Genomic DNA, 60,948 nt, shown 5'->3' on the forward strand with positions numbered 1-60,948 from the left:
CTGTGGATGTGATGAGGACACTGGGTGCGATGAGGACACTGGGTGTGATGGGGGCACTGTGGATGTGATGGGGCACTGTGGAAGTGATGGGGACACTGTGGAAGTGATGGGGACGCTGTGGAAGTGATGGGGACGCTGTGGATGTGATGGGGACACTGTGGATGTGATGGGGACACTGTGGATTTGATGGGGACACTGTGGATTTGATGGGGGCACTGTGGATGTGATGAGGACACTGGGTGTGATGAGGACACTGCGGATGTGATGGGGGTACTGTGGATGTGATGGGTGTACTGTGGATGTGATGGGAGTACTGTGGGTGTGATGGGGCACTGTGAGTGTGGTGAGGACAGTGTGGGTGTGATGGGGTCACAGTGGATGTGATGAGGCACTGGGTGTGATGTTAGTACTGTGAATGTGATGAGGTCAATGGATGTAACATTGGCACCATGGATGTGATGGGGCATTGTAGATGGGATGAGGGTACTGTGGATCTGATGAGAGCACTATGGGCATAAAGGGGGAAATGTGGATGTGAGGAGGGCACTGCGGATGTGAAGGGGGTACTTTGGATGTGAGGACGGCACTGTGGATGTTGGTAGGGCATTGCGGATGTGATGGGTGTACTGTGGATGTGATAAGGGCACTGTCGGTGTGAGGGGAGCACACTTCCCATCCTCCTCTTCCCCGGCAGGGACGCCAAGTCACTTGCCGCATACATCCTATTCCTGCTGCTGCTTCTCGGGGTCTGCATATGCCTGGCAGAGTCGCAGGCACTGTCCTTAGGGTGCGCGCTCGCTCCCGTCTCTTAAAGAGCCCCAGGCCAATGGCTGGGAGACACTTATTATCTAAGGCACCTACACCTGTTGGAGGTGCCTGTGCAAAATATTCACTCTGTTTTCATGCTTACTAGTTCTCAGGTCCCCTATCCTAGTTTACCTTCCAGTACCTGCCTATGCCTGCCTGTATACCAGCCGTGGCGGCATGTATACCAACCGCACCTGCCTTGCCCGCCTGTATACCAGTTGTACCTACCTGCACCTGCTGTAAACGCCTGTATATCAGCCATACCTGCCTGCACCTGCCTTGCCTGTACCTGCTGAGCTTTCCCTTTCTAGTCCATTCCAGCTCCCTGCCCTTGTGTGTCAGAGGTCTGTCCTGAAGTAGCACCTGGGGTTCATCTGGAGCCAAGTTTAACCCCACCATCAGGGGCTTTAGAGAAGAATGAGGTGTCTAGTCACGCCCCTCCAGGCTCTCCTTGGTCCACGACACAGTGGTTCCACCACCATTCCTGTTACAGCTTACCTGTGTCACATTATAAACCCTATCAGCTCTGCTCCTCTCCTAGCTCTGCTGTACTGCATCTCACCCCACTCTGCCTGTCTAGAGTTATGTCAGTAATCACACTATGTCTGCTGTGCTTACAGTAACTTGTGCTCACTCTGCCTGCCTGTTCTGGGCTCATCCTGTCTAAGATGTAATAACAGCCTGCTCTGATCTCACTGCAGAGCACAGCAGACATAAGTGTGATTACTGACACATCTCTGGTGAGGGAGTGGTGGGGAGGTGCAGTACAGCAGAGCTGACTAGGCTATAAGAGGAAGAGCGCTGATAAAAGGGTTTGTAATGTGACACAGCTAAACTCAGCGACACTGTCCCCTCTCCCCACAGGGACCTTATCTGAAAGGTACGTGTCATCTGTGCTTTAATCTCCCAATACTTTCTAATCATACAAGAGGTTAGACCAGATCAGAACTGTATCTTTACATCTCAAACACTGAGAATCCTAAACTATGATGGAGGCATGTTCTTCTTGCTCCAGTGAGTTGCTGTTTGCTTATGATTGGTCAGCATCATACAGGTAGAAGTACCTGCCCCCAGTGCAAACTATCTGATCACACGCACTTGGACTTAACTAACTTAAAGGGAACCTGTCACCATAAAAAATGCTATTAACCTGCAACTATGGGGTTAATTTACAGGTAAAGTATTACTAACCTAGGCGCACCTGCACTTAGCTGAATGCTGTAGGGAGAAAATAAACTTTATTCCCCCGGAAGCGTTCGAGTTTCAGTCATGGGGGCTGCACCGGTTCACTCACCGCTCTAAGTATACAGAGCGGTGGCTGTAACCTGCCCGGGGGCACGGTTACCGCCGCCACGCTCTATACTCAAGAGTGGTGACTGAACCGGTGCCGACCCCATGACTGAAACTGAATGCTGCTGGAGGGTATGAAGTTCATTTTCTCTCCGCAGCGTTCGGCTAATTGTAGGCACCTGGCAAGTTAGTAACGCTATTAACCTGCAGATTAACCCCATATCTGCATGTTAATAGCGTTTTTCTGGTGACAGGTTCCCTTCAAATACACCTTCCCACCTACTAGTTTTCCCTCTACTTCCACCACCTCTTCTTTAATTGGCAGCTTTGGCTTCATAGGGCCAGAGAATGGCGGAGATAGATTGAAAACAAGCAGGTGAGAAGGTGTAGTTAAATGATTGGCCCCGCCGTGAAGCACCAAGGGCCTGTACTTGGTTTGAACAGTCATTGTGCTCACAGAGTACCTTTAATTCACTGCTACAGGTAAAAATACAGTTGGTGCAGAGAGGACGTCCCCTGAGAATACAGGCATTGTACCTTGATAAACAGCTCCTCCTCCCACACACAGTATGATGTCCCCCCCAATTGGCAACACAGTATGATGGCCCCACACATGGTTTGATGATCATCACAGCCCCCACCCCACATGGAATGATGGCCTCCCCATATCTATTCACAGATAGTATGATTGCCCCCACAGACAGTAATGATGGTCATCAAAGGCCTCCACACGGTATGGTGGTCCTTAGCCAGCCACAAATGGTGTGACTGTCCTCACAGCACCCCACACATAGTATAATGGTTCTCAATGGCCCCCTATACACAGTATGAACCCCCCTCCATACACATATTGAAAAAAAATACTCACCTTGCTCCTGCTCCCCTGGCACTCCGCTCTTTGCCGTGTGCTCTGAGGCTCTGCACAGCAGATGTGAGGTAGTGATGTCATTGCGTCTGCTGTCACAGCTGCACACGCTGAACGGTGGAAGAAGGAGCCGGTGGATCTATCCTCCATCATTATATTCACCGCTACCTGCATCTTGAGGATGCAGATAGTGGTTAAGTTATGACGCAAGGCATGGGGGGGGTCCACATGATGCAGCATCTGGGCCACTGTTTTCAACCCTATGGCTGCCACGATCCACAAGCCGGACAGATACAGCCTGAGGGCTGGATGTGGCCCACGTGCCTCACTTTACACAAATCTGATGTAGACCCATCTACAGTTGTGCTCAAAAGTTTACATACCCCCCCATGGTTCTTGGTTGAGTGAAGCCATTTATTGTCAAACTACTGTTTTCTCTTTTTAAATCTTAATGACAACCAAAAACATCCAAATGACCCTGAGCAAAAGTTCACATACCCCGGTTCTTAATACCATGTCTTGCCCCCTCTAACACCAATGACAGCTTGAAGTCTTTTGTGGTAGTTGTGGATGAGGTTCTTTATTTTCTCAGATGGTAAAGCTGCCCATTCTTCTTGGCGAAAAAGCCTCCAGTTCCTGTAAATTCCTGGGCTGTCTAGCATGAACTGTGTGCTTGAGATCTCCCCAGAGTGGCTCAATGATATTGAGGTCAGGAGACTGAGATGTCCACTCCAGAACCTTCACTTTGCTCTGCTGTAGCCAATGACAGGTCAACTTGGCTTTGTGTTTTGGATCGTTGTCATGTTGGAACGTCCAAGTACGTCCCATGTGCAGCTTTTGAGACAAGTTTGACAATAAATGACTTCACCTAACCAATAACCATGAGTGGAGAAAAAGTTTTTTGGTTATCATTCATATTCTCTGAAATAAGGCCAAGAAAGGAAAAATTCTGTTAGGGTATGTAAACTTTTGAGCACAACTGTATGTACTACAGATTTGCTGCAAATAATGTCCTCCTCCTAGGCTAGCAAAGCTCTTCAAAATTGCATTTTTACCCCGTATAGAACAAAATAATTATACTCACCAGGGGCATACATAGTCATGGGGCTCCATAGAAGAAGTATAATGCACCCCCCATAGTCCTCCATATAATATACTGCACAGATCATAGTCATCCATAGTAGTAAAATGCACCCCCATAGTCATCCATAGTAGTAAAATGCACCCCCATAGACATCCATAGTAGTAAAATGCACCCCCATAGACATCCATAGTAGTAAAATGCACCCCCATAGCCATCCATAGTAGTAAAATGCACCCCCATAGTTTTATGGCTACTGATTTTTTTTAAATAAATACTCACCGTTCCTTCGCTCTCCCACCGTGCTGCGTCCTCTTGTGAAGAAGCCAGCAGCTGATTTTGGCACGCGATGGGAGCGTGACGTCACTACCATGTGCACTCCGACGTCAGCTGTTGGCCTCTGATTGGTCGGCAGCGTGTATTGTGGCGTGCAGAATCGGTCGCCGTGGTGACCGCTGAGTGCACGGTCGTTACGCTAATGCTGATCCGGACCCAACAGCAGTTACTCTTCACTAATATCACACCAAACTTTATAGTTATAGAAATGAAAACTCAACTCACAGCTCTCAAATAGTTGTATTAAAAAACATTTATAAATAACAAAAAGGCTAAAGATATAAATATCTGTATACATACAAGTCTAGAACAAGGGACTTTACAGATCAATACGTGGTATTAGGCTAAGAGATGATGAAAGCAAAAAGCACCCTCGTCCCTGTACAGTCCTCTCCGTGTAGTCCCATGCAAGTGACATCAACCCCTTTCACGTGCAGCCCCCCCAAACCCCGCTGCGCAGCCCCCAGCATACAGCCTCAGGAAAGTAACATCACCAACTTGTCTGCACAAATCAGCAGCACAGCAGCCTCGTCGTCTCCAGCGCTCAGCGCTGCACTGAATGGAGGCCCCGCCCCTCCGGTGACATCACCCCGCGCAGGCGCAGCTCCACTATAGTCGCGTCCCCTGATGTTATCTGTTATCGGCTCTGGCTGGAGGCGGCTCCTGCCCTCTGGGCGGCAGTGATAAGGCCGGGCTGTGCGCGGCGCTGTGTATGGAGAGCTGCTGCCGCTGCCGGTGATGCTGTTGCTCCCGGGACTTCTCCTCCGCCGGGGCCCGGTGCTGCGGCCTTCACTCCGCGGCCTGTGTGTGGGGGCTGCCCGGCTGCGGTGTGTACGGGAAGTCGGAGCTCTGCGGCCTCCTGCTCTCTGCCACCTGCCGGAGCTCACAGCCATGTGTGTCAGGACGTACACGGCTCAGGTGGGTCGGGGACAGAGAGAGAGAGGGCCCCAACAGGAGGAGACGGGGAGGGTTGTGCGAGGGAGGTGGGGGACCCCCGACAGGAGGAGACGGGGAGGGTTGTGCGAGGGAGGTGGGGGACCCCCGACAGGAGGAGACGGGGAGGGTTGTGCGAGGGAGGTGGGGGACCCCCGACAGGAGGAGACGGGGAGGGTTGTGCGAGGGAGGTGGGGGACCCCCGACAGGAGGAGACGGGGAGGGTTGTGCGAGGGAGGTGGGGGACCCCCGACAGGAGGAGACGGGGAGGGAGGTGGGGGACCCCCGACAGGAGGAGACGGGGAGGGTTGTGCGAGGGAGGTGGGGGACCCCCGACAGGAGGAGACGGGGAGGGTTGTGCGAGGGAGGTGGGGGACCCCCGACAGGAGGAGACGGGGAGGGTTGTGCGAGGGAGGTGGGGGACCCCCGACAGGAGGAGACGGGGAGGATTGTGCGACGGAGGTGGGGGGCCCCCGACAGGAGGAGACGGGGAGGGTTGTGTGAGGGAGGGTTGTGCGAGGGAGGTGGGGGACCCCCGACAGGAGGAGACGGGGAGGGTTGTGCGAGGGAGGTGGGGGACCCCCGACAGGAGGAGACGGGGAGGGTTGTGCGAGGGAGGTGGGGGACCCCCGACAGGAGGAGACGGGGAGGGTCGTGCGAGGGAGGTGGGGGACCCCCGACAGGAGGAGACGGGGAGGGTCGTGCGAGGGAGGTGGGGGACCCCCGACAGGAGGAGACGGGGAGGGTCGTGCGAGGGAGGTGGGGGACCCCCGACAGGAGACGGGGAGGGTCGTGTGAGGGAGGTGGGGAGGGTTGTGTGGGGGACCCCCGACAGGAGGCGACGGGGAGGGTCGTGTGGGGGACCCCCGACAGGAGGCGACGGGGAGGGTCGTGTGGGGGACCCCCGACAGGAGGAGACGGGGAGGGTCGTGTGAGGGAGGTGGGGGACCCCCGACAGGAGGAGACGGGGAGGGTCGTGTGAGGGAGGTGGGGGACCCCCGACAGGAGGAGACGGGGAGGGTCGTGTGAGGGAGGTGGGGGACCCCCGACAGCAGGAGACGGGGAGGGTCGTGTGAGGGAGGTGGGGGACCCCCGACAGGAGGAGACGGGGAGGGTCGTGCGAGGGAGGTGGGGGACCCCCGACAGGAGGAGACGGGGAGGGTCGTGCGAGGGAGGTGGGGGACCCCCGACAGGAGGAGACGGGGAGGGTTGTGTGAGGGAGGGTTGTGCGAGGGAGGTGGGGGACCCCCGACAGGAGGAGACGGGGAGGGTTGTGTGAGGGAGGGTTGTGCGAGGGAGGTGGGGGACCCCCGACAGGAGGAGACGGGGAGGGTTGTGCGAGGGAGGTGGGGGACCCCCGACAGGAGGAGACGGGGAGGGTTGTGCGAGGGAGGTGGGGGACCCCCGACAGGAGGAGACGGGGAGGGTTGTGCGAGGGAGGTGGGGGACCCCCGACAGGAGGAGACGGGGAGGGTTGTGCGAGGGAGGTGGGGGACCCCCGACAGGAGGAGACGGGGAGGGTTGTGCGAGGGAGGTGGGGGACCCCCGACAGGAGGAGACGGGGAGGGTTGTGCGAGGGAGGTGGGGGACCCCCGACAGGAGGAGACGGGGAGGGTTGTGCGAGGGAGGTGGGGGACCCCCGACAGGAGGAGACGGGGAGGGTTGTGCGAGGGAGGTGGGGGACCCCCGACAGGAGGAGACGGGGAGGGTTGTGCGAGGGAGGTGGGGGACCCCCGACAGGAGGAGACGGGGAGGGTTGTGCGAGGGAGGTGGGGGGCCCCCGACAGGAGGAGACGGGGAGGGTTGTGTGAGGGAGGGTTGTGCGAGGGAGGTGGGGGACCCCCGACAGGAGGAGACGGGGAGGGTTGTGCGAGGGAGGTGGGGGGCCCCTGACAGGAGGAGACGGGGAGGGTTGTGTGAGGGAGGGTTGTGCGAGGGAGGTGGGGGACCCCCGACAGGAGGAGACGGGGAGGGTTGTGCGAGGGAGGTGGGGGACCCCCGACAGGAGGAGACGGGGAGGGTTGTGCGAGGGAGGTGGGGGACCCCCGACAGGAGGAGACGGGGAGGGTTGTGCGAGGGAGGTGGGGGACCCCCGACAGGAGGAGACGGGGAGGGTTGTGCGAGGGAGGTGGGGGACCCCCGACAGGAGGAGACGGGGAGGGTTGTGCGAGGGAGGTGGGGGACCCCCGACAGGAGGAGACGGGGAGGGTTGTGCGAGGGAGGTGGGGGACCCCCGACAGGAGGAGACGGGGAGGGTTGTGCGAGGGAGGTGGGGGACCCCCGACAGGAGGAGACGGGGAGGGTTGTGCGAGGGAGGTGGGGGACCCCCGACAGGAGGAGACGGGGAGGGTTGTGCGAGGGAGGTGGGGGACCCCCGACAGGAGGAGACGGGGAGGGTCGTGCGAGGGAGGTGGGGGACCCCCGACAGGAGGAGACGGGGAGGGTCGTGCGAGGGAGGTGGGGGACCCCCGACAGGAGGAGACGGGGAGGGTCGTGCGAGGGAGGTGGGGGACCCCCGACAGGAGGAGACGGGGAGGGAGGTGGGGGACCCCCGACAGGAGGAGACGGGGAGGGTTGTGCGAGGGAGGTGGGGGACCCCCGACAGGAGGAGACGGGGAGGGTTGTGCGAGGGAGGTGGGGGACCCCCGACAGGAGGAGACGGGGAGGGTTGTGCGAGGGAGGTGGGGGACCCCCGACAGGAGGAGACGGGGAGGGTTGTGCGAGGGAGGTGGGGGGCCCCCGACAGGAGGAGACGGGGAGGGTTGTGTGAGGGAGGGTTGTGCGAGGGAGGTGGGGGACCCCCGACAGGAGGAGACGGGGAGGGTTGTGCGAGGGAGGTGGGGGGCCCCTGACAGGAGGAGACGGGGAGGGTTGTGTGAGGGAGGGTTGTGCGAGGGAGGTGGGGGACCCCCGACAGGAGGAGACGGGGAGGGTTGTGCGAGGGAGGTGGGGGACCCCCGACAGGAGGAGACGGGGAGGGTTGTGCGAGGGAGGTGGGGGACCCCCGACAGGAGGAGACGGGGAGGGTTGTGCGAGGGAGGTGGGGGACCCCCGACAGGAGGAGACGGGGAGGGTCGTGCGAGGGAGGTGGGGGACCCCCGACAGGAGGAGACGGGGAGGGTCGTGCGAGGGAGGTGGGGGACCCCCGACAGGAGGAGACGGGGAGGGTCGTGCGAGGGAGGTGGGGGACCCCCGACAGGAGGAGACGGGGAGGGTCGTGTGAGGGAGGTGGGGAGGGTTGTGTGGGGGACCCCCGACAGGAGGCGACGGGGAGGGTCGTGTGGGGGACCCCCGACAGGAGGAGACGGGGAGGGTCGTGTGAGGGAGGTGGGGGACCCCCGACAGGAGGAGACGGGGAGGGTCGTGTGAGGGAGGTGGGGGACCCCCGACAGGAGGAGACGGGGAGGGTCGTGTGAGGGAGGTGGGGGACCCCCGACAGGAGGAGACGGGGAGGGTTGTGTGAGGGAGGTGGGGGACCCCCGACAGGAGGAGACGGGGAGGGTTGTGCGAGGGACCCCCGACAGGAGGAGACGGGGAGGGTTGTGCGGGGGTCCCCCGACAGGAGGAGACGGGGAGGGTTGTGTGAGGGAGGGGGGGACCCCCGACAGGAGGAGACTGGGAGGGTTGTGCGACGGACCCCCGACAGGAGGAGACGGGGAGGGTTGTGCGGGGGACCCCCGACAGGAGGAGACGGGGAGGGTTGTGTGAGGGAGGGGGGGACCCCCGACAGGAGGAGACGGGTAGGGTTGTGTGAGGGACCCCCGACAGGAGGAGACGGGGAGGGTTGTGCGGGGGACCCCCGACAGGAGGAGACGGGGAGGGTTGTGTGAGGGAGGGGGGGAGCCCCGACAGGAGGAGATGGGGAGGGTTGTGTGAGGGAGGGGGGGAGCCCCGACAGGAGGAGATGGGGAGGGTTGTGTGACGGAGGTGGGGGACCCCCGACAGGAGGAGACGGGGAGGGTTGTGCGAGGGAGGTGGGGGACCCCCGACAGGAGGAGACGGGGAGGGTTGTGCGAGGGAGGTGGGGGACCCCCGACAGGAGGAGACGGGGAGGGTTGTGCGAGGGAGGTGGGGGACCCCCGACAGGAGGAGACGGGGAGGGTTGTGCGAGGGAGGTGGGGGACCCCCGACAGGAGGAGACGGGGAGGGTTGTGCGAGGGAGGTGGGGGACCCCCGACAGGAGGAGACGGGGAGGGTTGTGCGAGGGAGGTGGGGGACCCCCGACAGGAGGAGACGGGGAGGGTCGTGCGAGGGAGGTGGGGGACCCCCGACAGGAGGAGACGGGGAGGGTCGTGCGAGGGAGGTGGGGGACCCCCGACAGGAGGAGGTGGGGAGGGTTGTGTGGGGGACCCCCGACAGGAGGCGACGGGGAGGGTCGTGTGGGGGACCCCCGACAGGAGGCGACGGGGAGGGTCGTGTGGGGGACCCCCGACAGGAGGCGACGGGGAGGGTTGTGTGAGGGAGGTGGGGGACCCCCGACAGGAGGAGACGGGGAGGGTCGTGTGAGGGAGGTGGGGGACCCCCGACAGGAGGAGACGGGGAGGGTCGTGTGAGGGAGGTGGGGGACCCCCGACAGGAGGAGACGGGGAGGGTTGTGCGAGGGACCCCCGACAGGAGGAGACGGGGAGGGTTGTGCGGGGGACCCCCAACAGGAGGAGACGGGGAGGGTTGTGTGAGGGAGGGGGGGACCCCCGACAGGAGGAGACGGGGAGGGTTGTGCGAGGGACCCCTGACAGGAGGAGACGGGGAGGGTTGTGCGGGGGACCCCCGACAGGAGGAGACCGGGAGGGTTGTGTGAGGGAGGGGGGGACCCCCGACAGGAGGAGACGGGTAGGGTTGTGTGAGGGACCCCCGACAGGAGGAGACGGGGAGGGTTGTGCGGGGGACCCCCGACAGGAGGAGACGGGGAGGGTTGTGTGAGGGAGGGGGGGAGCCCCGACAGGAGGAGATGGGGAGGGTTGTGTGAGGGAGGGGGGGACCCCCGACAGGAGGAGACGGGGAGGGTTGTGCGAGGGAGGTGGGGGACCCCCGACAGGAGGAGACGGGGAGGGTTGTGCGAGGGAGGTGGGGGACCCCCGACAGGAGGAGACGGGGAGGGTCGTGCGAGGGAGGTGGGGGACCCCCGACAGGAGGAGACGGGGAGGGTCGTGCGAGGGAGGTGGGGGACCCCCGACAGGAGGAGACGGGGAGGGTCGTGTGAGGGAGGTGGGGAGGGTTGTGTGGGGGACCCCCGACAGGAGGCGACGGGGAGGGTCGTGTGGGGGACCCCCGACAGGAGGCGACGGGGAGGGTCGTGTGGGGGACCCCCGACAGGAGGAGACGGGGAGGGTCGTGTGAGGGAGGTGGGGGACCCCCGACAGGAGGAGACGGGGAGGGTCGTGTGAGGGAGGTGGGGGACCCCCGACAGGAGGAGACGGGGAGGGTCGTGTGAGGGAGGTGGGGGACCCCCGACAGGAGGAGACGGGGAGGGTTGTGCGAGGGACCCCCGACAGGAGGAGACGGGGAGGGTTGTGCGGGGGACCCCCAACAGGAGGAGACGGGGAGGGTTGTGTGAGGGAGGGGGGGACCCCCGACAGGAGGAGACGGGGAGGGTTGTGCGAGGGACCCCTGACAGGAGGAGACGGGGAGGGTTGTGCGGGGGACCCCCGACAGGAGGAGACCGGGAGGGTTGTGTGAGGGAGGGGGGGACCCCCGACAGGAGGAGACGGGTAGGGTTGTGTGAGGGACCCCCGACAGGAGGAGACGGGGAGGGTTGTGCGGGGGACCCCCGACAGGAGGAGACGGGGAGGGTTGTGTGAGGGAGGGGGGGAGCCCCGACAGGAGGAGATGGGGAGGGTTGTGTGAGGGAGGGGGGGAGCCCCGACAGGAGGAGATGGGGAGGGTTGTGTGAGGGAGGGGGGGTACCCCCGACAGGAGGAGACGGGGGGGGGGGGGGGGTGTGAGAGGCACGGACAGGAGGCTCCAGGGCTGTGTGGGCTTTTGAATGGTAGTCCCAGCGGCCCCCACTTTTTTGGGAGGCGAAGTGAACTAAAAACAGCAATTCTGCCATTTAGAATGTTTTTCACTTCGGCATTTACCTTAAGGGTTAAATATTCTGATATTTTATTAGTTGCTCCGTAGGCCCTGGCTGGCATCACCGTGGCACAGTCATGTTGCAGAAGGGTGGATGGGTCACCTTCCCCCATTTGCACATCTTAAATCCTGCTGTCCTGTTTGTCCGCAGCATCTTAGAGGGTAAACTGCTGCTCTCCGAGCTGCCATTATTCACAGCAGTTAGATTCCGGTGACAACTGTATAACACAGCTGGCAGCTGCTCTTTATAATGTGTACATGTATGCAGAGGTCACTGGTTGGACCCTGGCACTTTTCCAGGTTTGCCATGCACTAGCCCTTGTGCCATATCGCCTCCTCATAGATGTTCTCTGTTCACATGTAATGTCAGAAGCAGGATGTGGCTCTGATCAATTATTTTGTGCACAGGGCACCAGTGAACCGACTAGCACGTCTGAGGATAACGATGGGCAGAAGCTAAGCAAGACGCAGCAGCTGAAGCGAGTCTTCAAGGAGTACGGAGGGGTCGCGGTAGCGTTCCATGTTGGGATTTCACTGGTGTCACTGGGAATCTTCTATGCACTGGTCTCCAGGTGAGGAGAACAATCTGCCATGCTTGTATGGACACGCCGGGCGTCTACGAGGTGCCAATGTGTAAAAATGAAAATGAGTTCCTTAAAATGATAGCTTTCTGGGTGACAACTAATATGGCCACTATTATAGCTCCTTGGTTGTCACCCAGCTTTCCAAGACTACTGAAGGGCAAGTTTGAGGTTCTAGGATAACTGGATAAGTCCTCTGGGAAGATCTGCACACTGTGTCTGTCCATATCTAGTCAGAAAATCTGGATGACTGACTCCTGTGTGAGCTGTAACAGCTGCCATGTTGGGCATCACCCAGCTTTTCCGAGCGAGAACGCTAGTAAGATGATTGGAGATTTGTTTCTATTCTTCAGACGGACACAGATTGAAGTTATGCTCCATTGGCTGGTAGTGTGTATAAAAAAATCAACAACTTGGTATTTGGGAAAGCTGGATAACAGCATCTTAATTACAATAGCAGACATATCGTAACCCAGCTTTCCTAGCGCTGAATTATATAAAACATCATTATGCATTCCCCTTTCCTATGTCACTCCCTGATGTAGCGCTCCCATTCAGGACTTTGGAAACGTGGGATGACCCTTAATGATTGTCACCCAGCTTTACCAGAGTCCTGAAAAACCTGTCTGTCTATGCAATGATATTACAGCGTGCCATAACTAGAGTGGACGATTTCCTGTTCAGGAATTTAGGAAAGCTGAGTAACAGCCCTTCGTATAGAAAGAGAACTAGTCATCACCCAACTTTCCTAGAGATGAAAATGGCAAATGCCCAGTTATGAAGTGCTTTATCGCCTGTTCAGGAGTCTAGTAAAGTTGTGTGACCTCCCATGCGGGGGTTATGTCCATATCTCCCAGCTTTCCAATGTATAACCAGGTGACGCGCCTGCTATTCGGAAAGCTGGGTAATACATCTGTGTGGAATAGCCGGCCACATTTGTTGCTTTCCTAGAGTCTGGAATTGTGCAATGAGAAATCTCACTCTGTATGACTGGGCTACTAAGGGCTTGATGAGAAATAGTGTCATCCAACTTTCCCAGAGTCCAGAATGACTTACTTGTAACTTCAGAAAAGCTGGCTGACAGCGGTATCTTCATACTAGTTGTCACCCATCTTTCCTTGTGCATTTACTGTGTGTTTCTTCCTCCTCAGCGGTCTGGATGTCCCGTCGCTGCTTCTTAAAGTGGGCTTCAGTGAAGCTGTGGTCCAGTCCAAGCTGGCGTCCGGCACCAGTACCTTCGTGCTGGCGTACGCCGTTCATAAACTGTTTGCCCCAGTTCGGATCAGCATCACCGTCGTGTCCGTTCCCTTCCTCGTCAGGTACTTCAGAAGGACCGGCGTCTTCAAGCCTCCCTCATAAAATGCAGAGGGTCTACATCCTACCAGGTGACATGGTGGACCCCCTCCTTTGCGCCATCTCCAGGAGTCTGCACCCTTGTAAAATAATGTGCTTTATAATGTACCAGAGATTTATAATATATTAATTTTAATCAATTATTCTATGAGATAAACACTGGAACAACACTCTAGTCATTAACAGGTTTGAATATAAATTACTGATTGGAGACTTCATCCTGTACTACTCCAGTCACATCCAAATCTGCCCAAAAAATCCTCGGGAAGTGAGCTGGCAGTGATTTCCACAATGCAGCACAGAAGGTGTGTGCTATGCAGGCACTGATCCAGCAGGGAGTGGTAGAGTGGTAAAGTCCTGCAGTCCTCTGCTGTGAGGGTGGTGCGCCTCCTGCTTGTTCAGTGTCTGCTCTGCTGCGTTATGATGTGAGATACGTGCTTCAGCAGCCTTGTGAATACAGCTCTGTGAGCGGCTGGAGTAAAAGATTAGTAAAGCACTTACAATATCCCCAATGGGGACCCTCCCACCCCAGCACTGGTGGTACTTAGCAGGAATGGGGACCCTCCCACCCCAGCACTGGTGGTACTTAGCAGGAATGGGGACCCTCCCACCCCAGCACTGGTGGTACTTAGCAGGAATGGGGACCCTCCCACCCCAGCACTGGTGGTACTTAGCAGGATCGTCTGTTTCTACTGCAGTGATGCCTGGGTTTTCTCAGTGCCTTGTCTCAGAATTCGCTTCAAATATAAAAAAACAAATTTCCTTTATAAAATAAATTGTAAAATTATCAATTGTCTCCTGTTTTATGTTAAAACTTATTTTTATCTAGTTCATATCAAATACACCAGTCACATCCCAAGCTGCACTTACACTTCTGTATGCTGCCAGTGCATGTATACTGTACATGTAGGGCTGGAGTCTATGTGGGTGCATACCCTGCTCTGTGGATTTAGGGAAGATTGCTATGCAGCCCACAACGAGCACAGGGAAGCATATCAATGTATAGGCATAGCCCTAACAGCAAATGTGTTGCTGCAGCTCTGGATGTGACTGTAGGGTTTCATGTGATCCTGGATGGGGCACTGTCAGGGATAACACTGGAGCGGTCACGCAGATCCCACCACTGCCACCAGTTTGTCTGGGGATGCAATTCTTTCTCAATTCGTCATGACAATTATGCAATTGACTGAAAAGTAAACTACTAGGTTGGTTATTGGGGAACTCAGTGAGGTACTCCAGTCTCTTTGGGGGCGTGGGCTTGAATCCCATTGCTGCCACCATTTTTTCAAGGATAACAGTCATGGAAATTGTGCAGTTCTGCCACCAATATGTCAGAGAACACAACTCCGCTGCCTCCAATCAGGACAATTACACAGTTGAGTGACGAACGCAGTCGCGGCCAGTTATTGAGGAACTCAGTAAGTGTATGGTATATACTCCTTTGATTACAGCTCATAGAATATACATATGTACCCCCGTACGGTCACTGCCAGCTCCACAATAACAAAAGTACCTAATAGCTGCCACCACGAATAATTTATACAGGCCGATTGGATACCCGTTACAGGAAACGAATGGCTTCAGGGGTGCAGTTTACAGAACGAGAGTAACAGAGCGATTCAATTTTATATTTAATTTGGAAAGGTAGGCAGTGTTTAAAAAAAATATACAATATGGAAACAAAATAATATGGTATATACAACTATATAAAGTAAAAAGGAATAAGAGCAGTACTAAACTGATGTTGCAGGAATGGCTCTTATCTTTATGGAGGGAAGTTCTCTGATTAGGAAAATAAATCTCTCACAGTGAACTCAGTCTTCCAGAATGAACAATGAGAGACACCCAAACTCTGTTTTATTAGATCATATTTACACCCACATACCTCCCCTTGGTGATCTCATATAGGGGCTGGTTGTGGGATATTCTAGCTCTGTTAGCAGATTGAGATCTCCAATTTTCAGGATAGCTTCACCCCCTCGAGAGGTCTCAGGCGGTAGATACTGTAGTCACGTTTATCACAATTTGACTTTAGAGATGAGACATGGCATTGATATCATCCATCGAACCAACATTAAGTTGGAGATATTCTGCCAGGCTTACGGTGATGTCAGTGAATGCGTTATATTTTCAGCTTCATAGTGAAGGGACAAACATATCTCCCATAAATATCGGATCAATGCAAACCCCAATATTAGGCCAAAGGCACCAGAAAGTCTGCGAACAGTGCTTTGAACAGCGGAAGCTCTTGCTTCAGAAGTATACTTCTCCACCTCTGAATATACAAATCCTAGCCTTGGTGTCTGGGTCTCCTGTTGTAATTATTTGGTCACTGCAGGAGGTCCCTACTTCAAGGGTGAATCATCAGCTCTCACTTCCCCCGTTATAATTAATCCCATATGTTCAATGTGAGGGTGATGGGCCCCCACCCCCCACCCCATCAGTAGTTTACGGATTTTCATTTTATTGGTTGACCATGACGGCACCATGAGCGTGGATCCTCCCAAGGATCCTGCCTCAGTTTGGTTTCCTGTCCTTGATGGGGGTACATTTGACTGGCTTACCTGCTGAAAATGGAACCTGGGCAGGCCAGATTGTGCAGGGATACTCTCTGTCTGGCTGGCGCAGGACTCTGCCTCTTCACCGTGCGCCCAAAGGGGCTGGCACCGTAGATGGAATGCGAGCTGTCGAGCGGTGCCACTGCCTGGGGTTGGCAGCTCGAGTATTGCACGGGACAGCTGCATCCTGAGGAGAAGTGAGCTATTGAGCGGTGCCCCTGTCTGGGGGTTTGCAGCTCTAGCATCGCATAGTACAGCTTCTGGGTCTTCCTCCTGTAGCATGACTGCGCACCTCCATGCTCTGTAAGAAGCCGGCATGATGACGTGGGTGCGCGCCTGCGGCAGTCACGTGCCCGGATCGGGAAGTATCGGTCACATGTGGTCAGGATGACGGGGGAACGCTAATTCGACTTATATCGCTAACAGGGGGCAGTCGCACCTGGTATCGAGGGTGGAGGGGGTAAGGATGAACAGGAAAAAAAAAAATCTTGCTGACCCGGAAGTGTGTTTTAATTAAAAGAAAAAAAAAAAAAAAGAGCAGCTGCAGCTATAAAAATTATCACGCACCATGACTCAGCTTCCCAGCAACTTCTGCCCCTATCGTAAAATGCAGACAGAAAGTGAGCAGCCACCATCACCATCTCAGCAGTGGCATGGGAAGTCCCAGGAGGAACAACGCCTTCGGGTTAGCGGAGACAACTGGACCTCAGGAAGGCGAAGATCTGCGAGCGAGTCCAGTCATCGTAGTGCCAGCAGGATGGACGAATCTCCAGGCTCCAGGGACGATCTCCCAGCTGAGAAAGGTCCTTCCTCCAAACCAGTACCAGTCCTTTGAGTCATATGGGGGGGGTGTAAGTGATCTTCGTGAAAGTTCATTTGGTAATACGGTGGCCCTTCTTCTTGTTTTTTACTAGGGGAAGAAGTGCATTACCAAATTTAAGCACAAGAAATGTGCGTTGTTTGGGTAAGGCCCTATTAGCGGACTCATACCCAAAAAGGCTGTGTCAGTCCTGTATCAGACCTTGGCAGATGAGACCCCCTAGTTTCGCATCAGGGTTAAAAACCTTGGTCAAGACAGATCAGCAAGGCCCTCTCTAATTATAAAAAAAAAAAAGTAAAGAGAAAGGAGGATACTGATTGTGAGGTCTCTGTCTCCCTCCCATCGGACTATGAGGAGAACTCTGACGACTCCTCTTCATCATCCTCGTCCTCACTGATGCAGAGCGACATTGTTTTCCACTAAATGAATGATGGACTGGTTAAAGCAGTCCGCTCAAGTATGGGTATTATGGACACCACCAGAGCAATCAGTCCAAGATCTCATGTACATACCCCCACAGAAATCTAAAACACCTTGACCTACACTCACTCTCTGAATCCCTCCTCCCTCTTACAGACAACACTTCCTTACATGATGCAGATGTTGCTGCCGCTTTATATAACACCACAACAGCTGCAGCTCTCAATTCGGTCGCTGCCCCCCCCCCCCCCCCCCTTACACATACCAAAGCTCTCACAATCAACAGACAACCCTGGCACACCAGCCTAACCAAAGAACTGCAACAGGCCTCCAGGGTTGCTGAGCGTAGATGGAAAAGGTCCCACTCCAATGAGCACTTCCTCTCATTCAAACAGTCCCTCACTACCTTTAAATTCACACTCACTGCAGCAAAACAAACATCCTTTTCATATCCTCCCTGTCTCACAGCCCTAAACAACTACTCAACATCTTCAATTCTCTCCTCCACCCCCCCAGCGCCTCCTCCCTCTCCTCTCAGCTGAAGACTGACACCATCATACAAAGCTTTTACCTAAAGTCCCCCCAGGCCCTCCTCACACCTATTCAATCCTCCTCCACCATTATGGAAGATCAACTTGCCTCTCCAAATCACATCTCAGCACCTGTGAACTTGACCTAATCCCATCCCACCTCATCCCCAACCTTACTGCTATCTCCCCCCCCCAACCTTAACCCACCTTTTCAACCTGTCACTAACAACTGATGTCTTCCCCTCATGCCTCAATCACACCCATCCTCAAACAGCGCCCTCCCTTGACCCATCCTCTGACTAGCTATCGCCCCATATCACTTCTCCCTTATGCCTCAAAACCACTCGAACAACACATCCACCTTGAACTGTCCTTTCACCTCTCCTGCTCTCTTTTTGACCGCCTCCAATCTGACTTCCGATCGCACCATTTTACTGAAACTGCCCAGACTAAAGTCATCAACGACCTACTAACCGCCAAATCCAAGCGACACTACTCTGTCCTCCTACTCCTAGACCTGTCATCTGCCTTCGACACAGTGGACCATTCCCTCTTACTACAGACGCTCTCATCTCTTTGCATCACAGACTTGGCCCTATCCTGGATCTCCTCATGCCCAACAGACCAGACATTGTATCTTCCACTAACACACTACCTCCTCATCTCGCCCCCTACCTGTCGGTGTCCCCCAAGGTTCAGTTCTAGGACCCCTGCTCTTCTCCATCTACACCTTAGGCCTGGGACAGCTCATAGAGTCTCATGGCTTTCAGTATCACCTCTATGCTGATGACACACAGATCTACCTCTCTGGACCCGATATCTCCTCCCTGCTAACCAAAATCCCACAATGTCTGTCCGCTATTTCATCCTTCTTCTCTGCTAGATTTCTAAAACTTAACATGCATAAAACTGAATTAATCATCTTTCCCCCAACCGACCTATCAACATCAATGGCTGTCCACTCTCCCCATTCCCGCAAGCATGCTGCCGTGGGGTAACCCTGGACTCTGATCTCTCCTTCCAACCACATATCCAAGCCGACTCAAAAATATCTCACGGATTCGCACATTCCTCAACCATGAATCTGCAAAACCACTAGCACATGCCCTCATCTCCTGCCTCGACTACTGCAACCTCCTGCTCTGTGGCCTCCCCTACAACACTCTTGCACCCCTCCAATCTATCCTAAAGTCTGAAGCCTGACTAATCCACCTGTCCTCCCGCTATTCCCCAGCCTCTCCTCTCTGTCAATCCCTTCACTGGCTCCACATTGCCCAGAGACTCCAGTTCAAAACCCTAACCACAGCATACAAAGCCATCTACAACGTGTCTCCTCCATATATCTGTGACCTAGTCTCCAATCCCCACAAGATCTCCTTCTCTACTCCCCTCTTCCTACAATCGCATACAAGATTTCTCCTGTGCATCCCCCTACTCTGGAACTCTCTACCCCAACACATCAGACTCTTGCCTACCATGGAAACCTTCAAAAGGAACCTGAAGACTCTCGCCTCTTCTGACAAGCCTACAACCAGCGGTAACCTTCGCTCCACCATACCACTATGTGACCAGCTCTACCCTCACCTACTGTATCCGTCACCCATCCCATGTAGATTTTGAGCCCTCACGGGCAGGGTCCCGCTCCTCCTGTTCCAGTTACAAACTTGAACAAAATGTGACTGTTTTTGTATGTATACCCCTTTTTAAACATGTAAAGCGCCATGGAATAAATGGCACTATAACCGTAAATAATAATGATGATGGTGTTCAGGGGCCTGGGACAATGGAAGAGACAATGTTCTCCGGTTAGTGATAAGGTTCAGGGACTGATACGTAAGGTGTGTGAAAGACCGGAGGAGAAAGGGCCCTCTTTCCCCTTCCTTTAAAAGTAAATACCCTTTGGAGGATTCAGCTTCATCCTTTTGGGAGAAAGCCCCAAGACTCAATGTTGCAATAATGAAGGCATCTAGAAAAAGCATCTCTTCCCTTTGATATGGGAGCCGTTAAGGACCCTTTGGACAGAAAAGCTGATACCTTTCTTAAAGGGACCTGGGAAACAGCTGGAGCCTTAAAGCCAGCAGTCGCTGCAACTTGCACAGCCAGGTCTTTGATAATATGGCTGGAACAGCTTGAGTCCCATCTAAAAGATAAAACCTCAAGAAAGGAGATATTATCCAGCATTCCACTCAAGCAGTGAGCTGCCGCTTTCCGTGGATTCGGTTAGGTTTTCGGCAAGGTCCGTCACCATGTACAACGCGGCCCTTAGAGCCTTATGGCTTAAGTGTTGGCCAGGAGATATCCAAGCCAGAACGAGAATGTGCTCTCTTACCTGAGGGAGAGCACCTCTTTGGACCGGCTCTGGATGAGATTTTGGACAATGCGAGTGATGTGAAAAAAGGATTCCCTAACTTTTCTGATTTGGCAGTGTCCTGTCCACTATAGCTAGATGGATTAGGAAGGCCATTTCTCTAGCATATATATCTAGCAGCAAGGAAGTGCCAGAAGGCTCACTCCACCCAGGCTGTGGCGACCTCCTGGGCTGAGAAGACAGGGGTCTTGGTAGAGGACATATATAAGGTTGCTACCTGGTCCTCTCCCTCTACTTTCTATAGACACTGTTTGATATGGGATGCATCGGCTGACCCGGAGAAGGGTGCTCCAGGCTGTAGTCCCTCCCTAGATTACTTCATCTCTGTAATTCTCTTGTGGTGCTGTCATGGTTGATCGATAGTCTTATGTTACTTACCGGTAACAGGATTTCTGAGAGACCATGACAACACCCTGATATTCCATCCCTTCACATTTGTGGGGGCACTTTTTTTTTTTTTTTTTTTTTTTAACTCACACTTAATAGGGTAATTTTGTGGTTGTTGTGTTTATTAACCTGGCGGTCCTCCCATGCTCTGTAATCCAAACTAAGGTGGGAGAAAGGTGCTGCCCTTTTAAGTATGTAGGTTTCCAGTTCTTGGTGGGCAGATCCCCTCTCGTGGTGCTGTCCTGTCTCAAAAAAATCCCGTTACCAGTAAGTAACTTAAGACTTTTCTCTACGACAGACACATTACAAGAATATTCATTTTCCTCATATCTCAGGCAAATCACAAATTACATACATCCCCTGTTTATTCTCATTGAAGAATGAAGCCAAATAGCTGATGTGTTTCACCACACAATGCTTTAGTCTAAAGCTAGACTATATAACTTTGACACTTCTATTTTAATGCATCCCCTGGCTTTATAAGCCATCAGGTCTAAGATCCATTTTTCATCAAGATTTCCCCAGAACCAAACATTTCACTGCCATCTGCTGGCCACACTCTGAACTACATCAGAAACCTGGTATTGAACCATTCTGCAAGTTAGAGCAGCATTTCCATTTATACTATATTCATACATAAGTATGTAGTGTAAGGGTACATACACCAAGTATTTGCTGCCAACATTTCTGCACCAAAACAAGAGGCACAGACCAGGGTTGGATGCCAATGAAGGCAGTAGTGAGTATTTTAACCCCATTCTGGCTTGGGGCGTATTAGTACACCCCAGGCCATCACCCCCGGTTCAGTGAGGGCTCCGGCGCTGAGCCTGCACTGAACTGGACACGTCAGCTGATTCTTACAGCTGACACATGCCCGCAGCTGTTAACCAGTTAAATGCCGCTGTATCTCTGACAGTGGCATTTAACAGCGCCGCAAGCGTGTCGGTGACCCAGTCATGTAATCACAGGTCACTGATGCGTTGGCATGACAACCCTGGGTCAGGGCAGACCCCAGTGGTTGTCATGTAAAGATCGCTATGAGCGCCACCTAGTGGTCGGTGCTCATAGCACAGGAGCATTTCTGCTACATAGGTGATCTGCTCATCACCTCTATTGGACAGTTGCTACTTCTAGTCTATGGAGACTATTGAAGCATGAAAAAAAAAAAAAAAAAAAAAAAAGTTGCCGCATTCAAAATAAACACACACACACACACACACACACACACACACACACACACACACACAAATTGCCTGATCAATATTACAAAAAAAAAAAATTCCAAACGCCAGAATTACATTTTTGGTCAATGCAACATTGCAATAATGGGCAATCAAAACACTGCATCTACCCCAAAATAGTATAAATAAAAAACGTCAGCCTGACGTGCAAAGAATAAGCCCTCGCCCAGCCCCTGAAAAATGGAGAAGCTACGGGGTCTTGGAAAGTTGTTTTTTTTTTTTTTTTTTTTTTTTAGCAAAACTTTGGATTTTTTCTCACCACTTAAATAAAACAGAACCTAGACATGTTTGGTGTCTACAAACTCAGTGACCTGGAGAATAATAATGGCAGGTCAGTTTTAGCATCCAGTGAACGTGGAAAAGAAAAAAAAAAAAAACACTGGAATTGCATATTTTTGGCAATTTCACCGCACTTGGATTTTTTCCCCTGTTTTCCAGTACACGATATGGTAAAACTAGTAATAGCATTTAAAAGTCCAACTCGTCCCGCAAAAAAAAAAAGTCCCCAGATGGCCATATTGACCAAAAAATAACAACGCTATGGCTCTGGGAACCAAAAAAAAACAAAACGAAAAATCAGTAAAGGGGGGTTAAACATGGTTTACACGATTTAGTTTAGGCAGGAAGAGAAATTCATGGGAGGGCTTCAATAGATTTTAGTTTTATTACCATTATATCAGCCTGTAGGGGACTTCTGCCAGCATAAGGACCCCAGCTGAATTCAGTCTTTTTTTTAAGCCTACAGACACTTTACTATTGAGGGGGATTTTACCACTTAATCTGACCGTAACCTGATAGTGACACATCACAGGAATCAGTCTGACTGGGCTGCTTGCTGTAGTTTTGATAAAACTGTTTCATCAGCAGATATTGGAGTACTAGTAAACCTCCTGTAATGTAGCCCTCCATATTCATAAGCCATATATAATCCTGACCCCACCACTGATTAGTAGCTTACGGTGTATGCTGTGTATGGACAGAAAAACTGAGTGTCTCTCCTTGTAATATAGGCTGGATGTGAGCTTTGCATGTATCCAGAGAGCTGCTCTCTTCATTAGCATATATATCAGCACATCTTCTATCCTACACTTGATCTTCAGGTACTTTCCTTGTACATACCCATTTTCTGTGCTCTCCATAAGCACAGTGCCCCTTTCACACAGGCACATCCAGGCTGCTTAATGCATGCAGATGGTTTGTTTACAGTCCTGCAAACATTCTCTGCCCAGAATTGTTAAGGCTGTGTGCCCATGATGCGTTTAAGAGTTTACGCAGCAGCAATTCCGATGCAGAAACACTTAAAAAACGCTTGGTAGAAGGCCTGCCATGTTCCCAAATGATGATCCGCATGCGCTATGCACATGCTGCGGAAAAATCCGCAGCACTACCAATTATTTTGTGGAGTTTTCTCCGCCATTGACTTGCATTGGAACACATGGAATCCGCATCACTGCAGATGCAGATTCCATGCGTTTCAATGTGCGGATGGTACCCGGGTTTGGACAAGAGTATAATAATATACTTACCTTCTGATGGCTCCCAGGGTCATTGTCTCAGCTTGCGGTAGACTAAAAGGACCTGCGGTGATGTCATTTAGTCATGTGAAGGGTCACGCGACCGCTGACGTCAGCAGGTCCTTTAATCTACTGAGAGCTGCCAGCAAGAAGAGACAAGCAGAAGGGGGGGGGCCCCCCCATCAGAAGGAAAGTATATATTTATTTTTTACTATTCTTTTACGGTCACACTATATAAATCCATGCCGTTTGCATGGATTTATATAGTGTGACCAAGTTGACAAGCACTTTCCAAGTGATGCTAAAAATCGCTTGGAAAGCGCTTGTCCTCCGCATGTACAATCCGGATGTGTTTTTTTCTGCCAGGGAGATGCAGAAACGCTCAGGAAAAATCTGGAGAATTTCTGCATTTTGGTCACACAGCCTAATATTTTAGCTGCACAGAACAAATGTATCACATAAGCAGCACATCATGTTCACACCAGGCAATGTGCTGCATGGCTTAAAAACCCTTGCATTTGACAAATCAGCGCTCTGCTCATTCGTTGGGTGCCTGGTTAATCAGATAGATGGAACAAGCTCATCTAGATGGGTCATCAGATAACCTTCTCCCATTCAGATCTGTGTACAGACCATTTTACACAGAAGGGAAAGGCCAGCAGAGTCAGAGCCTGTGATGGATTTATAAAATTTTGCACACATTTTAGATAAATAGCAACTTTCTAATTAGTCATTAAAAATTTAAACCTAAGACTTGTGAAAACACGCACCTTCTGCCCTGCACAATGGCCAGATTGATGACAACTGAGCCAGAAGAAAGTATACACCTTACCAAAAACTGATAGTCAGCTTCCTAAAAACTAAGATTGCAACAGATTAACCACTTAAATGCCACTCAAGCAAGTGATTTTACATGGCTTCATCATGGTCATTGGTATATATATATATATATATATATATATATATATATATATATATATATATATATATATATATATATATATATATATATATATATATATATATATATATATATATATATATATATATATATATATATATATAAAAAATCCTACTCAAGGGGCTAATGCTTAGACTTCAGTCTCTGCACGTCTCTTAATAAGTCACACCCAAAAAAAGTTAAACATTTTTTTTATTATTGAAATGTGTAAAATTTACCTTAGAAACATAGAAAGAGACAAGACACGTAGAGAAATGAAACCCAGTAGGTATTTACATGTAGTAGATCCGGACGACCCATTCACATATTCAAGCAGCTGGTGAAGACTGCGCCCGCAGCCTCAATAAATACATCATGGCATTCGTAGATCAATATTGCACTGGTCATCCTCCCCGAAAGCAAGTAGATCTCATCCACAGGGTCCTCAAAACATTCAGTGTATTCACAGCAGGGGCACTTATTGCTCTGACACCCCCTGCAGGCCACACAGGGGGCAGCAATAGAAATCACAAGACAGATTACTGGAATACGAGCTGTAAAATTGTAGCCTGGTCTCACTGCGTCAGGCCTGGGCTACCTTCTGTCATCTGGGGGTGCTTACTGGAGTTCTGTACAATCCAGGGGTGTTTAAGTACATCCCTCAGAGGCAGCCTGTGATTGGGGTTGTGCTTCAACAGTTTAGAGATGAGGTCTCTGGCGCCCTCTAACACATAAGGAGGGTACTGGTATTCCACCTGCAGAGAAGAGTGAGGAGCCACTAAATATATATACACAATACATGATCTGGTTTTACAGGACAACATGCAGCAGCTTGCCCCCTGCAGCTGATAGGACCAAGCTACATGAATAAACCACCATGTACAGTACCAGTGTACATGGACCCATCCGTTCTGCACTTACAGGTAGCAGTGGGTCACACAGGAACGATGGACTTTACCTTTGAAATTCTGCGGTAAGTTTCCTGGTGAGTCTCCGTTTCAAAGGGGGGCTTCCCAACTAGGAACTCGTAGCAGAGGACACCGAGACTCCACAGGTCAACCTTCTCATCGTGCATCCGACCTTCAATCATCTCTGGGGGCAGGTAGTCCAATGTCCCACACAATGTGGTCCTCCTGATAGAGAAATATAGGGTGTCTAGGTAGAATACCTAATCCTGCATGTGATTCAGAAAGTAAGAAAACAAGGTACAACGCAGACAAACCAAGCCTGGGGTGAAGGCCACAGTGATGGCATCATTCACATGCCGCAGGTCAGCATTGTTGCCATGGTTTAAGTGCGGAAATATTTGTAGTCTGAACACCCCAGGGGAGTGGGGGGGGGGGGGGGGGGGGGGGGGGGAGTGGCATAAACCAGTTATGTTCTAAGATTTACAGCTTAAGCCATATGAGAGCTGCACTCACTGTTCTGCTGCCAAATCACAGGCCCATACTGTGCTGCACACTTCAAACTTGAGTATAATCTAGGATGAAATGTGAAAATTAATGTGCACAGTGACTGCACAAGCAGAACAGTGAGTGCAGCTCTGGATTTTATCAAGCTTTCTTCTGAGTGTTTCACAATAATCTGAACAGGCTGCCAATCACTCGAACGAACCCAATGCTTGTTAATTGGGTGAAATGATCTTTTGTGCAGAAAAAGGGTCAGTTCTTGGCAGTGCATAGTCATATAACCAGGACTTGCTCTGCCTAGAACCATAGGAGCCAATGTGCACTGAGTGATCTAGCATAGATCTATTACGTAACGCTCAGTGCACATCATTCATTAGTGGTAGTTTAATAGCCTTTATAAACAGGAGTGGAAGTTAAAAGAAACTAGAATTAAAAAAAAATATTTAGGGTATGTGCACACGATGCAGAAAATTTCTGCACCTCCCTGGCAGAAAAAACGCATGCAGATTATGCATGCGTTTTTCCTGCAGAATACATGCGGATCCACAAGCGCTTTCCAGGCGATTTTAGCATCACCTGGAAAGTGCTTGACAACTAGGTCACACTATATAAATCCATGCAACCAGCATGGATTTATATAGTGTGACCAGAGAGAGTGTATATACTTACCTCCGATGGCCCGCGCTGTCCTGCTCAATCCGTTCTCCCTCGCCGGCAACTTTGAATTGAAAGACCTGTCGACGTCAGCATCATGTGACCCGTCACATGACTGACGTCAGCGCAGGTCCTTCAACTCACTGCAAGTGCCGGGAACCAAACAGGAGCGCTGCGCGGGCCGACAGATGGTAAGTATATATACAGTGCCTACAAGTAGTATTCAACCCCCTGCAGATTTAGCTGGTTGACACATGCGGAATTAACTTGGCATTGTGACATTTGTACTGTAGATCAGCCTGGAAGTGGGAAATGCACTGCAGCAAATTTTGTTTTTGTTTTAAAAACGTTAAAAGTTAATTCAGAGTGTCATTTATTATTCAACCCCTCAAACCACAAGAATTCTGTTTGGTCCCCCTAAAGTATTAAGAAGTAGTTCAGGCACCAAGAATAATGAGCTTCACATGTGTGGATTAAAGATCTTTTGCCAGCCTTTTCTATTTAAGACCCTCCCCAAACTTGTGAACAGCACTCAGACATGGTCAACATGGGAAAGACAAAGGAGCATTCCAAGGCCATCAGAGACAAGATCGTGGAGGGTCACAAGGCTGGCAAGGGGTACAAAACCCTTTCCAAGGAGTTGGGCCTACCTGTCTCCACTGTTGGGAGCATCATCCGTAAGTGGAAGGCTTATGGAACTACTGTTAGCCTTCCACGGCCTGGACAGCCTTTGAAAGTGTCCTCCTGTGCCGAGGCCAGGCTTGTCCGAAGAGTCAAGACTAACCCAAGGACAACAAGGAAGGAGCTCCGGGAAGATCTCATGGCAGTGGGGACATTGGTTTCAGTCAATACCATAAGTAACGTACTCCACCGCAATTGTCTCCGTTCCAGACGAGCCTGTATGGTACCTTTACTTTCAAAGAGTCATGTCAAGGCTCGTCTACAGTTTGCTCATGATCACTTGGAGGACTCTGAGACAGACTGGTTCAAGGTTCTATGGTCTGATGAGACCAAGATCGAGATCTTTGGTGCCAACCACACACGTGACGTTTGGAGACTGGATGGCACTGCATATGACCCCAAGAATACCATCCCTACAGTCAAGCATGGTGGTGGCAGCATCATGCTGTGGGGCTGTTTCTCAGCCAAGGGGCCTGGCCATCTGGTCCGCATCCATGGGAAGATGGATAGCACGGCCTACCTGGAGATTTTGGCCAAGAACCTCCGCTCCTCCATCAAGGATCTTAAGATGGGTCGTAATTTCATCTTCCAACAAGACAACGACCCAAAGCACACAGCCAAGAAAACCAAGACCCGGTTCAAGAGGGAAAAAGTCAAGGTGTTGGAGTGGCCTAGTCAGTCTCCTGACCTTAACCCAATTGAAAACTTGTGGAAGGAGCTCAAGAATAAAGTCCACATAAGACACCCAAAGAACCTAGATAACTTGGAGAAGATCTGCATGGAGGAGTGGGCCAAGATAACTCCACAGACCTGTGCCGGCCTGATCAGGTCTTATAAAAGACGATTATTAGCTGTAATTGCAAACAAGGGTTATTCCACAAAATATTAAACATAGGGGTTGTATAATAATTGACCAACACTTTTATGTTTAAAATTTAATAAAATTCAACTGAGCAACATAACTTTTTGGTTTGTAAGATTTATGCTTCTGTTCATAAAACCTACTCTCGTTTGCAGTTTGAAGGCTCTAACTTATTTGCATCTTATCAAACCAGCTAAATCTGCAGGGGGTTGAATACTACTTGTAGGCACTGTATATATTTTTTTTTATTTTATTCTTGTTTTACTGCTTTTTTAATGGTACCTGGGTGTGGATGAGACTCTCCTCTCCTCCACACCCGGGTACCATCCGCACATTAGAACGCACCAATAACGCAAGTACAGATGCAGTCTTGCGGAATTGGCGCGTTCTAATGCAAGTCAATGGTGGCGAAAACGCCGCGTTTACGCAAAATTAAATGACATGCTGCTGATTTTTGAGCGCAGCGTTTACACTGCGGAAAAATCCGCATCATGGGCACAGCACATGCGGATTTCAATTGGGGAACATTGCTGCCCTTCTACCATGCGTTTTTAATGCGTTTCCGCAACTGCAAAAAAGCCGCGGAAACGCATTAAATACGCATAGTGTGAACTCAGCCTTACACTTGTCCAGTGTTTGGAGACACTCCTAGTTTTTGCATACAAATACTGATCAAAGATATGGATGTGTGAATGAGGCCTTACACAGGCAGACTACAACTGACTAAGGCAACGGCCCCACTTTCAGTATTCGGTCAGTATTTTTTCTCAGGAGTGGGAGACAAAACCAGGTGAGGAACAATCAGAAAATGTATAATAGAAACAAGTCACCAATTCTGCATTTATCACCCACTCCTGGTTTTGGCTCCCACTCCTGAGAAAAAATAATGACCAAATATTGATAGTGGGGCCGTGGCCTTAGGCAACACAAACATAAGACAAGTGCCCTTGGGGAGTTAAAAAATAGACAGAACAAGTACAATACATATGCTGGAGTCACAATACCTTTTATGCATTCTTCTTTGTATAACTGGGTCTTTAATAAGTCTCAGGTGCTGGATGTTACATTAAAGGACTTATCTCTTCTGCTGATAAATACCACCCTCACTCCTTCATTACTATAGGCAAAGGAATCTGTCAGGCATTGGGCAGCAATTACTGGTTCTCGAGTATTTACTGAGTCAGACTGACGCCACTTCGACCCATTGGATTGGTCATGGTGACCCAGTGAAGAAATTCACATCCCACTGAACTCAAGGCCTTTTTATGTAAAGCCCGCATCCATCAGACTCGCATTAATTTCCTTTCCTGACATGAAGTCATCAAGCGCTCGCTGAACATTTCATATTGGCAAGAGCAGCATGACCCCTGTATGCAGAGAACTGTTGCTCCATTATAGCGGGCACAACAAGTACTGCCTCGGCACAGGGAATGTAAGGGATTTGGGAGGAGGGGGGGGGGGGCAGACAAACTTTTTTTTTTTTATAAGTTACATCTCTTGTAATAGACAAGAGCTTGGAATGATGGGTACCAATTGGCAGCCCCCCAGTTCCCTTTCCTCCCCCAATTATGTAGTATATAGTGCCTACTCTCACATCACTGTATGACAAAGCAGATTTGAAGTTAAGGTGCCTGAAAACGCTGGGACAACCTGTAATAGCAACTGTTTTGGATCTAAGGTATAAAGGACCATTATAAACTAAAATACATAAGGGTAATAACAGATCTGAATGCTCAGCCCCAATTCCTGACATGTGCGATGCTACAAGGACTGATGTATGTTGTACAGACAGCAATCTACACAGGCTGTCAAGCCATGAAACAGAAGAGTGATTTAACATTAGGCCATTGGATCCATCACCTTCAGGATCTCAGGTTTACAATGGTGCAACCATACTCCGATATAGGGGCACATACTATTCCCTGGCACTGTAGGGATTTCACTTTCCTGCCAGGCAGAGGGCTGCACTTGAGCGTGGCACTCACCTTGAAGATGGGGCATGCACTGACCAGCCAAAGTCCGCAATCTTCAGCTCCCCATTGGACCCCAGGAGGAGATTCTCAGGCTTGATGTCCCGGTGGATGACTTTCTTCGAGTGACAATACAGGAGGGCATCTGCGAGCTCAGTGATGTACTGCAAAGAGAATACACTTCGGTGATGGGAGTGTTCCCTGCAATCAATTAACATCTGTTTGGGGGTTTAACTGCAAGCAGTATCAGCTTGTTAGGTGCAACCTCAGCCCAAACCTGAGATGGGAAAAGTGAATATATTTTGGAAGTATGGAAGGAGCAGACTAACCAGACGAGCATGCTCAATAAGAACCAGACTGGCATAAAGCCAGCAACTCCAGCTTCTGATGCCAACACATTGTATCCTCACTCAGGAGACTGGAAGGGGGCTCTGCTTTGGCCGTCACATTCACTTACTAAGATTTAGGATAAACACTGCAATTGTATAGGTTATTGAGATAGAGAGAAAGACCAGAATATAAAGAGGCTTTAGAGACCACTGTAGAAGTGAGAAAGCTGAAATTAGATTACAAATAGTGTTTACTACAACTACATAGCAAGTGTCACTGGGGTGGGTGGAAGAATGTGAGAGCTCTACACTCATGTCATCTTTCCAAAAAGTGGTAAACATGTCAGGAAATGAGTAAAAACATTTTTTTTAAGCAAGGTTTGCAATGTTATCAATTTTGTAATATACTCCTGTACCTTATCTGGCTTCTCTCTAAAACATGTTGAAAGTTGTGTCACTTGCCTTGTCCATGCACTTAGGCCTGCAGTTGAGATCGGTGACTATACAGATACCAGACTTGTGAGCGTCTCTGCGCCCCTCCATTGTGCTCACACTAGTTACAACCCCCCTCCCTGTAAGTATGGGGGAGAGGAGCAGAGAAACTCACATGGGAGCAATACATTTACAGTTCAGATCAGCCTCTAGGTGAATGAACAAAGCAGGTGAAACAGGACTTTCAACATAGGTTGTAAGAAAAGGAAGCCAGACAATGGCATATATTACAATAGGTTCATAACTTTGCAAAGACTGATGAATAGAGGAGGGAGGGGGGCAGATAGACAAATTAAAGAAACACATCACGATTAGATGTGTGGTCAAATCAATAAGTCAGGTTCTCATTTCATTCAGCATCAATACTTCATTTACAAATGCTAATAGCTACCATTACATGGTTATTCATGGAGACAACATCACGAGGGGGGAAGGCGGTTAAAGGGGTTGTCCACTACTTTATATGATTCCCCCAGGGTCTGTTTCTCCAAATACCTCGTGGTGCCTTTTCTGCCTGTGAGCGGCACCATCGCTGGCAACTCACAGGCATCACGTGTCCCTCTTCCACGTTCCATGGTAGATGCTGGGTTGTGGGCAGGGTTACCCCACGCGCGCTCCCTCTCCTCATTCACTGGAAAAACGCGCGGTGGATGCTGGGTGTGACGCACAGGGTATCCCCCCGCCTACAGAACAGCGGGGAGTGTGTCACTTGTCACGCCTCACTTGACATGGACAGTGACGGGTCACATGATGCCTCTGAGCAGCCAGCAATAGCGCTGCTCATAGGCAGAAAATGTACCGCAAGGTACTTATAAATACACTTCCGGGCCCCACGGGGGATACATGGGGGGGGGGGGGGTGGACAACTTTTTTAATGTCGCCTCCCTGGGGTGATTGCTGAAGGCCATCACTATAGGTTTTTTGTTGTTTTTTTGTCAAGATACCAGTGCAGACCAATACCTGGACTGACTGGTCTGATGCAAACACAACTGCCTCATTGGGCATATATGAAGCCATCTCGGTTTAGGCCAGGAGACCTGCAACCTGTCTGGTAATTGAAGTCAGTGCAGAGTGAGACATGACTGCAGCCTTAGGCCACAGCCCCACTATCAGTATTTGGTCAGTATTTTTTCTCGGGAGTGGGAGCCAAAACCAGGAGTGGATGATAAATGCAGAATTGGTGACTTGTTTCTATTATACCTTTTCTCTGATTTTTCTCAGGAGTGGGAGCCAAAACCAGGTGAGGAACAATCAGAGAAAAGGTATAATAGAATCAAGTCACCAATTCTGCATTTATCACCCACTCCTGAGAGAAATACTGACCGTGGCCTTTAGTTTTACAGGAATTACATCCATCAGGCTGTGTTCACACATTGCAGCTGTGTTGTGGCCACAACTTGTTAGAAAGCCCTGTGCAGTTTGAATGACAGCAGAAAATTGGTAGCCAACAAAACTACTGAAAACCCATGAACAAAAGCAATGTCATTTGCAATCTGCGCCAATCTTCACAGGGCTGTGGAGTCGGCAAGCCAAACCTCAGACTCCCTCATACATGGCTCATGTTTAAGTGATGAATCTGTGCTACAGTAAATTTATCTCAGCTGAATGTCTAGACCCTTAGATCAGGAATAGGACAGACATTTCATAACTTTCCCAAACCCTTATGAAAAAAATATATTCCCCATAAACTGCATGGAACTACTGTACCCAATTTATTATATATTTTAGGAGTCCGAGTACTTCATACAGACTCCACAGCCCTGAATCTTAATGCAGGTCCAGTTTTGTGCCGACTAACAGCAGGCGTGTGAGCCCAGGAGATCCCAATTGGGGTCCGTTTGCTTCTCCCAACTTCCTGCCTGCTGACGCACAGCCTCCCTGTGCAAACCTGTCAACTCTTTCGTTTCATTAAACAGTTCAAACAAAAAAAACAGTCAACTCTAAGGCTAAGTGCCCACGATGCAGAAATGCTGCATATTTTTTCCGCTGCTCCCTGGCAGGAAAAACACATGCGGATTTTACATGCATCTTTCCCGTCAGGCAGAAGCGATTGTCAAGCGTTTTTTGCATGCGGGTTATCAAGCGCTTTTCCAAGAAATTTTAACATCACCCCCTGTGGTAATTATAATGATCCCCCCCCTCCAGTGCACAGCAGTTGTGGTGGCCATATCCCGCATACTTCTCTTTACACGAGGCACACTTCTTCCTCCCATCTATGGTCATTGTACTGCAGGGATCTTGTGCCTGAACAGGCGAGTCACTGATTTCTATCACCTGTATGCTCATATTAGTAGGTCAGATAAGTCCCAGATGGTGATAGATTCCCTTTAAAGTTGAAACAGATGATTACTGAACGTAACCATGGAGATATTTGGAGGCATTTCCCTTCATGCCTGTATGGCCATGATAATTAGTGACCCCGCAAGTCAGATTACACCATACTCACAGTAGCCGATTTCTGCTCATCGAATCGTGTGCACCTCTGAAGTTCCCTGTAGAGCTCCCCACGGGGGGCGTAATCCAAGATGAGGTAGACTCTGGTGGAATCATGAAAATAGCCATAGAGTCGGAGAATGTTGGGATGCCTGCAAAGAAAATAAAATGTATAACAGTTCTAATACATTTCAGTTTTCATACCAATAATATTGAAAGGGAACCTGACAGCTCTGATGACATTATCATCCAGCTAATATAGTGTTATCTAACCTGACAGGATAGCTTTAATATTCTTGGGATGAAGTCTAGTCAGGTCAGCTAACTATTAACCTGCAGATATAGGGTTATCTATAGGTTAATAGCATTCAGGAGGTGCCTGGCTGCTGCACTCGAAGAAATTTTACTTTATTGCTCCTAGGAGCAGCCATCCTTCAGTGATCACCCACAGTACTGAGCAGTGGCCGTAAGCAAACACTGGCACTTTGACTGACAGCTGGTTCTGCACCGACATGAGATCTAGTCATACTGGTGTGCTGGCACAGCCAGTGATCACTCACAGCACAGAGCGGAGTGTGTGCACGCTCTGGCACTGACAGATGGCTGAGCCCATTATACTTTTCCTCTGTTCCACTCCTGGTTTTGGCTTACAAGTACTGAACGAGGATGTAGAGACTGGTTATTTGTCATAAAACACACCTCTCAGGTGGTCATCTGAAATAGACCATGCACCCACCTCAAGTGAGATTGGATTTCCACCTCTCGGCGCAGCTGGTGTTCCACCCCTGCCTTCTCCAACTGGGACTTGAACAGAACCTTCAGCGCCAGGATGAATTTACTCTGCTTCTCACGAGCCAAGTACACATTGCCAAACTTTCCTTTCCCTAAAGGACGGCCGATCTCAAAGTCTTCAAGACACCACTGCTTCCTGTAGGTACAAGACAGTGTTACCACCACCAATGCCATCAGGAATACTCCTGGAAGAGTGGCAGTCAGTCTTCTGCAAATAATAAGGTAGTTGGACAGGACTTAGCTTCCCCTATTAAAGGCTGACAGCGATATATGTGCAGTCAATTTTCAGACTGGTCTGATTTGATCCAAGTCACTAAGGCTTTTCACAGGTCCATTTTTTTTTTTTTTTTTTTTTTTGGGGGGGGGGGGGGGGGTAGACTAAAAAGGTCTGAATGAGGCTTAAATTTTTTTTTTCTTCCACTCTTCATATCTTTTCAGACTCTCTCATATGCCCTCCCTCCAAGTTTCAGGTGGGTTTTCAGTGGGAGCATCAACCGGACCCTGGATACACAGCGTGCATCTTGCCTAGGTCTTCATTACCCTACATATCAATGATGCACCCATTTCTCCTCTAAACTGTGTACGCTGCCCTCCGCGAGATCATGCTCCCCTTCACATTGGAGATCTGTGTACAACCCCAACACCGGGCTCAGAGGGCCATAATCCACAACTGGCTGCAGGTTTACCAGGCAGAATGTCCTGCCTCATATCTGCATACAACATCGTCCACCCAAGCATCAGAGGGTAGGCCAGTTGGACTATGAAACCCAAATGTTTACAAGGACTCACACTTTGTTTATTTAGTCCAAGACCCCACCATCAGTATATTTTCCTCAGGAGTGGGTGATAGAAACAAGTCACCAATTCTGCATTTATTATATTTTTTCTCTGGATTGTTCTTTACATGGTTTTGGCTCCCATGCCTGAGAAAAAAAATACTTACCAAGTACTGATAGTAGGGCCATGGCCTTAAGGTGCACCCACAAACTGCAGGTGTATGTAGGGGAATGTAATATTAGGAAACAAGTCTGGCAACCATATTTTACACGAAGGACCATAAAATCTTAGAACTTTTACTGCAGGCAGTGCCATTGTATATCACCATAATTTGCCTCATTTTTATTGTAAGCACTGTATTTTAAAGGGATACTCTTGAGAGATAAAAATTTTGTACTGTCCCTGCCCTCATACACCAACGATGAGATGCCCAATGTACGCATCTTTAGAACATTTGTAATTCTGTGTGACAGCAGCTGCTCCTCACTGCTCTCCCCTCCCGCCTGGGATATTACAGCAGTGTGGAGCTCCATGCTGTTACCATCAGCCAGTCTCTTTATAATAGTTTCTCTGCAGAAAACAGGTAGAAGGCCACATCCCCTCTTCTGACTGGCTGTTACTCACAGGAGGGAGCTGCACCCCAGTTTGTGACAATGACCTAGATGGGGAGGGCAGGAGGAGCAGCTGCTGTCACACAGAATTACAAATGTTCTAAAGATACATACACTGGGCATCTCATCTTTCTAGTGTATGACAGGGACATTACAAAAACTCTTCATCTCCCCAGGTACTCCTTTAAGTTTACACCTTGTATCAGCTGACAAGTTCCCTTTTAAAGAGTACATGATGCCTACAGTTTGGGCAGCATGCATCAGGCTGTACAATCACAGCCATGTATGTTAGTCTCTGAAACGCTGCCAAAAAAAAAAAAAATGTAAATAGCTGCTGAGGATTGAGCTGTTCTATTAACTAGTCATAAAGGCGGGTCCCTGGTGGCTTCTCCCCACCCGCTGACAGTGACTAGCCTGTATGACTAGTCAATCGCACAGCTCGGTCCCCAACTGTTTCTTTGAAATGCTGCAGCATTTCAGAGACTAACATATGGCTGTGATCGTACAGCCAGTGCTCAGGTTGGGCAGCATGCATCAGCTGACAGGTTCCCTTTAAATCCTAAGGCTTTTGACTGACGGAAAACAGTGTCTTTTGGAGACTCATCCAGTTTGATGACTGGGGCAGCATGTTTTGCATCTGGGGTGTGATTCATCCCTTTGACTCTGCTGTAGACTGAGCAAGTGCAAGATTGAGTGAGGATATTAATTAACCCCTTGCAGTTGCACCCACATCAAGTGCTGAGAAATGTGTACTTAATGGCCTTTAACCATTGCAAAGCTGCCCTATTTTTAATCTATATCCCCTGAGCATCCCAATACTAGTGGAACCATTCATATTAAAATAAATCTATTTATCTACTCACTTTTTACCCTCTTCCTTGGGGAGGACTGTGGCCGGGGCCTTGTTCTGATCAGCAGTAGCCTTCTTGTCTATAAATGGTGCTGGAAAAGTAGAAAACAATACAGTCATGGAGAGTGGCGATTCTCAGGTGTGACTTGACCCTAGTTTCTCTTCAATCCTCTGCAGTGTATGTCATCATATTCTGTGCCGATACACTTAAGGTACCATCACACCTAGCAACGCTACAGCGATCCCGACAACGATACGACCTGTCAGGGATCGTTGCTGCGTCGCTATGTGGTCGCTGGTGAGCTGTCAAACAGTCAGATCTTCCCAACGACACAGCAACGATACGGTGACCCGTAGCGACCTGTATAACGTTGGGACCCTGTCACATAGCAGCTACTCTGACGATTCAGACCTCGATGAAGGACGACTTCTCAGTTCTGAGTCGCCAACGAGGTCGTTGGTAAGGTGTCAAACACCGATGCATGCTACCCAGCGGGACCTCATCAAAAAATGGTCCAGGCCATTTCGGCATGACCAGCGATCTCACAGCAGGGGCCTGGTCGCTACTGCGTGTCAAAAGTAGCAAGATCGCTGCCGAGGTTGCTGTTGCGTCACAAAACTTGTGACTCAGCAGCGATCTCGCTTAGTGTGACAGGGGCTTAAGGCACAATGGGATAAAGGCCCCGTCACACATAACGAGAGTTAGTGAGTCACGGTTTTGGGATCGCTGGAGAGTCGTTTCATGATCGTTAGGGAGCTGTCAAATATGCAGAACTTCCCAACGATTTTGGCCGCCCCAGCTATCTAACTAACGATCTCGGCGGTCGTTGGGATGCTTTCACACAGCAGCTATTTCAACTATCCACACCTTGATAGGGACTGTACTGTGTCACAAAGGCGTGCATAAAAATTACTTTTCCGCGCCCCCTCATCTCTGATTGGTGGACGCTACTGCGTACGGCCAGTCACAGCCGGAGAATGCTACAACGATCCGCAAAATCAGGACTCAGTCGAATGAACGGATATCAACAGCCCAGAGAATTCTGCAATCCAGCACGAGGTCAGAAACCAAGGATGGAATCGCTATTCTGTTGCCTTCTTTATGCACGGCGGAAAATGAGAACGCGCCAATCGGGGACGAGGGGCGCGGAAAAGTCCAATTTATGCACGCCTACGTGTCTCAGTTCTGAATAGCTAACGAGGTCGTTGATAAGGTGTCAAATACAGCAATGCACACTGCCCAGCGGGAGCGCAACGACCCAGGAAGCTCTGTAACGATCAGCGATCTCACAGCAGGGGCCTGATCGTTGCTACCTGTCAGACATAAAAAGATCGCTAGCAAGATCGCTATGGCGTCACAAAAACCGTGACGCATCAACGATCTCGCTAGGGATCTCGTTATGTGTGATGGGGCCTTAACCCTTTATTCATACAATGATGTCATCTTCTAAATCTAAAAAGCAAATATTGACCCATATACTTAACACCAAATGGGGTGAATGCAGCACAGATGACATAACTAGCAGATTTCTCACCCGCTGAGTGATTGCTCAGGGCCGGCTCCTTGTTCTCATTCAACGCCTGTGGTTTGCACGGATGCTGCACTGGAGCAGTTGGCTTTGTCGCTTGTACCGTCTGCTTCTGATTGGGTACAACTGGCTTCTTAGTGAGGACCCTCTGTGGCTGGTTAGAAGAGCAGAGGACTCTCTGTGGGGCTGTGCTGTTCCCAGCTTGCTTCACCTGGGGGGCATGTTGCTGAGTAACTGGAATACGTTTTGGGCCGTCAGCCATAGATGTCAAGCTCTAAAGACAAAAAAAAAATGCAAAACTGAAGTTATAAAAGGAAGATTGTATGTCTGGCATCCCAAAAGTGGTAGAAAATAGTGACCACCTGGGCTTAACATTGTAGAAAGTAGTAGATTGAAGCCTCCCCCCCTCCTTACAGGGAGAGTTATCAGAATTGCCCAAGTGAAGACCGCTGGCATTCATGCATTACACATACATTGATGGGAATGGAAGCTGTACAGTGGTGCCAAGCAGACAACTGCAATAAAGACAGAAAGGGGACAAGACATTTAAGGTGCAAGGGGAGTTGAGGCATTTACTGCTGGTTCTGACCATGTAGGACATTACCTTGATTGGGCATGTTATGGATTGTAGGCCAATATCAGCCATTTCAGGATGGGGGTTGGCCGACTAATCTCCAACATGATTATAGAAAGTTCCATAAAGGAAGTTTATTTTAAAACATTACAATTTTGGTGAGGGCAACGAGTGCAGAAACCCTCACTACTATTTGAAATGAAAGAGGGTCAACAGTGCACAGCCTATACAATTCTGACAGTCTCTCCTCGGAGCAGATGAGAGGGGTGTACCAATTCTTATACAGTCTGAGCCTTACATGAACCCACAAGTCACTACTTTCTGAGGGAAGCAGGGCAGAGTCCATCAGAAGATTCTCTTACTACACCACTGATTTTTCTATAAGAAGGGTTGACTGGCACATACATTGGGGAGAGGGGCTGACATTAAGCCTGTCTCCATATAACTGCAAGTACAAGCAATCAGCACCGTTCACATCTGATAACCCTAGTGGGCAGGCGTTTTGTCTCAACACTCAAAGGATGCAGTCTATTGTAAACCCCCACCTTTAGAAAAGTTATCCAACACAGAAGGCTCTGATAGGGTTGGACAGGGATTGGGACCTCCTCCCCCCCCCCCCCCCCACAAAAATGCAGGTAGACCCTGCTTTGAATTTCTCCAGCTGCCACAGGCACACATACAGCTGGGTCTAGGTTTGGTTGTCTGCAGGTTTTTATTTTACGGACTTATATAGTGCCATTAATTCCACAGTGCTTTGCAAACATATAATCACTGCCCATTGGGGCTCAATCTAGATTTGGTTTCTTTGGGGTGTGCGAGGTAACCCACAAGAACACAGGGAGAACATACAAACTCCTTACAGATGTTGTCCTTGATGGGATTTGAATTCAGGATCCCAAAGCTGGAAAGCAAGAGTGCTAACCACTGAGCCTCCTGGTGCAGATGAATAAAGTGTATGTATATAATCATAAAGAGAGGTCCCTTTAAAGCAAATTTTTATTTATATAGCAGTCATCATCCAATAGCTACTATAAACAAGTGTTCACAATAAGGACTAACACTGTCCTTCCACCCAGTATCTCCTACCTTCACGTTACAGCCAGAAAGTCCATTGCGGTTCTCCTTGGCTGATCGCTGCTCCATGTTGTCCTGTAATAAGATCATCAAGGGGGTAAGAGGTTTGTTCCTTTTAATTAGGTTTCTGGCTGCAGCTAGATACATGACAAACCTCATCTCCTTCCCGAGTCCACTGGAGAGTCTGTTGCAGCACTGACATCACAGCAGACAACACCAATCTGTGATCTCAGCGCCACTGCCAGTGTAACCAGAACGCCCCCCCCCCCACCACCACCACCCCTCTTCAGAGGCGCAGCCAGTGCCAGACAACAAGAGCTATGGTGGAGACCCAGGGAAGTGGAGCACAAGGCAGTTTGTTGTTATATAACAAACTTCAATTAAAGGGCATTCCCATCTCCAAGATCCTATCCCAATATGTAGTAGGTGTATTATTAGCAAATAACCTATACTTCATTTCTAATTTAAGGTATCTGATTCGCCATGTCTTTCCTCCTGTTTAGGCATTGAAGGACCTTAGGTATCCATGGTTACGACCACTGATATAGTGACAGTTATAGTTGCCAGTGGTCGTAACCATGGATCCAATCCTGCTGACAGGTGCACGTTGAGAGCGGCTGATCTGACTTGCAGGTCTATTAAATATCTGCACTTCTGTGCGAGTGTCTGTTCTCCCTCCCCTGTGCTCTATAGAACGAACAAGTCAGATGAAACAGCCCTTTGTGCATGGAGTTTGGGATAAAAACTACGCAAGGTAAGGTGAAGGAATATTCCAAGTGGCTGAAAAGTTTTTTTTTTTGTTTGTTTTTTTAAACAGGGAAACAGTCATGTTAGAAAATGCTATTCACCTGTAGATATGGAGTTAATATGACAGCAATTTATAGAGAAATGCCTCATGCAATAGGGTTAGAAAGAAACAAAGGATCCAAAAACCCATACCAAGCAAGCAGAGATTATTGTACACTGGAGTCGACAGACAGACACTTTGTGCAGAGCAAGCTTTCAGTCCTGGGTTAAGGAGGGTGCACACTCCTCTGACAGAAAGAGCGGCTTGAACTTGCACTCTCAGTATGGAAGACAAACATGACTTTAAGCTTCACCTGCGGGTCAGCCCCATATCGGCAAGCAGAGTTTTCCAACATGATAGGTTCCCACTAAACTCTGTACAACCCACCCTCCACATACAAACTAGGTGTGTGAAGTTGTGGAGCTCTCATCTGAATGTCCCATGAACTCAGGGGCCCCATAGTGTGTCAGAGCCCCTTTACTGTGAATATCAATAGTGGCCAAGCCCACAAACCGCACTAATGTGACAAATACACGTCAGGCTCAGGTAAATTTCTGGCTGAAGCCGAAGTGCCATCTAATGCCTGCACACTCCATAACATGTGTACAGCATGACAGGATCAGGATCTGCCGTTTAACCAATTAAAGGGGTTTTTCCAAATTCCCATGAACAAAGTACACTTTTTAATTAACAGATCTTGGAACGATAAAATGTTCCTGTGCTGAGATAATCTTATAAATGTGCCCCTGCTATGTGTACTGTGTAATGGCTGTGTCTGACCATGTACAAAACATAGTCTGATCATACCACAGCTCCTGGGCAGAGTATACAGACATTACAACAGGGGGATAACAAGTGATTCTGTCTGTATACTCATTTCCTCCCCTGCCCAGGAGATGTGGTATATCAGCCACATCCATTACACAGTACACAGCAGGGGCACATTGATAAGATTATCTCAGCACAGGAACATTTTATTTAAACACATCCAATTGTCGAACTTATTATTCCAAGATCTATTGATTAAAATGAACTTTATTCATGGGAAAACCCCTTTAAGTGCTGTTGTCATGCACTGACACTTAAGGGTGCCCTATTCACCCCCTCCCCCATATTGTGCATCAGTTCAGGTTCTCATATTGCCTCCTTCCATGCCATCACTGGGGGCTGAAGGGTTGCCATGCTGTGGGTGACCCCCAGTACCAGTGTAGTGGGCTGACGAGTCCCATCCCCAATACCAGTGTAGTGGCTGCACCCGCTGAACAGACTAATCCCATTATGTAGGTGTTAGGGGCTCACAGAATGGTCATGTGACAGCCTCAGATAACCGGGGTCCCCGTTTCCTACTGTTGGGGGAGGGGAGGACTAATCACTGCGCAGCAGTCGCGACCATTGCTGACCATACAGCAGCTTTAGAGTGCGAGCTCCTGCGCTCAGCCCCCATTACCTGCGCTGACTGGCGGCTCTCGGTCACACACCACTCGCAGTACAGCAGAGCCGGACACGACGCGTCTCCGCACACAGCAGTGGTGGTTGCTGCGTCCTCTGACCCCCGAGGCCTAATTCACGCCTCAGCTCTCACTCCACCAACCGCTCGTCTCCCCTCAGATTCAAACAACCCGCTTTTAAAGCGCTTTAAACCGCTCTCGACGCTGATTGGCTGAAGCCTTGAAGGTGGTGGAAGGTGATTGGTTGATTGAAAGAAAAGCCGTTGAAGCGAGGAGGAAGCGAAGGACGTAATGACGCAAAAGGGGAGAGAGGAGGCGGTGCCTACAAAGCGCAAGCGCAGTGAGAGCAAAGTCGTGACGTCATTGCTAGTAGACCGGCGCGCCTTGGTGACTAATTTTTTTTTTATTTTTTTTTTTTACCGTTCAAAGCGGCGACCGAACTGTGAGTATGTGTGTGCGGCGCTCCTAGCACGGACCTGACCGTTACATGTAATGGAGGCTGGATTGTACGAGCTTCCATAGAGAGCAGCAGAGTCCAGTCTAAACGTGGCTTCCTGGACCTCGTGGTTCACTAGGGTTTGGAGAGAGGTTCCTTGTTACCACTAGTAACCATGCAGCTTTCATTTTCTAGTTGGACTGGAAAGCTGATACGTGACGTTTGATTGGCTGCTGTTGATTATGCTAATTAGGTTGGGTATATTGTGTTTAAAAGTGGAGTTACCCTTTAAACGGAATCTGTCACCCCTGAGACCTATCAGACCTCTACTATGGGCATACAGGTGATAGTAATGTGAATCTATACTTCCCTGTATGCCTCATGTTAGATGACTGCTTTGAAATGTCTGTTTATTCAATCCATTTTCTGATGCTTGGGGGATGGGAAGAAATCCCCACCTACTTAGTGAATTACAATGTTACCCCCCCCTACCCTGCATGTCACAGTGCCCTGTGACGTGTAGTCTCGTCTTCCTTATCCCGCGCATTCCCAGTGTTTGTTGTCTGCAGCACTGATGTCACACTGACAGCGCTGCTGCCAATCGGTACACTCCGCAGCTCGTGCTGTATACACAGGCAGAATCGATGAGCTCAGCGATTGTCTGCAGTGCTGTTGGCGTGACATCAGTGCTGCAGACAATAATGCACACCGGGAACAGCATCCAAATTCAAGGCCGGACCTGGGGAGGGTGAGAAAAGAACAGTAAATTTTTGCTTTTTTTTTTTTTTTCTTGTTTTTTTAAAACAAACTACAGCTAGGGGTTTTCAAACTTGGAAAATCACTTTAAAGGTTCACACGACCGTATAAAAAAATCATTCAGAGCTTCATCCAGAAAAGTGGGACAATTATTATCTCACTTGTAATCCATGTATAATCTGTTTTTTTTACAGCAGCTATTAATCATTTATAATTTCCTATGTTACAGCAATGTCTCAGTAATAATCGGATGTTATACTGTGGCTCCGTACGGCATCCAATTGATTTACACGCCTATAGACTTGAATACGTGACTCTCATCCGATTTACTCAAGAAACTAGTGAGTGCATGCTGGGATTTTTTTTTCAGATTTGGTCAGTGAAATTGCTCATCTGCACTGCCCCATTGAAAAACATTGATCCGAGGGCACACAGACTGAAAATTGTTGTGTGAACGAGCCCTAAAGGAGATATCTGGTCTTTTAAAGAGATTCTGTACCCAGGTTTTTGCTATCTCATTTGAGAGCAGATTATTGTTGTGGCAGACACCCTGATTACTATTTTTAAAGCACCAATAATTCCAGGGTGCAGGATGCATATTTATTTATTTTACTCACTTATATAGCATCATTAATTCCCCAGCGCTTTACAGACACTATCATCCCTGTCCCCATTGGGGCTCGCAATCTACATTCCCTATCAGTATGTCTTTGGGATGTGGGAGGAAACCCATGCAAACTCCTTGAAGATGGTGGGATTTGAAACCAGGACCCCAGCGCTGCAAGGCTGCAGTGCTAACCACTGAGCCACCGTGCTGCATATATATAAAATGTACATAAACTGTCAGACTGATACAGAGGAGGAGACTGACCGGTTCCAGCCTTGACCCACATTGGCCGATGAGCATTTCTAGAAACGCTTGTTTCCCAATAATCTTTCAGTGTAAACCGGCTGCCGACCACCCAGCGAACGAGCAAAACACTTGTTCATTGGTTGAAATAGATTTTTATAAGCTTACTTAATAGAGTTTTATATCGGACTTTGCTGTCTTCTGCTCTGTTCAAGGGGTGTCACTGCTGTGATTTACCGCTGGCTCCCCCCTGCCCAATTATGGGGAGCTGGCTGTCAATCAGCATGACATTCACAGTAGCACCTTGTCAACAGAGCAGACCAGAAGAGAATGAATTGCTGTCAGCATGAAGTCAAAAGAAGCAGGAGAATTGCCAGCAGGGTGGTTCGGACAGATCAATGCACAGCAGCACAGGCAGGTAGTTAGCAGCTACCTGTTGATAAGTTCTTAGCCCCGTAGAGGGGAAAAAAAATAAAATCCTTAATAACCCCTTTAAAAATCATCGTTTTTGGCAGTGCATTGTCCTGTGTAAAACAGATGTGCTGCTGAAAACAATGGCTGCCTATGTGCACACAGAACGTTCCACAATTGGTGTGTGTGTGAGGGAGTACGTACCTTTTAGTAACAGTGGCTAGGTGTTGTGGCATTATTCTGTATGATCAAACTTGGAAGCCGAAGTAAACAGTAAGCTCCACCGCCCCCTCAAGCAGTTGATTGGTGCCGAGAGTCGGACCCCCTCCAATATAGTATTCATGGATTATTCTAAGGGTGGGCCATCATTTATAAAAGACTGGTTAACACCTAATTAAGGGGATGTAGAGCTACTCGTGATAGAAGTGACAACCCCACCATTCAATAGAATGTGTCCATTCCACCCCACTGCTTGCTTTACCAATTTTGACTAGGCAATGGTGTCACATGAAAGCTGTAGCCAATCAAAAGCCTCTGTGGTCATCCAAAGTGTCATGATTTGAGGTATCGGAGCCTCCATGTCTGGTCAGTGTTGCTTCATGTGGCGCTGACAGAGGAGCCACAGCTGCAGGTCATGTGCAGCATTGTAGATGGCATAATGAGAACCACATATACACTGACCGGGGGATGAAAGCCCAGAATTACTGCAGTGTATAAAAAGAAGAAACAAAAGGAAGATCCCGGAGTACAGGATGTTTTGGAAGTAATTGAGTATTGAATTTATTATTTTACAATGCATTGGATGGGGGGTGAGCAGATATGATGTATATTCCCCAGGCATGAGGCTGACCGTATGTTCCCTTGTCTTTTCCAGTTGTGTTATTTTGTACTTCGTCCTGACGCTCGCAGCAACAGCTCCAGTACAATGTATCGGTATAAGGTCACACTGAAAGATCGCCACCAGCTGTACAAGCTGATCATAAGCCAGCTGCTGTACGATGGCCACATAAACATTGCCAACGGCCTCATCAGCGAGATCAAGATGAACTCTGTGTGCGCCCCCTCCGAACAGCTGCTGCACCTCATTAAAGTGGGTGAGTGTAATGGTCCGCAGTAGGGTCTGAGGCGGAAACAGAGCTTCGCTTGTTGCTGCAGTGGTTATGTGTCTCATGTGTGGACCACCATCGTCCAGGCCTTGCATATCGCCAGTCTGGGGCTACCCTGTTGTAATAACAGAGCGGTGGCCTCAGACTGGTGATTTTATTGGTGTCAAAAGTGCTCATAAGTGACCCTAATTTCTCGTGAGCTGTCCCAACTTTGAACTTCGGGATCTCGGCATACTGCGTGGGATCTCGCAGCCCCATTGAAGATGCAAGATGTCGCTCATTGCACTAACCCAGAGCTGCCCGTACTTTACTGAGCTGTTATGTTACTGTTATTAAAGTACATGGCCATGCTGGGTTACTGCATTTTCACCGCAAGAGGGGCCGTAGAAGGTTGTGGGATCCTGCGCTGCATGCCGAGATCCCACATCCCTAAAGTTCCATAACGACATTTGTTAGAAAATCCGGCCCGGAACCTTAGGCTTACTTGTTTAGTTAATAGGTGATATTTAGAGAAATCGCCCGTGTGAGACTACCCACTCTTATATAAGGCATCTCCAGAATGGTACTGGGTGCTCTTTTAAAAAGTCTGACAACATTGTAATATACTTGGTGCCTCTTTCTTTATCAATTTCAGGACTTACTTGCTGTCAGTGAATGGGAACTTCCAGAGGCTCTAAACTTGTCTTTATCTAAGTCTGCTGGCCATATATACTGTAGATTATAAGATTATCTCAGCACAGGGACTTTTTTTTTTTAATCACATTCAATTGAGGATCTTATTTTTATTCTAAGATCTAGTGATTAAATTGTTTGTGGGGCAATCCCTTTAAGTGTCCCCTGGGTGTCTCTTGTAGCTGGGTATTTTTGATGTGTCCTGAGTTTTTGGCAGCAATCCTTCCCCCCGGTGGTTTATGTATCTTAGAAAGTACGTCGGATGAGGCAGGAGTGGAGTGGTTTACTGCCGACTTCTCAAGGCACCTTACATAAAGCGACGCCCCTTCATTGGCATCAGGTGCTGGAGGGAATAAAAGTACATTTTCTCAGGCATGCTTGGTTTACATTACCAGACATGGGGGATGATTGACCTTGTGGTGTTATGAGTTTATAGGTCACCTGATTCTTGCTACCAAAACCGCAGGCAGCATGAACCAGGGCCAGGCTGCACAATTACTGCCAGGTATATTTCTCTAATAACCCCCCACGACAGCACACAGGAGGATGTAACCCCACCCTAATAGGGACAGGAAATACGAAGAGGTTTAAATAGCCCCTCCCACATCCTCCCTCCAGTGTTATTTCCTGTCCCTATCAGGGATGAAGAGGTCATCCCTGGTGTGCTGGGCCGGCGACAGGCACTGGGGGAAAGCTACTAGCCGGGCAGCGGAGGATCGAGCGCTCTTTACCTCTCCTCCTCAGGGCGCTGCTCCCGTCTCCTCCGAATTCGGGACCCCTCCTGCAGTCCGCGCTCTCGGGCAAGGTCTGCAGGATCTTTTGACCGGATGCCTCTCTGAGCTCTCCGGTCCATCTCCTCCTCCTCTCCCCCTCTGGATGTGCGGGCGATGTCTGCTCCCGGATGTGGAGTGCACGCCGCGGCGCCGGAAGTGACGTTGGACGCCGGGCGGTGGATGATAACGTCACTTCCAGCAGTTTGCATTCCACTGTGAACCGCATCAAAAAACTATGGGGGAAGAAGAGCAGAATGCCGCCGGTGATCAGAAATCTTCACCTGGACACCGGGGGAGGAGCCCTCTAAACAGAGGGAGGCTCTGGTCCGGTCACCCATAAAAGGAGCCCTGGACAGGAAGACATCTACAGGGAGGACAAAACCATCTCTGTTAAGCTTCTCACTCTGCATCTGTAGAGCCCAGCGCCGGTCCGGTCCCAGTAAGTATGGCACTTGCAGTCCATCTCCCAGATGCAGGAAATAGTTATTATAGCTCCCCTCCCCTTCTTCCCTCTCTTGTAGGGGGACAAGGAACCTGCATCTGGAGAAAAAGTTAAACCGTCACGCAGATGTCCCATCTGTACAAAAAAACTATCGTCCTCCCATAGAAAGCCCCTATGCAAGGACTGTACGGAGAAGATTATCAGGCAGGAACAACCTTCCTTAATGAAGGAAATAAAGGGGATTGTACGTCAGGAGATCAAGTCCTCCTTGGCCTCGGTCACTCTCCCTACGCCCTCACCTAGTCAGGGTTCTACATCTACTCCCTCAGCAGCCAAAAAGAGGAAGATTAGCCCGCCAGAGGAAGGGGAGGAAGACTCTCAAGAGGAGATGTATATCTCGGAAGATCTTCCAGAGGAAGGTGAACTAAGTCCAACCCCTGATAACTCCCAACGAGAGAGATATTATTTTCCATCAAATAGTTTGGAGGAACTCCTCATGGCAGTAAGGAGAACTATGGAGGTCGAGGAAGAAAAAGTGCCCCAAACAGTACAGGATCAGATATTTGGGGGGCTACGTTCCAGGAAAAAATTGGTGTTCCCTATACACCAGAGTATTAGGGACTTAGTCTTAGAGGAGTGGGAATCTCAAGAAAAGAGATTAAATACCCCTACAGAGTTGAGGGATAGATTTCCTGTAGACAATGAGACGGCAGAATGCTGGTCTGAAGTCCCAAGAGTAGCAAAGAAAACCACACTGCCCTTTGAAGATTCATCTCAATTAAAAGACCCCTTGGAACGCAAAACGGAGAAGCTACTCAGAAAATCCTGGGAGACCTCGGCAACACTATTAAGCACCAACGCAGTCTCTACGGGCGTAGCTCGTCGATCAATGGCTCGTTGGCTAGATCAACTGGAGGAACACCTAGTTTCAGGCACCCCCAGAGAAGACATCTTGGCATCCCTACAGCTTCTACAGAAGGCTGCGGGGTTTTTAGCAGACGCCTCTGCAGAATCCATGAGAGTGGCGGCAAGAGCATCTGGGCTATCAAACTCTGTAAGAAGGGCCCTATGGTTGAAATCCTGGAACGGCGACATGGCATCAAAAATGAAGTTGTGTTCCATCCCCTTTAAGGGGAAATACATGTTCGGGCCAGCCCTAGATGATCTTCTAGAGAAGGCCTCAGACAAGAAGGCGGCCCTCCCGGAACCTAGGAATGTGAGGAAGAGGCCTTTTCGTCCCTCCCAAGAGCAGACCCCTCAATATAGGGGTAAAGGCAAAACAGGACTATGCAGCTACCCAAAAGGTAGAGGAGGCAAAAATCTTTTTCTCTCCCAAAACCAACGTCTGAACAGACCATGACGTCAGGACAGTCGGGGGCCGCATCTCGAATTTTCTCCTTCAGTGGAAAGTAATCTCAATTTCTCCTCCTATCCTCCAGAGAGGATAAGGTTAACACCGCTCTCCTCTCAGAGTCGTCAGGCCACCCTGATATCTGGTCTTACAGACCTATTGTCCTCAGGGGTGATATCTCTGGTTCGCACAGGACATTATTCCAGACTCTTCCTAATAAAAAGACCAAATGGCTCACACCGAGTTATAATCAATCTACGCCCACTGAATCAGTATATCCACTACCAACGATTCAAGATGGAATCCATCAGGTCGACGGTCCCCCTGATAGGACAGGACCATGTCATGGCCACAATCGACCTCCAGGATGCATATTACCACATCCCCATACATCCACTTCACAGGAGGTTCCTAAGATTCGCAGTGGCTCAGGGGGATCAAATAGTCCACTATCAATTCAATGTTCTCCCATTTGGAATTTCATCGGCCCCGCGAATATTTACAAGTGTCATGGCAAAAGTCATGGCTTATATCAGGGGTCAGAACATTTCAATAGTACCATACCTCGACAGCCTGTTATTAATCGGGCCCTCAGTACCAGTACTCCGAGAACATCTACAGTTGACCACTCAGATCCTATCGTCTCTGGGCTGGTTAGTGAACCAGAAAAAATCAGAGATGGTTCCCTCCATGACAAAAACATTTCTAGGAGTACTATTGGATTCCCACAGCCAGATGTCATTCCTGCCCAAACAAAAACAGGTCATTATAAAAGCAAAAATCAATGTCTTAAGGAGCAGAAGCTCAGTATCATTAAGAGATGCCATGTCGGTCCTCTGGTCTATGACATCCTGTATTCAGATGGTGGCCTGGGCTTAGGCGAATACCCGAACATTACAGACCGACATCCTTACGAATTGGGACGGATCCCCACCGTCTCTGAACAGGAGAATCCCTATACCACCACGAGTAAGGACCTCTCTATTCTGGTGGCTGAATGGAAAAAATCTGAACAGAGGCGTACCATGGATCCAGAATCCGCTGGTAACCATAAAGGTGGATGCCAGCGAAAAGGGATGGGGAGCCATGGTCTCCCAAGAGCTACTCCAGGGTATATGGACCAAAGAGGTGAGCCAACGCTCATCAAATTTCAGAGAACTAAAGGCCGTAGAGGAAGTCCTCAGAGCAGCAGAGCCTCTGGTCCAGAAATCTCACATTCCGATATCTTCAGACAATATCACCACGGTAGCCCACCTTCATCATCAAGGGGGCACAAGATCCGAAAGCTTAAAAGCAGTCTCTGCAAGAAAATTCTCCTGGGCTGAAGTACATCATCTATCCTTGTCGGCTCTTCATATCAAAGGTTCAGTCAATATCCAGGCCGACTTCTTAAGCAGTACAAAGATTCATCCAGGAGAGTGGAGCCTAAACCCAGACGTCTTCCAGATGTTAGTCGAGAGATGGGGCTATCCAGAGGTAGATCTCTTCGCCGGACACCAGAGCGCAAAAGTACCTCAATATTTCTCCCTGGATCCAAACGGCCCTTGCCTGGGCGTGGACGCATTCGCTTACAAATGGGAGTTCAAACTAGTATATGCCTTTCCCCCACTACCTATCCTTTCAAAAACCTTACAGAAGATAAGGACCGAAGGAACCAGAGTAATCCTAGTGGCCCCTCGCTGGCCAAAAAGAAGTTGGTTCGGAACGTTAACCAGTCTGAGTGTGGAGAGCCCTCTAATCCTTCCTCCCATCAAGGATCTCCTTCTCCAGGGAACGATTCACCATCCGGATCCCGAGAGACTACACCTAACTGCCTGGCTTCTGAATTCCTGATATTAAAGACTGGAGGCCTCTCTAGAGAAAGTCATCAAAACTCTCCAGAAGAGCAGGAAACCTGTAACGAACACCATTTACCATAAGATCTGGAAAACCTTCTTAAGGTGGTGTGCACCCACTCGCCCAGACACTCATAGGGCTGATGTGGCTCAGATTCTAGACTTTTTACAAGAAGGTCTGGACAAAGGTCTCAGACCTAGTACTCTTAAGGTCCAGGTAGCGGCGTTAAGTTCATACTTCTATCAAAGACTAGCGGAACATCAGTGGGTGAGAAGATTTATAACAGCAGCCACCCACATCCACCCTAGAGTAACAGACCTGGTTCCCCCATGGGACCTTAACATTGTTCTGAAAGGTCCACCCTTTGAGCCCTTATCAACCATAAGACTGGACAGGCTGACCTGGAAAACGGCTTTCCTGGTGGCAATAACTACAGCCAGAAGAGGGTGTGAACTAACAGCCCCTTTCGGTCAACGAACCCTACCTGTGAATCCTGGAACATTGTCTAATTTTCCAACTTGGCCCTTCATTTCTACTTAAGGTGGTCTCAAATTTCCACAGATCTCAGGAGATAATCCTTCCATTTTTTTGTGACAACGCAAAAGACAAAAAAGAGATGGAATTCCACACTCTGGACGTTCGGAGAATAGTACTGCACTATCTTCAGGAAACCGAAGAAGGAAGGAAAGACAAGAACCTATTTGTCCATACACAAGGTCCAAACAGAGGAAAGAAAGCAGCAAAATCCACAATAGCCAACTGGATTAAGAGGGCGATTACGGAGGCTTACCAGATCCAGGATCTACCTCCTCCAGCAAAGCTCAAGGCCCATTCTACAAGGGCGATATCTGTCTCCTGGGCTGAAAAAGCCAGCGCATCCATCGAACAGATTTGCAGAGCTGCCACATGGTCCTCAATTCATACTTTCTCCAAACGCTACAGACTAGACCTAATGTCTGTTGGAGATTTAGCCTTTGGAAGGAAGGTCCTTCAGGCTATTGTCCCTCTCTAGTATATCTTTGGTATACCTCCTGTGTGCTGTCGTGGAGGGGTTATTAGAGAAAATAGATTAAGACTTATCGGTAATTCGGTTTCTAATAACCCACCACGACAGAATGGGAAATTCCCTCCCCCTCGCTTATTGTTTCTATGACAGCTTGATCAGTAGAAATAAAAATTAAATTTGAAGCATGTATACTCTTGTGGTCCTTTGTAATAACACTGGAGGGAGGATGTGGGAGGGGCTATTTAAACCTCTTCGTATTTCCTGTCCCTATTAGGTGGGTTATTAGAAACCGAATTACCGGTAAGTCTAATTCTATTTTTTTTCTCTGGAATTTCAGAAAAAAATTAACTTAGTAGGTCCAGCTGGGTACCGTATCGGGGGATGAGACTTTTTTTTTCCAGCACTACTAGAGGTGATTGACAGGTGTATCGCTGTGGGAGAGACCTGTCAATCCCCTGCAGCGTTTCTGGGAGAAGTCGGTTGGGCTTGGTGCCAGACTAGTCTGGTCTCCGGCTCAGGTTCCTGGCTGGATCTTCTAACTTTATTTTACTGAAGTGCCAGAATGTTTCAGAGAAAAGATGACCTTGCTGTAATCGTGCAGCCAGGCTCTGGTTCATGCTGCCCGCGGTTTGGCCATCGTAAATCATGTGACAGATTCCCTTTAAAGGGTAAACACTTATGACCTTTAAGCTTTGATACACATTTTCCTTTGCAGGCATGGAGAACGATGACAGCGCTGTGCAGTATGCCATAGGCCGATCTGATACTGTGGCTCCCGGCACAGGAATCGACCTGGAGTTTGATGCCGATGTTCAGACGATGTCTCCGGAGGCGTCTGAGTACGAGACCTGCTATGTGACCTCCCACAAAGGTCCCTGTCGTGTAGCTACATACAGCAGAGATGGACAGCTGATCGCAACTGGCTCTGCTGACGCCTCCATCAAGGTCCTCGACACGGAGCGCATGCTGGCTAAGAGCGCCATGCCGATAGAGGTACCTGCTCCTCATGTGTTAGGCATTGAATGTTGGGTGATACTGGAGAGCGATACGCACACATGCAACGTGCAGCCCAATCACTTTTATGGGAGTCAAGGAGATAGAACTGATGCCTATCCATTTCTTCTCCACCAGTGGCTGCCTCAGTAGGCAGGACAAGGGTCGGGGACACTTTTTTTATTTTTATTTTTTCTCAGTATTCCAGGGCTGGGATCTACATCTATTAGACATTTTGTGGCATATTCTGTGGAGAAACCTATATTAATGTTTTCTCTCCTGTATTCAACTCTCAGATCATGATGAACGAGACTGCACAGCAGAACATGGAGAACCATCCCGTCATCCGCACTCTGTATGATCACGTGGATGAAGTCACATGTTTGGCTTTTCACCCCACAGAACAGATTCTGGCCTCCGGCTCCAAAGACTACACCCTAAAGCTATTCGATTACTCAAAACCATCTGCTAAGAGAGCCTTCAAGTACATCCAGGTGAGTGACCTCCCAAACCCCCTTGCTCTCTAGTCTGCTGGTCCTATCAGAACTGCTTCAAGTGGAGCTAATTAACTCAGAACTTTACCTGTGGGACCTAGGGGACTTGAAAGAGGTTTTACAAGCAAATTCTCCCTCCAGTTATCTAGGGGCTTCACTGCTCGCTGGACGGGACAGCTGAAGGGGCAGCTATCCTGCACAGGTCCTATTCTTGTTGATAGGATCACTGTACTATACCTGCAAGGGTCCTATCCAGCATCCAATGGGGTCTCTCCACATCTCATGTCAGATGGAGCCGGAGAGATTACTGCATGACCATGATAATCCAGCATCCGGTCCCCTTGTAGCTGCGACACTTCACATTACACTGGAATCTTGGATGGTTTTTAGTCTGAAATCGATAAGATGAAAGGTCTCCAGGGTGTGCAAGTTCATTCTCCTCCAAAGATCTCAGGTGGTCACATTGAGTTGCTGCCGCAGTGACTCACCAACTGATGGCACAACCTCAGGTGACACTGACAATGTGAAGGGTCTCTACTACATCAGAACACATTATTGCGTCTCTGCAGTAATTTGCAGTATTGATTCCCCCAGCTGATTTCATCTGAGCTCTGAGACGATCAAATGCTCTCCTGGTCTCCACACCAACATCTGTGTCCTCTCCTGATCATGGTGCCATTTACTGACCTCATCTGAAACGTCTCATCCAGTTTGTGCCTGTGAGCGAGTACTGCACCTGTAGTGCCCCTAGTGGTCAGATGGGTACTGCAAACAGTAAATGAAATTGGATAAGGCAATTTATTATATTTTTTTCACATTTTATATACTTTAGATGATAAAAGGTTAACAAAATCTACATTTAAAGTACTGTGTACATACATTACATTACTTATCCTGTACTGATCCTGAGTTACATCCTGTATTATACTCCAGAGCTGCACTCACTATTCTGCTGGTGCAGTCACTGTGTACATACATTACATTACTTATCCTGTACTGATCCTGAGTTACATCCTGTATTATACTCCAGAGCTGCACTCACTATTCTGCTGGTGCAGTCGCTGTGTACATACATTACATTACATTACATTACTTATCCTGTACTGATCCTGAGTTACATCCTGTATTATACTCCAGAGCTGCACTCACTATTCTGCTGGTGGAATCACTATGTACATACATTACATTACTTATCCTGTACTGATCCTGAGTTACATCCTGTATTATACTCCAGAGCTGCACTCACTATTCTGCTGGTGGAGTCACTGTGTACATACATTACATTACTTATCCTGTACTGATCCTGAGTTACATCCTGTATTATACTCCAGAGCTGCACTCACTATTCTGCTGGTGCAGTCACTGTGTACATACATTACATTACTTATCCTGTACTGATCCTGAGTTACATCCTGTATTATACTCCAGAGCTGCACTCACTATTCTGCTGGTGCAGTCGCTGTGTACATACATTACATTACATTACATTACTTATCCTGTACTGATCCTGAGTTACATCCTGTATTATACTCCAGAGCTGCACTCACTATTCTGCTAGTGGAGTCACTGTGTACATACATTACATTACTTATCCTGTACTTATCCTGTACTGATCCTGAGTTACATCCTGTATTATACTCCAGAGCTGCACTCACTATTCTGCTGGTGCAGTCACTGTGTACATACATTACATTACTTATCCTGTACTGATCCTGAGTTACATCCTGTATTATACTCCAGAGCTGCACTCACTATTCTGCTGGTGCAGTCGCTGTGTACATACATTACATTACATTACATTACTTATCCTGTACTGATCCTGAGTTACATCCTGTATTATACTCCAGAGCTGCACTCACTATTCTGCTGGTGGAATCACTGTGTACATACATTACATTACTTATCCTGTACTGATCCTGAGTTACATCCTGTATTATACTCCAGAGCTGCACTCACTATTCTGCTGGTGGAATCACTGTGTACATACATTACATTACTTATCCTGTACTGATCCTGAGTTACATCCTGTATTATACTCCAGAGCTGCACTCACTATTCTGCTGGTGGAGTCACTGTGTACATACATTACATTACTTATCCTGTACTCATCCTGAGTTACATCCTGTATTATACTCCAGAGCTGCACTCACTATTCTGCTGGTGCAGTCGCTGTGTACATACATTACATTACTGATCCTGTACTGATCCTGAGTTACATCCTGTATTATACTCCAGAGCTGCACTCACTATTCTGCTGGTGCAGTCACTGTGTACATACATTACATTACTGATCCTGTACTGATCCTGAGTTATATCCTGTATTATACTCCAGAGCTGCACTCACTATTCTGCTGGTGGAGTCACTGTGTACATACATTACATTACTTATTCTGTGCTGATCCTGAGTTACATCCTGTATTATACTCCAGAGCTGCACTCACTATTCTGCTGGTGGAGTCACTGTGTACATACATTACATTACTTATCCTGTACTCATCCTGAGTTACATCCTGTATTATACTCCAGAGCTGCACTCACTATTCTGCTGGTGCAGTCGCTGTGTACATACATTACATTACTGATCCTGTACTGATCCTGAGTTACATCCTGTATTATACTCCAGAGCTGCACTCACTATTCTGCTGGTGGAGTCACTGTGTACATACATTACATTACTTATCCTGTACTGATCCTGAGTTACATCCTGTATTATACTCCAGAGCTGCACTCACTATTCTGCTGGTGGAGTCACTGTGTACATACATTACATTACTTATCCTGTACTGATCCTGAGTTATATCCTGTATTATACTCCAGAGCTGCACTCACTATTCTGCTGATGTTTTTCTACATCATATGATTGTACAATCTGGCATAAATTGGACATCTTCCAGTATGAAGATTGCCAGAGCAAGGTCTGTGCAGAGAATGATGGGAGGGTGTTATTATGGCAGATATTGGTCACGTATAGCTATGAGATTTTGGAGGTTACAGAACACTACAATCTTACTATCACCTCGGCCTAAAATGTGTTTTAAATGAAGAATAATTAGGCAGAGATGTTCCCTGCGGAGCCTGTGCGCTAACAATGCCATTGTATAATTCACCAGGAAGCAGAAATGCTGCGCTCCATCTCTTTCCACCCGTCAGGAGACTTCATCATAGTGGGCACTCAGCACCCCACGCTGCGCCTCTACGATGTCAACACCTTCCAGTGTTTCGTCTCCTGTAACCCCCAAGACCAGCACACGGACGCCATCTGCTCTGTCAGCTACAACCCATCCGCCAACACCTATGTCACCTGCAGCAAAGATGGCAGCATCAAACTCTGGGACGGGGTCTCCAACCGCTGCATCACCACCTACGAGAAGGCGCACGACGGGGCTGAAGTGTGCTCTGCCATCTTCTCCAAAAACTCCAAATACATTCTGTCCAATGGCAAGGACTCTGTGGCCAAACTGTGGGAGATCTCCACCGGCCGCATGCTGGTCAAGTTCACAGGTAAGGCAGGTGGGCATCTGGCTGTAAGACAACCCTCTGCAGCAGGAGCCTTGGTCTATGCTGGAGGGGAACCGTTCCATTTCTATCTACTTTTCCTGAGGTACCCCTTGCTTTCACAGGACGACTTGTCGTTTTGTCTGACACCATCCGTTTTACCGTATCTTGAACTGTAAAACTAGGAGGAAAAAATTACAAGTGGGGTGAATTGGTGGAAAGTAATGCCACCTTTTTGTTTTAATTGAGGTTTATTTTTTCAGCATTCATTGTGCAGTAAAAATGACCTGGCAACCTGATTTTTCAGATCTTTATGATTACAGCGACACCACATTTCTGGGGTTTATCTATTGTATTTACTTATTTTTCAAAAATTCAGAATTTTGCAACAACAGCAAAAATTGGCTTTTGTCGCCATTTTTTTTTTTTTTAGACCCATAACAATTTTTTGTTTCTATCAAATGAGCTGTGAGAATTTGTTTGTTTGCATGGCTATCTGTATTATTTCTTGTTTTGGTTACATACAACTTTTTTATATTGCATTTCTTTGGGAGGCGAGATGAACAACAAATATCACTTCTGGCATCTTGATTTATTTTTTTGCTTTTTACTATTTTACTCAAACTTCTTCCCACATTGAACCAGCAATTAACAGCAGTATCTAAGAGGTTAAATAGCAATGATGTTGCTAGATGCAGGTGAGGGCTGTGAAGCACAGCTGGCGCACGCCATCTATTGAGCGGGCTTAGCTCCTGAGCCTGCTTCATACAGGTACATATAGGGAAAGGGGTTAAGGATTTGGTATGGGTGGTCTTACTCCTTTTATCATTGAATTACCACTTGTGAACAGCAGGGAGCGCTATAGTACAGGTTATCTACCAGCAAGGCCATAGAAATCAGACTGGGGAGGAGAGAAGGAAGTAATTTGTGGTGCAGATGTGACTGTTAACACTTGCTGGTTGTAGGCTTCGCAGTGACCCCCTATAAACTCCTCTTTTCTGTCTGCAGGGGCCGGGCTCAGCGGCAGGCAGGTGCACAGGACTCAGGCCGTATTCAACCATACAGAAGACTACATCCTGCTCCCAGACGAAAGGACAATCAGCTTGTGTTGCTGGGATTCCCGGACAGCCGAGCGCCGCAACCTCCTCTCCTTAGGACATAATAACATTGTCCGCTGCATCGTCCACTCTCCCACCAACCCCGGATTCATGACCTGCAGCGACGATTTCCGAGCCCGGTTCTGGTACCGCAGGTCAACCACAGACTAATAATAAAAAAATAAAAAAAAAACGCTCAACTAATGGTAAGGTAGAACTGATGTTGGAGCGCCCCCCGATGTGCAGGCTAGTGATGTCTCCAGCACACTCTTGCCCGGGCTTTATGTTAGGAATGCATTTTCTTATGGTCTCTGCCAGCCAGGATCTTGCATAATCCCTGACAACCCAGGAGGAGAGGTGCATGGGATGTCTGCCATTAATCATCACTGACTGCGTTCAACGATCCTTCATCATGAAATGTGTGATTGTTAGTGCGCACCCGTCCGTAATGTGTTGTCTCTCACAGTGTGGTGTATTCCCGTCTTATTGTATATTGCTGGAATATGTCATATCTTTATCAGCGGGGCTTTCTGTCATCTGGTACCCTACTGATCCAACTACAAAGGGCACCTGGCTTTTCGAGTAAATGGGGATGGGTCACAGGAGCAACGCTGCGCTTGGTATAACTGAAGCCTCTTAGTTAGTGGAGGTCTATATGCAAGCACTATTCATAATGGAGACACCACTGTCATGATCCTGGGTTTTGTTTTCTTCAGTGGAAATGCGTTTTGCAATTTATATCTATTGTGATTCCTGTAATTCATTGTTGGATCAATCACACTTCAAAAAAACCTCTGATTCTCTGCGGCTGATTTACTGACCTGGTCTGTTTCATAGGTTAATTTCCCATAATGAGTTTTTGATTTTCTTTTTTTTTTTTGCATCTTTTCAATGCGCAAGTAAAAACGCAGCGTCTGAGCGATCCAGCAAAATGGATGGGATTTATAGAAATTTCATGCCCACTGTGCCGCATCAACAATACACAAAGTACTCATAATGGAAATGTAGCAAGCCTAGTCTAGACCGTCTTAAAATGCATCAAATAATCACAATGGCTGGTGCTGATGATAAACTGCCTGGTCTAAATTCACACCTCCTAGTTATTGGTTTTCTTTGGTCCTATAAGTAATTCAAATTTTGGTGCAATTTTGGTCACGCCCCATTGTAAGCAAACCATGCCCCTATAACGAAACACGATAAATGTGACGCTCAAATTAAACCACAATCCTGACGCAGATAGCTTAGCTTAGTAAATCAGCCCTACGGTGCTGAGTGCAGGGTCTGATGCCTCGAGTCCTGCACCTGGCTGGCAGTTTTTCCTGTAGTGTTCCTTTAATTGTAATAAGGGGTTATCAGGGAAGACACAATTCATGATCTTTCTGAAAATATGAGATGGCGGGGGAAGTGGGGTCTGATATCTGTTCCAGAAGCCGACTGATGTAAGGGATGTATGGGGCAGAAGCCAGCAGTCCCATATGTTGTTCAGTTGCATACTTTGTCGCACTTAGGCTATCTGCCCACGATGCAGAAATGTTCCGGATTTTTCCTGAGCGTTTCTGCATCTCCCTGGCAGAAAAAAACGCATGCGGATTTTATATACGTTTTTTTCTGCAAGGGACAAGCATATGTCCCACGTTTTTCGAATGCGGCTTTTCCAAGCGATTTTAGCATCAGTTGGAAAAGTGCTTGACAACTTGGTCACACTATATAAATCCATGCAACTGGCATGGATTTATATAGTGTGACCAAGTTAATAGTTAAAAAAAGAATAAAAATGGTAAAAAATAATAAAAAAAAAACCCAAAAAACATTATACTCCCCTTCTGATGGACCCTGGTCTCCTTCTCCAGTGCGTCTGGTGTCTTGGTCGGCTCTCGGTGATGTAAAAGGACCTTCCATGACGTCATTTAGTCATGTGACAGTGTTCGCGTGACCTGTCACATGACTAAATGACGTCATGGAAGGTCTTTTTACACCATCGCGAGCTGCCGGAGAGCCAGGACGCATCGGAGAGAAGACCGGGGGCCATCAGAAGGTGAGTATAATGTTTATTTTTTTATTTTAAATTCTTTTTTTGTTACAGGTTCTATGGTACCTGGGTCCGGAGGAGAGTCTCCTCTTCTCCAGACCTGGGTACCATCCGCACATTGAATCGCTTAATATCCGCATGTGCACATGTAGTGATGCGGATATTAAGCGATTCAATGCAAGTCTATGGCGGCGAAAACTCCGCGATTACGTAAAATTAATGGTAGTGCTTCGGATTTTTCCGCAATGATTCGCAGCGGAAATTTCCGCAGCATGTGCACATCTCATGCGGATTATCATTGGGGAACATTGCAGACCTACTAACAAGCGTTTTTTAAGCGTTTCCGCTGCAGAAACACTTAAAAAACGCATCGTGGGCACACAGCCTTACTTAAAGGGAACCTATATGTTGAAAATGGTGTCTGATCTGCCAGCTAGATGTTAGAGCAGGAACGGCTGATCAGAGTCATATACAGTTATGTTGGAAAGGTTTCAGTAAAACTTTTATTAATTGAAATCCCTTGTGTTTGAATGTATGAGTCCAGTGGGTGGTCCTGCTCATGAGTCAAGTGGGTGGTCCTATCAGTGATTGGCAGTCTTCCTAGCATTCCTATGCTAGAAATAACTGATCGCAATTTTAGCAACATGCGGTAATATCATCCGTTCCACTGTGTTCTTTTCAACCCAGCACACAATATCCAATATAAATCACACTCAGACCACAATGATTCAGCCAAAAGATTTCTTCAATTTTTATATATACGGCAAAGCCTCATTTAAAAAAAAAAAAAAAAAAAGTTTCATAATGGCAAAATGCCAGTTTCGTATATTCACCCCCTAACGTGCCCTTAGTATAAATATTCTCTGTCCTTTATAGCCCATGAGTAGTTGGATCAGAAAAAGCACATTTGGGAGGGCGTACCCCTCCCCCCTTCAGTCATCTTCCCTGTATGACGGTGCATGCAGATAGCTGTGAATCACTGAGCAGGACCGCCCGCTGGGCCCTCCAGCGCAGGACCGCCCGCTGGGCTCCTATACATAGAAACAGAGATTTCAATGAATAAAATAAGTTATACTGAAACTTTTCCATCCAACCTTTATATCAATCTCCTCTTCCCTATATTTTGCTGTCCACACATCAGACCGCACTTACAGTGGGACAGGTTCCCTTTAAATAGGAGATAAGGTGCAGTACTTCTTCGTGACCACTAAACAGTGTATGGATAAGTCACCACTAATCTAATGCCGGACAACCCCCTTAATTCCTGCTTTGCTGCTCAGTAGGGTCAGTATAACACCTGGCAGACGTCCAGTGTCTTGGCCATCGGATGGGTCTTTTCACTTGTGGCAGGATCATATAAATTCTACCTTTTTTTATTTTTTCCTTTCATAATAAACGGATTATCTGTCCCCCTGCAGAGTGGTCATTGTGTGTCGCCGCCCTGCTGGATGTCACGCAGTGTAGGTAATCTGCAGCTTGGTCCACAGCGTCCACCAGGAAACATACAGAACTGCGCACAAGCTGGTAATAATGGAGTCATACTCTCGTCCCCTGGTGTCACTACATCTCCTACATTGTGATAAGGCAGGAGTTGTGTCCTCACTGGCACCGATAACTTCACAGACGGTGAGATGTGACCCCTCTATACTGGCCCTGGAAGTTCAGGACAGTTGTTACATTCCATCCCCCGCTCCATTTGGAATCTCATGAACTCATCAGCAGGGGGCGACAACGAGCTTTGGCTCCTCCCACAGCACACAGGGTAGATCCCCGGTGCTCCCTCCTGAGATCTGATGGAAGGGGCGTCCGAATGAAATAATTGGATGTAGAAAA

General features: G+C 48.6%; 3 protein-coding genes across 4 annotated transcripts; 2 read left to right on the forward strand and 1 right to left on the reverse strand.

Moving 5' to 3' along the window:
* The first annotated feature begins 4,952 nt into the window (after window positions 1-4,952).
* On the forward strand, window positions 4,953-14,109 carry FAM210B (family with sequence similarity 210 member B). The gene is made up of 3 exons (XM_073682765.1): window positions 4,953-5,297; window positions 11,793-11,956; window positions 13,117-14,109. Exons 1-3 carry the CDS (start codon window positions 5,118-5,120, stop codon window positions 13,322-13,324), a joined length of 552 nt encoding a protein of 183 aa, XP_073538866.1. The 5' UTR covers window positions 4,953-5,117; the 3' UTR covers window positions 13,325-14,109.
* Window positions 14,110-24,292: 10,183 nt separating this feature from the next.
* Window positions 24,293-41,598, reverse strand: AURKA (aurora kinase A). Its single transcript, XM_073682768.1, has 9 exons — window positions 41,368-41,598; window positions 39,146-39,208; window positions 37,492-37,759; window positions 35,970-36,048; window positions 33,663-33,854; window positions 32,940-33,078; window positions 29,688-29,836; window positions 25,055-25,229; window positions 24,293-24,851 (listed from the first exon to the last, which is right to left on the reverse strand). Exons 2-9 carry the CDS (start codon window positions 39,200-39,202, stop codon window positions 24,672-24,674), a joined length of 1,239 nt encoding a protein of 412 aa, XP_073538869.1. The 5' UTR covers window positions 39,203-39,208; window positions 41,368-41,598; the 3' UTR covers window positions 24,293-24,671.
* Window positions 41,599-41,667: 69 nt separating this feature from the next.
* Window positions 41,668-60,524, forward strand: CSTF1 (cleavage stimulation factor subunit 1). Of its 2 annotated transcripts, XM_073682767.1 has the most exons (7): window positions 41,718-41,810; window positions 42,790-42,901; window positions 44,696-44,915; window positions 51,723-52,000; window positions 52,297-52,494; window positions 55,605-55,995; window positions 56,998-60,524. In XM_073682767.1, exons 3-7 carry the CDS (start codon window positions 44,747-44,749, stop codon window positions 57,255-57,257), a joined length of 1,296 nt encoding a protein of 431 aa, XP_073538868.1. In that variant the 5' UTR covers window positions 41,718-41,810; window positions 42,790-42,901; window positions 44,696-44,746; the 3' UTR covers window positions 57,258-60,524. The 2 variants fall into 2 exon arrangements, with proteins under 2 accessions (XP_073538867.1, XP_073538868.1); XM_073682766.1 differs by lacking the exon at window positions 42,790-42,901 and having other exon boundaries at window positions 41,668-41,810.
* The last annotated feature ends 424 nt before the right edge of the window (window positions 60,525-60,948 follow it).

The sequence above is a fragment of the Phyllobates terribilis genome, unplaced genomic scaffold (assembly GCF_046119375.1).
Source record: "Phyllobates terribilis strain yellow unplaced genomic scaffold, ASM4611937v1 Scaffold_5__5_contigs__length_657084704, whole genome shotgun sequence".
Lineage (NCBI taxonomy): Eukaryota > Metazoa > Chordata > Amphibia > Anura > Dendrobatidae > Phyllobates > Phyllobates terribilis.

What these genes read in the sequence shown, in the direction of transcription:
- FAM210B (XM_073682765.1), top strand. Translation starts at nt 5,118, where the DNA reads ATGCTGTTGCTCCCGGGACTTCTCCTCCGCCGGGGCCCGGTGCTGCGG. An exon ending in TCAGGACGTACACGGCTCAG is followed by an intron (nt 5,298 to 11,792) that starts GTGGGTCGGGGA and finishes TTTTGTGCACAG; the next exon opens with GGCACCAGTGAACCGACTAG. An exon ending in TTCTATGCACTGGTCTCCAG is followed by an intron (nt 11,957 to 13,116) that starts GTGAGGAGAACA and finishes CTTCCTCCTCAG; the next exon opens with CGGTCTGGATGTCCCGTCGC.
- AURKA (XM_073682768.1), bottom strand. Translation starts at nt 39,202, where the DNA reads ATGGAGCAGCGATCAGCCAAGGAGAACCGCAATGGACTTTCTGGCTGT. An exon ending in TTTCTGGCTGTAACGTGAAG is followed by an intron (nt 37,760 to 39,145) that starts GTAGGAGATACT and finishes TTTTGTCTTTAG; the next exon opens with AGCTTGACATCTATGGCTGA. An exon ending in ATGAGCAGAAATCGGCTACT is followed by an intron (nt 29,837 to 32,939) that starts GTGAGTATGGTG and finishes TTCTCTTTGCAG; the next exon opens with TACATCACTGAGCTCGCAGA.
- CSTF1 (XM_073682766.1), top strand. Translation starts at nt 44,747, where the DNA reads ATGTATCGGTATAAGGTCACACTGAAAGATCGCCACCAGCTGTACAAG. An exon ending in AGAGCGCCATGCCGATAGAG is followed by an intron (nt 52,001 to 52,296) that starts GTACCTGCTCCT and finishes TTCAACTCTCAG; the next exon opens with ATCATGATGAACGAGACTGC. An exon ending in CATGCTGGTCAAGTTCACAG is followed by an intron (nt 55,996 to 56,997) that starts GTAAGGCAGGTG and finishes TTCTGTCTGCAG; the next exon opens with GGGCCGGGCTCAGCGGCAGG.